The following is a 71,851-nucleotide window of genomic DNA, read 5'->3' as shown; positions in this document are numbered from 1 at the left end:
GGATCCACCGCAGTCTACAGCATCTGTGTTTGCTGCCAGAGAAACCCCATTATGTTCTGGTGCATCTCCCTCTCCTTTTCCAGCTAGGACACCTAGGCCTCTCCTCTGTTTCACCAGAATGTCTGCAACATTCATCCTGAAGGTGCTGTGCTCACAGTCTAATGCAATCCTGGTTTGCCAGAGCTCCTGCAACATATCATGCCAAGTCCTCCTCTTTCTCCACCTTATCCAGCTCAGTCATTCTATAGATGTGAAGGGGGAGACCCTGAAAGCCAGTCAAAAAAGCTGAAGATAAAGCACAGAAATGCAATCGTCATTCACTACAGAAAAGTAAAGCAAAGATGCTGAACTCACTCCTATTGCTCCCAAGAAGTTTTAAGTACTACATTCTGACTTCCATTTGGGGCTGCTTGTGCATAGCACTAGCCCTGGTGGGCATGTCCCACCAAAGGTTGAGGAAATGAGAGAATTGCTCAGTTGTAATATACTGCAATGTCACTGAATACTGGCACCCTTTTCCACAGGCAGTGGTTATTTTAGCTGATCTCTCACTCCTGAGGGAAACAAAAGCAGAGAGAGCACAGCTGCAGCTGGTCTTCTGAAGCCACCCAGACCCATATGCTGCCATCCTGTGAGCTTCATTGGTGCCTGCTGAGGTTACCACTAAATGGCATGGGAAAGCATCCTACCACAGAAATGGTAAGGCAGCCCTTCATAGAAACCTTTGGCAGAGGAATGCAGATTAGCTCAATGGATGTTTCAGTGAGATTTCCCAGGGTAGTTCAAGGAACATTTCCGTGTATATAAACAAACTGGACTGCATCCCCTAGCCCCCAAATTCTAGAGGGGAAATGACAACCTGATAGCAGCTCTACCTCTCTTGGCTGTACCACTCCCTAGTCTAGCATGAGCAAATTAATGAAAAAAAATCAGAAGACTGTGTCCAACCACTTTGGGGCACCATCCCTATAATTGAAAATGTATCTACACACACTTATCTGAGGTTCTGTCTCCTGAATTAGGCTCTTCTGTGCTTGACTGGCAGGACTGACTGGAGTAAAAACATGTCCTGGCTCACTGCAGCTGGATTCCCCATTTACCTCTTCCCCTTTCTCCTCTTCCTTGTTCACAGCAGTGGCTTGTGACTTGGGCTCCTCAGAGGTATTCATGGTGGGGTGAAGGGTCTCCGTTGAGGATGGCATGCAGCTCGTTGTAAAAGCAGCAGCTTTGTGGCTCAGCACCAGATCATGTTGGCTTCTAGTATACCTGCTGCAGCTTGTTGGCTTTGACTCAGCACTACTGCTGCTCTCTGACTTATTTACTTGTAACCAGAGTGCTTTGAGATGGGCTCTGCAATCTAGGCAGTGGCACCTTCTCCTAGCACTGCCTCAGAGTTTTCGTGCACCTCTCCTGCTCCTTCATTTGGCATTCCTGAACAGCCTGATTGCAAATCTATAAAAGAGGGTATGCTGCTCCTTGACACCTCATTTCCTTGCACTACACCCCGAGTCAGGATTTTACAGAACTATGAGGGTATAACTACACTGCAGAGTTTTTCCCAAAAAAACCTCCAATTACACCCACACTGCAATCGCATTCTTTCGAGGGGGAGAAAAAATGGAAAGAACAGAGGGGTTTTTCAGACATTGGTAAACCCCTTTCTACAAGAAAGGAGCCTTTTTCCAAAAGGGCTCTTTCGGAAAAAGGCGTGTGTGGCCGGGGAAGAGGAAGTTCTCTCTCAAGAAGTAGAAAGAGGAAAAAGCACAGGTGCCCCTGGTGGCCACTCTGTCCATAGTAATCGCAGCTTAAATGCAAGATAGCACCCATTCAGCGTGGATGCTAGCTTTCAAAAAAGCAGATCACTTTTTCTATATACTTTTGCTGTGTAGACGCTCTCTTTTGGAAGAATTTTTTCTGGAAGTTCTCTTCCGGAAAAGCTTCTTCCAAAAGAAGCCTGCAGTTTAGGCACAGTCTGAATAAAAGAAATGAGAGAGGTGACCAAGTGAGGAGGAATGTGCAGAGTTCATTTCAAAGAGCACCAGTTAAAAGAAAGTAATCGTCAGCTTTTCTTCAAGTATCTTGGCATACTCTTACTCATGGGATAGTTTGACAAGCAGTACACCATGTTTAGATGGTGGAACTCAAGAATCCTAACTGAATAGTATTTTGAGCATCTGAGCAAGATGCCATCTCTGTGGAACAGTATGTTGTAAATATGAGTGTCGAACTCCAGGAGGCACCTTGCATGTCTCAATTATTGGAGCATGTCTAAGGCATGCTAAATTAGTTCAACAGTTCCGCATACTCTGATTCCAACAAGAGGAACAGATGCAGTCCTGTATTCCTGTTCTATACATTGTCTAGCCCTGTACACCATGACTGAAGAAATAACCACCTCTGTGGCTTCAGCATAGAACATCAAACTTTTAGGGGGCTTTCAAAAAATTCTTTATTGAAACCAACAACTTGGGCAGTAAAAAGGGTTAAAAAATTCTAACCATGTACCAGCTTACAATTCAATTGGTTATATGGTTAAATGCTGCCAGCCCTGGAGGCAGCTGGCTCTTGACAGCCCCGGCAGCTGCCAGTCCCATCAGCCCTGTGGGCTGTGGACCTTGAGGGCTGCCAATGCCATGGATTCCTGGCCCCACCAGCCCGGTAGGAGTTTAACTGATGAGCTGTTATCTGTTCTAGTTATCTATTAACTGATTAAACTCTTACATCTCTACAAGCAGCAATCTGACATTGGCTCAAAAGAACAATTCATGAGCTGTGTTGATACCAAACTGAGATCCTATGATGGACCTGGACCATTTATTAACAGATATGCATTAAGAAACTTACTTTAGATCTGTTTACCAGTACCATGCACAGAGCATTTTATATGTATTAGAGTATATCAACATTTACAGCATTATTTCAAAATAACACATCTAATAGTGTTTTGCTATTTCAAAATAGCGCATCCACACTGATTGGATGCGGAATCACATTTAAGGCTGGCCGGAACTGGTTCTGAAAGGGCATCGGGTCAGGAGTTACCTTGTGTGGCTGCTGCCTGAGGCTATCTGAGGCCTGTGCTTAAAGGGACCCACCCCCCCTCCCCGGACAGCCAATTCTCAGGTTTCCCTGCTTGCTTGCCTACCTTGCTGAGGGACAGAAAGCATTTTTTTCTCTGCATGCTCTACTTGCCCTCACTCAGGACACAACAACACTCTGCAGCATGGAGCCAGAGCCACCCCTGGGCACTCTGGTGCTTCTCCTGGATGTGTTGCTGCGAGCCTGGCAGCACGTTCTGCAGAAAGTAACAGTTTCTCTGGTGTGCCCCACTGGGGGCTTGTGTCTCATTTCTCCCTCACGTCCTTCCACTTACCCCTCTCTAACCCTCTTTCCTGCTGTACAATAAAAGACACGTGTTCATTACAACAAAGTCTCTTTATTGAACAAAACTGGCATGGAGGGGGAATGAAACTGAGGTGAGACTGGGGAAAGAAGGTGGGAGAGGGGAGGAAGAAGGGTGGGAGAGGGGAGAGGGAAACCTGGGAGGAGGGAGCTGGCAAAGAGAAGCAAGGGGAGGAGAAGCTCAGGGCTGGGGGGGGACTCGCAGGCCCAACTGTCTCCCAGCACCATGGGGGAAGGGGGATGATGGGAGGGTGTGGAGGAATAAGCGGGAGGAGGAGGAGTGGTAACTGGGGAGGCAGCAGGGGCTGGAGCCAGCAAGCTCTGCAGCAGGGTCTGCAGATGCTCGCAGATGGCACGGCCCTGGACAAGCTGCTCCCACCAGAGCCATAGGTCTTCCTGCACCCAGTGGTGGAGGAACCGGTGCAGGGTTCACAGTGTCCCCAGGTGCGCCTGCTGGTACCCCTCCACTGCATGGGTGGGCCTGCGGAGTCCTCGGGTGCAGGAGAATGTCCTGGGTGGGGTGGTGCACCCTGCACTCGCAGCTAGTGCGGCTGTGGAGAAACAAGAGAAGTGGTCAGTTCTCCTTGCGGACACAGGCAGTAATGCCCAGCCCCACTCTGCAAGGCGAGGATGACAGGTCTCCGTACCATCAGAGCCGATATACTTGCAGAGAGACCATGTTCGGGATGTCCTGCTATCCCCGGGAGTGGGAGCTGCCCCGGGACTGCACCCCATGCCCCTGTGCTGTATATAATGTGTGTGTGGGGAGGGGGGGCAGGAGGTGTTCCCTGCCTCTGTGTAGGGGGAGGGTGTCCTGCTGTGTCCAATCCCAGGGTCAGGAGCATGTCATGTCTCTTCACACATGTGCATGGCTAACAGGCCAAGGCACCTGTGTGGCAGCCAGATGAGGCCACATGCCCAGGGGTGGCACAGCACATGCTCGCATGTGCACAGGTTGCTGTGTGATCCGTGGCCAGCAAGGCCAACATGTGCTGTCCCTGGTTTCTCCCCTCTCTCCCCCACATATAAGGGGACAGTGATGGCACTCACATGTTGTTGCCTCCCTGGATGACTCCTGCGACAGGTCCGCTGGGATGACTCGGGGGTCCTGGCTGCACGGCAGGCTCCCTCCGGGCTTCTGGCCCTCCTTGCCCTGGTCAGGGCCCCTCTGCCCCAGGGTCAATGATGCGGTCCAGGGCATCAGAAGAGGGACAGCTCTCTGGGTCTGCCCCAGGTTGGGAGCTGCCCCCTGTGGCCCTGGCCATAAGCCTGCCGCAGCTCCTTAATTTTCATACGAACCAGCTCTTGGGTTCAGATGTGACCTTTGGTGGCCAGGCTGGCAGCCAGCCATCCTGCTACAGACAGCCGCGTTCCTCCATCTAGTGCAGAGATCATGGACTTTGGAGGCATCCCCCCAAACTTCAATCAGGTTCATGATCTCCACACTATACACTAACATCCCTACTTGGGAGCTCATTATATTACAACCACACATGTTTCCAAGGTTATTGAGAGGTAGTCATGTCTTACAGACAAGTTATGTACACAAATGTGAAACTTGGGAAGTTTGATGAGCTTCAGAGAACTATTTGAAACAATGGGTTAAGATGAAAAATGAAGTTTTTAAAGTGAAGATGGTTTCCCAGGAAATCTCTAGGAGAAGGGGTATTCAAAAGTAGTACTCCAACTATGCAAGAACCTTTCTAAGCTTCTCCGAGGGATGACTTTGGCTGCTGATCACCTGAGACATAAGGACAGATTAAAAACAAAACCAACCTAGTCAAGCTCTGAGGTGGTAGGGCACAAGTCTATCAGTAGATTGGGAGACAAGATGCACACAGTTTGAAAGCCAGTTCTCTTCCACCTCAGCTCTGCCATCATGGAACCAGTACATAAAACTGAAAATCTATCTATAAGCAATACTGAAAGAGTCTCTAAACTACAAACCCTATTATAAAAGTGTAAAATAACATTAAAATAGTAACCATACTATGCTAGGCACTACTAAGCAAAGTATCAGATCTAAAGATATGCATGCCCATCTGCTGCTGCAGTTGTCATTCCCTTTTATAGCCTCACACCCAGAACTTTCAGAAATACTGAATGGAAGCTGGTAAGAGGTAGGGGTGAGGTGGGGGGGGGGGAGGGTGTGTGTGTGTGTTCTAAAAGCACTACTCTGAAAAGGCTCCCTCATGTAGGCTGCACATCCCATGAGTAGAAATAAGCAGAGGACATGCACAGAACAATAATAATTAAAAGGGCCAATCTAGTTTCACTGACCAAATGGGGTGACATGCAAAATGTAAACAGTGTAATGGATGAAAAGTAAATTTTACAATTGTTTTAACTACAACCTAAAAATTGGACTAGTAACCCACCAATTTTTTAAAAGGTTTTTTAATCACTGCTTTACTGTATCCCTGCAATTAAGATGCAAAAATTCAATAGTGCTGATAAGCAGACTCTGGTCTTACAAAAAGACAATTATTGTAGAACTTGGTAAATGAAACTCAATATGTAGGAAATGGAAAAAAAATAAGAAACCTATAATTAGAGATATAAAATTGTTGTCTTAGAAGAAACTGGAAAAACTGTTTCTTGTTATTGAAACAAAAGACAGGACTATGTAGCACTTTAAAGATTAACCTTTGATCTGAGGAAGTGGGTCTGGCCCACGAAAGCTCATTACCTAATAAACCATCTTGTTAGTCTTTAAAGTGCTACATAGTCCTGTTTTTTGTTTCAGCTACACCAGACTAACATGGCTACATTTCTATCACTATTCTTGTTATTGAATAATTCCAAACCTTTTTACCCCACAGACAGAAGTAAGTATAAGCTGAATCTCTCTAGTCTGGCACCCTCAGGTGCTGATCATTGCTAAACAAGAAAATTTGCCGAACCACAGGAGGTCAATATCATCTAGCAGCCTAAGCAACACTTCCACTGCTTACTGTAGACATTTAGGGGTAAAGTAGAGCTATTTAATAGCACAGAACACGGAGAACCAGGACTGGTCGCTGTAAACAAACTTTATGGGACCATAGGAAACTTGGCCACACCCATAGTAAATGGACATCCAGCTAACTAAAATCATGCTGGACCACGGATGTTGCTGGACTAGAGAGTGCCGGACTAGAGAGGTTTAACTTGTACTAATATTTGTGATATCCAGAATATGTCTCTCTCAAAAGAATAGAAAGCTGCCTCTAGTAGATTCATCTAAACAGGGACTCAATGAGACACTGATCCTGCAAAGTCTTGTCTAAAGTTACACACATTCTTAAATCATTGTAGGATTGAAGCCTGAGAAGACAGCGCAAAGCAGTCTTTATTGGTTCTGGGCTTGAAATAATTTTACTGATCGCCTTCATATGTTTCAAGCTATCCTTATAATTGTCAGACAAATTACCTTTATCTGTTAACTTAAATTTAAAATTTTTACTGAATACACTACCAGAGTTACAAGAATCTATCATTTACGCTGTAAACAAGAGTGTATAAAATTACATCTTTTTATAAAGAGGCTGTACATGTGTGACATGGATCCTATACACTAACTCTCGTAAAATGCCACCTCCTTATCCATCAATAGAATTTATATACTAGGCAACAATTTAGGTAACAGAAAAACTACACTCCGTGCCTGTTCACCTAACCTTTTCTAAAACTTGTTTGATAACTAACCTGACTTATTCCACAATACCAAGCACAGCCACACCTAACAAAGTATCACAAAAAACAGCTGAATAGTCCTCTTGCTGAATTGCTTCATGATCTCTTCACCTTATCAGACTCCTTAATCTACTGACAGTCTCAAACACTAATGCTTTTAGAACCCTTCTGAGTTTGTGCATATGACAGAGGGACAGATTTACAGCTTTATCATGATCTGAGTTTTTGATGTGTATACAGTAATTCCTCATTTAACACTATAGATATGTTTCAGAAAATGATCGTGTTAAGTGAAAACGTGTTATGCAGGGTTAATTTTCCCATTGAAAATAATGGAGAAGGTGGGGGTTGCGTTTCAAGTAGTGGTGTCTGTTGGGACCGAGACATAAGGTTAGGGGAAAAAGGGGACTGGGTTACAGCAGGGAGGGGATGCGTTTGGCTCTGGAGAAGGAGAGGGGAGGAGAGGGATGGGGGACTGGGTTGGGAGTATGCCCCTGTGATGGGTCTGCTGGGACCTGCACTGCATCTGGTGAGGGGGAGTCACCAGGGAACGGCGCGGCAAGTGGCGAACCCGCCGCCGCTTTGCAGGGAGGTGGGAGAAGCCCTGCACAGCCACCAGCGACAGGCCGGCTGGGGAAACCCAGCCGCCGGCCTGCAAGCGGGGGCGGAGGAGAGGGGGCAAGGCGTCTGGCAACGGGGAGTCAGCAGGGAATGGCGCGGTGAGCGGCAAACTCGCCACTGCTTTACAGGGAGGCGGGGAAAGCCAGTGGCTGTGTGGGGCAACAGGCCGGCTGGGGAAATTGTGTTGTTCCGGGGACTGTCGTGTAATTCAAAAAACGTTCCCTAAAAAAAAACCCGTGCTATCGCGAAAACGTGTTAAGCGGGCACGTGTTAAATGAGGAATTACTGTATTACACAGTTGAACTACAAGTTGAACCTCTCTAGTCCAACAACATCCAAGGTGTTTAGTTAGCCAGATGTCCACTTGCCACAGGTGTGGCCAAGTTTCTCACAGTCCCACAAAGTTTGTTTACAGCCACCAGTATTGGCTCTCAGTGTTCTGGGCTGTAATTTAGCTCTAAATTTACCCTTAAATGTCTTCTAAGAGCCCAGTAAGCAGTGGAAATGCTGGCAATGCTACTAGACCAGTGTTTCTCAACCTTTTTCTTATAAAGTACCCCTTAAAAGAAAAAAAAAAAAAAAAGATTACAAGTACCCCCAGTACCTACTGTTTTCAGACACTCAAAATTTGTTTCTACCATTGCAACACTTTTGTTTAAACAACTTAATTGTAGCTGGGCGGGCAATGAAATTTTTTTAGTGTAAATAGTACAAAATTAATAAAGTACTGTAAAACTTAGAACAAAAATTCAGTTTCTCCAAACTTCAGTTGTGTTGACGTACCTCCCAGACTTCTCGTGAGTACCCGAGGGCACTCTTACCACTGGTTGAGAAACACTGTGCTAGACAATATTGACCACCTATGGTTTGGCGCCAATCAGGTCTCGTGTAAGGATATTAGATATTGGTTATTTTAATAATCATGTAGCAGCAACAATTTTTAGCAGTTACCAAAATGCTCCCATTACCCGTCCCGGGGACAGGGACAGCAGCCAGTGTACTTGCAGCCCCACTCCTGGGGAGCCTCCAGCTGCCCCTGTTGTAGCGTGGGATGGCAGGCAGTACTTTATCATTAACTAATGCATCTTTCTGTTTTACCTTGCTAACTAGAACTTAATATCTTACCTATTCCAAATGTAATGTTTTGTAGGTTACTTAAAATATCTTTGTAAGGAAGAGTTCCAACTCACCTCACAGTACTCAATACAAAGTCACTTGAACTATATTCAACCTATTAAATTAAATAAAGTCTTAGTATTTTACCTATTGGCCCACACCAGAGCAGACGAAAGCCAGTGGTATATTTGTTGAATAAAAATCAACTTAATGAACAAAATTTACAATAAATATCTTAATATTTTCAAGTAATATAAAAAGCAGATAATTGCTATGGCTAGATTCTCAGGCAGACAACTTTTTTTTTTGTGCAGATAACTCAGGGAAATTTTGCCAATTTTAAGGAATAATTTGGAGGGTTTGAAAGTCAAAAATGTTATTGATTTTCCAAGAAACTCAAATATTAGCATTGCTTCTATCAGTCTATACTTATCATGCAAGACCACAGACCACAAAAAACTGTTCACATTCTGAAGTTTTACCACCAGTTTATGAAAGCCAATGGATGTTTTGTGCATCCAAGGCCCTCAATCAAGCCTTACATGTCCTAAATATTTGAGAGTTGGTCTGTTCAATAATTTCTCCTAAACCAAATTCAGTATACAATTTCCTCTTATAAAAAAGCAAGGTAAGGTTTGTTTGTGCCAGGGAAATGGATGTACCTGAAATGGGATTGCTTCTCGTGAAACCATACAGAGAAGAAGAGAACCACCAAGCAGGTGAAAAGGGCTGGAGGCAGTCTCTTCTCTCTCCATCCCCCCTCCCAATCCAGGACTGCCCCAGTCACAAGCCTCCTTTCCCCTACATGGCTGAAGGTTCTCCCTGCCTCAATTTACATGGCAACTTTGTGGACTGGTCCCCTTCATCAAGTGAAGGGAAAATGCAGAGTTTGCTGTACTTCTCACCCTGGCTGGAGAGCACAGGGGACAGATGAACCTAGACCTGCCATAGCTGGAGGACATGCACTCCTCCCCCCAGGCTGTGTCTGCTGGAGCTGCAGCAGCCATGGAGATGTGCTTTTCACCTGGTGCCACACTGCTGTGGTGAGAGAGGGCTGGGGTAGTCCTCTCTTCACAGGTAGGCTGCATACTGAGCTGCTCATCCCCGGCCCAACCCTAGAGAAATGATTTAAATGAAGAAAAACAAAAACTGGAGTTAACGATCCGAGCAACACCAATTAAATCTTCGAGTCACATTTAGGCCTTGTATGTGGCAGAGAAGTATGGGGAAATGAAGGACAGTTTCAGTGACAGTCAAGATCATGCACAAGTCAGTCAGTGGTAAAAAAGAAAATAGAATCCAGAATCAACTTCTTTAAACATTATTTCACTTTCATGCACAGCATACAATTTATAGCTGAAGAACCCAAACACATTACATTACTACTCCACAGGAGATATTTAGACTAATTTACTTAACTAAGTTAGCATTATGATTAAGAGAATTCCAAAGATGAAAGGGAAGTGGGGCTGCCCTATAATAATGTATTAATTCTATATTTTAACCTGGTTAGTGGGATGTTAACTTCTTGAGCCATCTATTTTTACAGTAAACCATTAAGTGTTCACCAAGTAGTAAGAGAAACTCATTACAGGAAGTGGCCTGGGAATAGAAGATCAAAAGGATTATAGAGCAATTTTTAAAAGGACATCCCTATCAAAAAGGAGATGGATTTTAATGATTGTTGAGGTAGTTATTCAGGGGAATTGGGCTGACAAACAGATACCATTTATGTAGGTTTAACTTCTTCAGACATCCCCAGCAGGTAAGACAGGTATGTGTATAGATTCAAAGAGCAGGAGAATTGTAGAATTCCACCTCACTAGAGCTAAAGGCAAGAAGCAAAAGGCATAGTTATAGGACACACCTCTGTGATAGGACAAGAATCAGTGGGCTTAAATTGAAAAACTATCATCATGTCCCCCCCCTCAGTCTTCTCTTTTTAACCTAAACAAGCCCAATTCAGTCCGTTTTCCCTCAGAGGTCATCTTTTCTAGACCTTTTAATCATTTTTGTTGCTCTTCTCTGGACCTTTTCCAATTTTTTTATATTTGTATTGAAATGTGGTGCCCAGAACTGGACACAGTACTCCAACTGAATCCTAATCAGTGAAGAGTAGAACAGAAGTATTACTTCTTGTGTTTTGCTCACAACACTCCTGTTAATGCATCCCAGAATCATGTTTGCTTTTTTCGCAACAGTATCACACTCTTAACTCATATTTAGCTTGTGATTCACTATGACCGCTAGATTCCTTTCTGCAGTACTCCTTCCTAGACACTTGCTTCCCATTCTGTGTGTGAAACTGATTGTTCCTTCCTAAGTGAAGTACTTTGCATTTGTCCTTATTAAACTTCATCACATTTACCTCAGACCATTTCTTTAGTTTGTCCAGATCATTTTGAATTATGACCCCACTCTCCAAAGCACTTGCAACCCCGCCCAGCTTGGCATCATGTGCAAGCTTAAAACGTGTACTCTCTATGGCAGGAGTCAGTAACTTTTTCAAGCCAAAAAGCCAAACGATTATCAAAATTCAAAATAAGCGGTCAACAAAGAGCTATATAAGAATGCCCATTTGCAGGACTGAATATGTACAACATAGTATTATTGGTAATTGACATAATGATTAATAATAGCATAAATGAAACATACTCACAGACTTTCATGGGACTCCTGCTGCTGCAACTTTTCACACATTTCTTTGAAGTTTACATCATAACTGGTCAAATCCAACTTCATTCATGCAATCAGGCTGTTTTCTGTCAACCTTATGGCAGGGGGCTGAGGATGTGGGAGTTCAGGAGAGTGGGCTGGTGTGTACGAGGGGCTCAGGGCAGGAGACTGGGTGTATAATGGACTCAGGGCATAAAGTTGGTGTGTGCAGGGGTGCAGAAGTGCTTGACAATGTAGCCAGACAGGTGCTGGGTCCCAACTGGGGGCTTGTTGGCTAGGCTTCATTTTTAAATAAAGTAAAATATGTCCAAGACAAAAGGTTTCAATATTGCCTTTGTTTATGACAGGAGTAGGGAACCTTTTCTGGGTTGGGGGCCATTGACGCACAGGAAAAAAAAAAAAAAAATCAGTTGGGACCACACAAGTGAGAAGCAAAAACAGCCCTCAAAACCCTCCCAACCCTCACTGATGTGGCCCCCAACTGAAACATCTCAGTGCCCTGGTGCTCCAACCCCATAGCAGAGAGAGGGGCAGGGAAGACTGAGGTTCAAGGCTTAGACCAGATTTACTCTTCTGGGGTTTCAGGGTTAGTGGATTTTTTGCCCCCTTCCCTCCCGCCCAAGCTCTGGGGTGGGTCCAAAAATGAGGGGTTAAGTGTACGGGACAGGGCTACTAGTGAATGGAATAGGGATGGGAGTGCAGGGTATGGGTGGGAGGAGGTAGGATGCAGGAAGGGGTGAGGGGTGTGAGATCTGGCCAGGGGGCAGGAGGTAGCTGGGGGCAGGCTCCCTGGCAAGGGGGCATGAAGCTGGCTGCCTGGCCAGGGGCAGATTTTGACCAAGGGGGCTTGTGGCAGGGAAGGGAGGAGATTCTGGCCAAAGTGGGGCATGGGGAGGATTGAGGACAGGGAGTAAGGAGGATTTTGGCCAGATCCCCCACAGAGCCTTGGACCTTTGTCCCCCATCATTCTCTCCAGGATGCCAGGCCTGGACGAACCAGTCTTATGGGGGGAGGGAAGAGGACATAATGTTGTAGCACCAGCACGGGCTCCCTGCTGCAGAGGGGGCTGAGTTGGGGTTCAAAAAGAGCCATATCTGGCTCCCTAGAGAGCCATAGGTTGCCAACCCCTGCTCTATGCTATCATCTAAATCGTGGATGAAGATATTGAACAGAACTGGCCCCAAAACAGACCCCTGTGGAGCCCCACTTGTTATGTCCTTCCAGCATGACAGTGAAGCATTTAACTACTCTGAGAACCATTATACAGCCAGCTATGTACCCACCTTATAGTAGTCCCATCTAGGTTGTATCTCCCTAGTTTATCAATAAGGTCATGTGAGACCATATCAAACGCTTTACTAAAGTCTAGTATATACAATTATTAGATACAATTGTATCACAATTTGTATGAACGTTGAAAGTGAGAGAACAAGGAAGTGAGACTCCAGAGATTTTTTCCATGGAAAGAGTGAAACATAATAAGAACCAATGTACTAACTGTTCTGTACAAGATAAAATTATTGGTGGTAATTAGTGTTGGCAGATGTGGAAAGGAGAGAGAAAGGTCTATCAGTATATGGGTTAGGTGGCTTGTATCACTATAAATTAAAATTGGTGGTGGGGCAGAAGGTGGGGGGGCGGGGGGAGGGGAAGAGAATTTGGAGATGTTAGACCAAAACATGGGAAGAGAAGAATCAGGAGAATAACCATAAACTAGGAACATCAGAAAACTTGACTGAGATCTTTTTACATCCATTGTGCCTTATGAGTAGTCGTCCCTGGAAAGGTACCCTGGTATCCCTACTATCTCAGGTAAAGAGGTGCTGCAAGGAGAGGGAAGACCTAAAGTCATGAAACTTCTGAGACCCCAGACCTCCTTTACATTTTGAGTACAGGGCATGTTGCCCCAGGCTCTCTAATTCCTGGCTGCATCCCTGATACCTGATCCTTGAAGCCTGCATCATTCTTTACACTGTGTTAGAGAACACTGGCAGAAGACAACTCTGTCACAGCTGGCAAATTATGTCTCAAAATAGGTTTTTGTTGAATTAAAAAAATCCAATCATTGAGTCCAACACAGCAAATAAGGACTCATGGGTTACTGGAGCAGTCAACTTAACCCTGCACTTTTCTCAGTTGGAATTTCAGCCATCTGTTCTACTTCAGTGATCCATAAGTATTACTGATTGGGATATCAGCTCAAGTTAAAAAAAAGCCCCAGGTGCTTGCGAAAGCCACCCAAAGCCTACCACCTTGTAAAGCCATGAACAGCCCCCCAATTAGTCAGAAATGACACTCACATTCATGACTCCAGTAACTAAGTCAAAAAATTAAGGCTATTTGGCAGTAACATTTCACAAGACAGTACTGCTTACAAAAACATAGGTTTATTACACACACAGTGATTAACAGCAGTTGTACAGAACAGAACAAAGACAGGATGAAGATGGAAAAAAACTCATGAAGGTGCTTCAAGTATTAAAACATACATTAGCAAATCATACATGAGGCTGGCTGGCATGGAAAAAAAATGGATAAAACATCTGTACATATTTAGTTAATGCACAAGATTTAAGAGATGTCTAGACATTAACTCAAACACATTTTGCAAGTTTATATAAAGTATTTAGGAAACAGTTACAACCAATTTCCACCAATATATTGCATATTCAGTATTAAACAGCAAATCCCACAGGATGGATAAAAATTGGCAAGCATTTGCCCTTCTACATAGGATCAGAGGAAATTCTCCATGTTGAAAATTTCTCTCAGTTTTGCTAAGGTACCACAAAACCATTCTTGCACAGAGCTGGCAAACATGCCATTCATTTCCTCTCTTAGTTCCCTCAGCACAGGCACTGTGGACTTGCCATCTGCATTCAGAATCCTCATAAAGAATTTATTCCACAAATCACTGTCAACAGTCCTAAAAACACACAGAACAGTTTTCAATGAGAACAGCATCCATCCACATAACAGCTCCCATCATGATTCCTGCTTCAATTCAGCTCTGCAAGCCCTGTGGAGACTCAGCAATGTAACAAATATTGAACTCCACTCTCAGATGAGCACATGTGCTGAAAAAGTGAGGGTGCTATCAAGCTTTTCTATGCAAGCTTTTTATTCCTTCACAAATAGACTTACATGTAACTAACCTTAGCATTATTGTGCATGCCAATGAAACACTTTGATCACCACAACTTAACCCAACATATCTAACACCTATTTACCATTTTAAATAGGAATTGTCTGAGGCTTTTGGGAAAGGTTAGTAGGATAACAACATATCACCAAACTGGCAGATCCCTTTCATGGAGAAAGGCTGGCTGCGACTATTTAAAATATTCACCAGCTTTCAGTTATAGAAGCAGCAGAGCCCAGCTAGGTCTCTGTGGGATCACCAGCATTCAAAAAGGAGAGCTTTGTAAGGGGCAACTGTCAAAATAAATTAGTGGCTTACTGCTGCTAGAAGCCTCCATTATGCCCATCTACCAAAACAACGTGTGTACATTCTACGCAGCCAATTGTTTGTGAAACACTAGCTTGCACAAGTCCCCTTGTGGGGTAATTTACCCATATGCAAAATAGAGATATTAAAACCAAAAGGGTTGAGTGACTTGACTACGGCTAAGTAGAATCACTATCAGAGCTGTAATTCAAATAAAGGAATCCTTTGTTCCTCAATTCTGTGAGGAAGCACATTTTTTCCTTAAGGCTCTCACAACATAAGGGAGTGGCGTGTGGTCTGGGTTCCCAGCTTATCCCTGTGGGACCAGGAAGGAGTCATGCACCCATGAAAAAGTTATGGACTAGGGATGTAAAAGAGTCAGTTAAAAAGCTAACTGTAATCCCTGAAAATCTTAGTGGCTACACGCACTGCGGACTCTGCAGTATAATTTATACTTCAGAGCCTGGAGCAAAGCCTCCCCAGGTACAGTATCTTCTCTGCCATAGGGAAGCCTCCTCCCCAGGAGCAGAGCCAGCAAGAGCTGCCATCCCACTCCTCAGAAGGCTCCACTGCAGACTCTACAGCTGGCTCCTCAGGAGTGGGGTTAGCAGTCTCCGCTGGCCCTGTACCCAGGGAGCCAGCATGCAACCTGCAACAAGGGAGCTGGGCCTGCTATGGAAAGTGGTTGCTCCAGCTGGCTGGAGCAGCCTCTGCTTGCAGTGGGTCCCATGGAGCTGGAGCAGCTCCCTTGCCTAGAGCAGGCGGGAAGCTGCTTCCTCCCGTAAGGTTAACTGGAATCAGTAAGCATTACTCATTTAGGGTGATGCTTACAGATTACCCAGTTAACCTTTCACATCTCTATTATGGACCCCAGGCTGAGAACTGCTCCACTAAATAATGCTGCCTCCTAGGAGGCATTTCTCCTTCAAGCTAGAAAGGACATTGGCTGTTTAAAGGAAACTGTTCAGCTGCAAGAGAGTTTGCAGCAGCCATATCAGAAGCAGCAGTCTGGATTAATATAGGGACTTTTAAAATAACCCCACTCACCAAAAGAAAAAAAACCCTAAAGGCAGACTGAGCCCCAGGAGGTAAGAGCAAGGAGATTACAGATAACTTGGGAACTTTAGAGTATCAGCTTGGACATTTCCAGTTCCCTAGAATGCAACGGCAGGAGGAGAAGAATACACAATTCAGTAAGATTCATGGGCTCCAAAGGTCAGTTCCAGAACTAAAAAAATGCAACTGAAGTCTCCTTTTAATAAGAACCAATACCAACTGTGCTTAACATAGGGACAGGAGATTTTAGTGTGATAATCAATTCAAGGGATTCTTAAATTAAAGCAAAAGAAATGGTTTCTAGCCTGTAACTCCTTATCTAGATAGACACTCTAGTAAAATAATAGATTCCAGCTTTTCCTGCCTTTTTGTTAACAAGTTAGTAAGTTAAGAATTCAGGTGGTCTTAACTTTTCAGAGATTTCTAGTTTGTTTAAATCTCTTTCCTCTAAGTTTAAATTCTGTAGGTTATTCCAGGATAACATCTCTATACTTTGAGAAAATAGCTCCATCAACTCAACGTTTTTACCACCACTCATCCATTTAGTCATGCTAAAGTTTTCTTAATCAAGATAGCTCTGTTGATTAATTTTTAAAAGGGAACTAAACTCTGGGATCTTGCAGGCGTGAGGTTATAGCATTTACCACAAGCTGTCTCATAAGAAAGTCATTTTCCTTTCTTACTTCCTACTCCCCTATATGCCCAGGATACTTTTACAGTAAAGCAATCCTCTCAAGTAGGCTCTAAAACCACTTGGGCTCCTTTTTGCACAAAACCCTCCGAAGAACAGCTCTTGTGCAAAAGGAGGTTTTTGCACAAAAAGGAGCAGTCTACACAGCTCTTTTTTGCACAAAAACCTCTTGTGCAAAAGGTATCCAAAGAGGAAATGCAAATGCAAGCGTGACATATGCAGATGAGCACTCCATTTGCATTTCCTCTTGCAGAAAAGCTTTGCAGTATAGACATAGCCTTACTGGTGGGTCTATAGAAACAGAGAAAACCAAAGATCAGGCCAACTTTAAGCTCAAACCCCACGTGTGAGCTGGGGACTGTGCATGAGGATCTCATTGCCCTTCACGGTGACTAATCTAATTCTTGAAGGGTCAGATGGATTTGGATTCCACCAAAGGTTAGAGACAGACTAAATGTCTGCAGTCTTGGAAACAAGTTGTGTGTTTAAGAGTAACCAGGCCTAAAATAGGAGGAGCAGAACAAGTCACTGAAGAACCTATTGAGGAGGGATGAAATAGATTACAGAAAGGCATCATGTAATTTGGTTCAAAACGTTGAGAAGTCTCTACTCAGAGGCAGTACCCAGGCAGAAAAGCATAGATGCAGAAGACTTGAAGTGACAGCTTAGGACTAGCTCTAATTCCCATAAAACTGAATGGCTGGCTCAGCACACTGGAAATTCCCCCAAAGGACTGACGGTCTCAGCATAAGCTGCCCCTTTCCTGAGGCATTTGACTACAGTAGGGGAGGAGGGAAGAAGACTCTTGCTTCCTGAAAGTTAACAGGTAAATGTGCAAAGAGCAGCTGCCCATGCAACCTTAAATTTTGCCCCTTGCACATATGCTCATGCTACAATCTTTAAATTATATTTTTGCCCCCACCCAAGTTAGTTTCCTTCATCCTGTTCACCCTATAGCACAGCACACAGCAAAGTAAAAAACGCTGAAGACCTAAATGGTTACAATTCAGAATCATGTCCTCTTATTAATGTGTAATTCCCCACTACACAGCTCCAAATTTACCTGCTGAGTCAGAGAGAATCCAAGTGTAACTCATAAAGAGCTCAGAAAAGGGGTATAAAATTCTATAATAAATTAGGCCACACTCTAATGTACACTCTTTCAGCTCCTTGGTAAATAAGCAACTAATGTGTCAGGGGGTCTAAACTGTAAGCGAGTGTAAATAGATTGAGAGAGTCCAACAAAACATCAGTAAATCCATCTAATTCTATTTCAAACAAACAAGTCCAGTTTCAAAACGGAATCTTTAATTGTAAAGCAGCACTATTGTTACCAATGGATAGCATAAATTCAATACTCCAGCTTTGGCAAAAACCGCAATACAGAGGTAAGGGAGAAAGCTAAAACTGCCTTTACCTACCGAGAGATTCCTGATGAAACACTTACTTGGAGAAATTCTGGTTGATTTTCCAGAGTGAATCTTCTTGATAAACCTGGAGGTGCTCCCCAAACAGCATCAAATGCACTATTTCTGCAATACCAATCAAGTCTACCTGAAACCACAACAATCAACATTAGGAAAATGTTCTGCTGATCTCTGCAGCCATTTCGCCATTCCTCCATATCCACAAAATACAGCACAAAAGCATTAATAGCAACGGTGCCACTAGAGATGTCCTACCACACCTTCTGTACCTATTAACCCTGAATTCTGATGTTTGAGATTTTCCAGCAAAATAAATTAAGCTAAGGAAAAGAAAGCAATGTGAACTACTGTAGGAAGCAAAATCCTTGTTTAGCATTTCAGATCAAGACACAGTCTAGCCATTTATAATGAAGTGTAGCTGTCAAATGAAACTGCTCCAGATTAAAAATGCCAGTTTCTTCAGATAATATAGAATATACTGGGTCCAACTGAAGGGGACCCAGTTTAAGTGTTGTTACTTTAAGCGTTATGGCAATTGTGAAAGATGCTGCTTATTTTGATAAGATCTATATATTAAAAAAAAAAAAGAGAGACAGGCCACATGTCCAGTGAAATTCAGCTTAGAACAAAAACATTCAGTCTGCACTCCGGCTTCTTCAGATAAGGAAGATACATGTCAAAGGACACTCATAGCAATTACCTGACTTAATAGGTACTTACGTGATAGGGAAGAGAGCACTTGGCTAAGATCTGTTGTCCAGGCTGGGTCTGAGCTATTGGGAAGCTGTTGAGTAAACTCACTCTAGGCTGCAACCTCACATCTAGGCTGTAAGAGAAGTCCACTATCTTCAAAGCACTGGTAATCTCATTATTAGCAAATGGATCACAGATCCTAAGGAAAGAATCCAAGGAAACAAAGACAAAGAAGCAGAAAAATTTCCTTTTATTATCTTGTATGGCAGGTGAGTCTTAACTATGGCAATAGCCTCCTCTAATGGTTAGATTAGGAACTGCTATTAAAAAGGCTTAACCCACATGACGTGGTTTAATGAGGACTTAAGTTTAAGTGATACATAGGGGGCTGTCCCCCCTGCATGCTATGCTTGCCAACCCCCGCTCCCCCCGGGTGTAGGCAGCCCTGGCCCTCTCTCCCCCGTATTCCCGGCCACACCAGCCCCAGCCCCTTCTTCCCTGCCCCGGGCTCCTCAGCCAGTCTCTCAAATATTCCAGATGTTCTTAGAGAAAACACCTGCATGAATTCTGTCCTGTCCAAAGTGTAATACCATGGTGTTGATTTCTGAATTTGTATGCACAGTATACCAATGTTTGCCAAGGTCACACTTAAACAGCTCAGAACAGCTTTTTCATGCAAGTTTTATTGATTAACATTCTGGGTTCTCTCTTTAGACTTCTTGGAAATTGGAAATTTTTAGATTTAAATCCTTAATCCAATTGAGATTAGAGAACATCAATAAATAGCTACACATGACTGTTTTCACTACAGGTGTGTCACTTTGGTTTCCTCTTGTTAAAAAAAGACTCATGGATATACCAGATATTTAGATAATTAGTCCAATGACAAGTTAAGGAAGACTTTTCTGGCTCTCTAATTTCAATCCATGTAGACAGCTTACTTCAACAGACGAGATTAGCATTGAGAAATGTAACCGCCTCTTTCCCTGTTGCTCAGAAGAGGTGGATGACCTGTCCCAGAGGCAGGCATGTGGGCAGCCCTGTATGGACCCTCAGGCACAGAGCAGCCCCAGCTGCTTTAAGCAGCTGGCCTGCTCTCTGCTCAGGGCATGGGGCCAGAAACTGGCTAATGGGAGATGAGATTTTACAGAGGTGCAAAGCCTCCACACTCCAGAGCAGAGATGCACATGGAGAGAGCAGCCAGCTGCTTTGAGTAGTCTGGGGCTGTTGGCTGGCAGGGAAGCCTGCCTCGGGGTTCTGCATGGCTGCTGGCCGGCAGCCATGTAGGTACATACCTCTCAGTCAGCGGTCGCCTTTGGCACCTCACACCCTTCCTGCCCAAGGTCATCATCCAAAATTTATGCACCGCCTCCCCCAGACCCTGCACTCTGCTACACACCTCCCCAAGGCCAGAATCCTCTCAAGCACCCGTACCCCCTTCCCAGACTATTCATCCCAATCCCTTGCCCAGATCACAACCCCCTTTCTTCACCCAACTCTCAGACCCCATGCCCTCTCCTGCACTCCAGTCCCCTATCTCAAGCTCCCTTCTGCACCCAACCTCCAACCCAGACCCCGCACCTCCCCAAAGAAAAGTGTGGCCCTTAGCCATTTATCAAAATTTTGGTGTGCCCACCCACCAAAGTTATGGACCATTTCTTACATACTCCATTCTATCACAATTGTCCCTTGAAGGTAAAAATGGCTTTCCATGTTTTTGCTCGATCTCTTTCCCACAACCTCTCAGAAAATAGAATATTTACAGATTTATTGGGAACTGGCAACATATTTGATATCTAAGCACTTGCCTATTTGCATGGCCAGCCACTAAAGGAAGGAAAAGGCAAGTGGTAGTGATTTTTTTAAATTTGTATTTGTGTACAAGCAGTCCCTGACTTACGCGGATCCGACTTATGTCGGATCCGAACTTACGAACGGGGCTCTCTCGCCCCGGAGGTCGAGGTGGCGGATTGCTACCTGCGAGCTTCGGGGCGAGAAAGACCCGTTCGTAAGCTGCTCCGGTGCCCCTGGTCTGCTGGAGACTGTCTCCAGCAGACCAGGGGCACCGGGCACGTTCCCGCACTTCTGAGGCTTTGCTAGAGCAAAGCCTCAGAAGCGCAGGAACTGCCGCTGCTGCGGCTTCAGTCCCGGTGCCTGTGGTCTGCTGGGGACCGCCAGAGCAAAGCCTCAGAGGCGAGGCACCCCGCTGCCACTGCGGCTCTGCTCCCCGTGTCCCTGGTCTGCTGGGGGGGGGGGGGGGGGGGCGCAGCTAGTGGGCCCCCCCCAGCAGACCAGGCTTTTGTTTTGGACCCTGGGGCAGAGCAGCTGGGGCGCTGCCGATTGGTCCTGCAGCGCCGCTCTGGGCACTACTGGACCAACCCGGCAGCACCCCAGCTGCTCTGCCCCAGGTCCTGATTCAGCCGCTGCTGGTCAGTTTCAGCAGTGGCTGAATCAGGATGCCTGGGGCAGAGCAGCTGGGGTGCTGCTGGGTTGGTCCAGTAGCGCCGAGTGGTGCTACTGGAGCAACCCAGCAGCACCCCAGCTGCTCTGCCCCAGGCGTCCCCAAGTCAGCCGCTGCTGAAACTGACCAGCGCTGACTACAGGAAGCCCGAGGCAGAGTTGCTCTGCCCCAGGCTTCCTGGAATCAGCCACTGATCAGTTTCAGCAGCAGCTGACTTGGGGACGCTTGGGGTTCTTAAGTTGAATCTGTATGTAAGTCAGAACTGGCGGTCAGTTTCAGCAGCGGCTGAATCTGGACGCCAGTTCCGACTTACATACAGATTCAACTTAAGAACAAACCTACAGTCCCTATCTTGTTCGTAACCCGGGGACTGCCTGTATTTTAATATTTACAATTCTGAATTTATTTTAAGTTTTATTATAATGTTCTGTGGTTTTGCCGGATTGGCATATGGTGAGATTTCTATTAATAATCATCGCTAATAATGAGCTCACCACTTATTCTTGTGACTTATCAGTTGGAAGTGACAGAGGTGAAAGACCTAGGTGCATTGATCGATCATAAAAGGAGTGAGCCATGAATGGGATGTGACTGTAAAATGGGCTAATGTATCCTAAGACTACATTAGGCATGGTATTTCTAATAGAGACTTGGGATGTAAAATCCTGGTTAATCAGTTAACTGATTAAGTGGGATCCCATGCATGGTGTGGCTGACAGCAGGAGCTAGCCACCCCGCATGCACTGGGTAGCCAGCTCCTAACACCTGCTGGGCCCATGGCAGGCTGCTGCCAGATACTGGTTAACCATTAAAGCTGATGCTTACCAGGTAACTGGTTAACCATTCATACACCTTGTAAATGCAGGGAAGTGTTAGCTCCATTATACAAGGAACTGGTGGGACCTCATCTGGAATACTGTGTGCAATCTGGTCACTTGTATTTAAGACTGGAACAGGGGCAGAGAAAGGCTACTAGGATAACCAGAGGAATGGGACACCCCTTCCTTCATATGTGCCTTTTAAATATTTCCAAATCAATTTTCCTAGCTGCTTCCTTCCTACTCCTGAAATAGTGAACCATGTCATTATTAACCTGCATAGGAGAGAGGGAGTTACAACCACAGCACAAGTCTTCAGGACAGGGCTCAATTATAATTCTTTGTTCCATGTCTCTGGAACAAGGCTACTAACCTGTCTCCCAAGAAGAGAGCCTCTGGACACAAGTTTCCATGGACAATCTCTGCTTTGTGTAGCTTCTCCACCACATCCAGGATATTGTAAGCCACCAAAACAATCACTTCCTCAGGGATGGCTTTACAGCACTGGATAATATCCTGAGGACAGAACAAATGTAAGCCACAGTGGAACCATTCTGCTGTCAAGAGATAAAGCATCAGACAGGAACAATACTATTTCTCAAATATCGAGTTTACAGGGTCTTGTGAAAGAGGGTTTTTTCTGGCTCCGTCTACATGGGGCTTTTTATCAGAAAAACCTCCTCCACAAAAAGAATTGGAAGATATGCAAGTGCGAGCACGATTTGCATATCCCTCTTCTGCAAACAAAAAAACTGCAGTGTAGCTGTAGCCCCAGATAACAAGCCCAGCAGAATTCAAGGACTAAGTTCTCAGCAGACACTGCAAATAAAGAATAGCTGAAGAATCTGGTTGGAAACAAGTTAAAGGTCAGCTTCAGCCCTGAATTCATTTTTTAAACCCTGTATACGCTAGAGCTCAAACTGTGCAAGTCAAAACCATATTTAAACATAAGCCCTTTTATGATGATGATGCTAACCCTACTCCCGCTGGCCAGAGTAGACTGCAGATCTAGATTAGAGTTTTCTTAGGGCTGTTAAAAGACCTGAACCACACATGCCCACTAAGGCTACGTGTACACTGCGGGTTTTTTGCAGAAGAGGATATGCAAATAGCATGCTCATTTGCATATATTTTTCTGACCCTTTTTGTAGAAGAGGTTTTTGCAATAAAAAGCCCCATGTAGATGGGGCCATTTGTCAGAAAAAAAAAAAAAAAAAAAAAAAAAACCCACCTTTCACAAGATCCTGTAAATCTCATTTTTTGAGGAATAAGGGATCTTACAAAAAAAGGGGTTTTTTTTTCCCTGACAAATGACTCCATCTACACGAGGCTTTTAAATCGCAAAAACCTCTTCTGCAAAAAGGATCAGAAGATATGTGAATGAGCATGCTATTTGCATATTGTCTTCCACAAAAAACCTGCAGTGTAGACGTAGCCTAATTTTGGATTGCAGGGGTGGTGAGATTCATGCTGCACCTCTATGGACCAAAAAGCTTTACACCAGGAACACACAGGGACTCTCAGGAAAAAGTTATGTCAAAGTCAACTAAAGATGAAGATAATCTGCATGAATTAAAGCGTGATAATCCCTTTTTTAAACTCTCTCATTCAGGAGAAGAGTGGCTTTTTCAGGATTAAGCTATGGCAAAAACCTACGGACAGGATACTTCTGAATGACAACATCCACACGAGGGTTTAACATACTTTAAATTATGCACATTATCTTCATACCTTTATTTGACCTTGCCTTAACTTCCCTGAGTGCCCCTTCAAAAGTTGGGGAATTTTTTGTCTCCTACTGGGAAGCACAAAACCCAAGAATGAGAATCTTGCTTAGATACCATCTTATAAAATTAGGAATCTTTACAGAAAATATGTTTCTAGCTAAGACTTCAAAATTGTATTTAAATAGTTAAATTAATATTCTGGGTCCCTTGAATCTGTTTCACACCGAAGAACAGCCGACATCTCTAACTGCTGACATCTGGGTTTGTCTCCACTACCAGGTGTATTGATGCTGCAGCAATCAATCCCCCAGGTCTAGTGAAGATCTGCTAATTCAACTGCAAAATCACTCTCCCCTTGACTATAGTACTTCACCAGAGCAAGGAGAGTAAGGAAAGTTGATGGGAGTAGTGTGTGGACACTATGGTAAGCAGATTTAAGGTAACTCAAATTGCATAGCTTAGATTTACTTTTTCCCATAATGAAGAGCTGCTCTATGCTACAGTTCAGGGCTCCCTAAATCATATATAGATTGCCTACACTGACCCAGAGAGTAAAGCGATTTATCTCCCTATGCAGAATAATGCAGCCATCCAGGTATAAGAAACAGCTACAGCTCTCACTGAAGCTTTGGTCAAAGTCAGTACTCAGGCGTTCCTCCAGCTGGAGTGTGATATAGAAATCCCAAGGCAAAGGCTGAGAATACACCTAGAAAAAGGTAAATAAAAATACAAATTATTGTTAGATTTACTTTGAGTGCTCATCCTCACATACAGCTCAGGGTGCTCTTCTCATTTTAATGAAGAGTCAGAATACACAGAGCTGGAACTGCTATTCTATATGAAGAGCAACGTACACCTTAAATCAGTGGTCTTCAACCTTTTTACACCCAAGATCACTTTTTAAGTGACAGAACAAGCCAAGATCTACTGCCCCGCCCCTTCCTCTCTATTCTCCTCCTCTCCAACACTTGCTATCCTCAACCCTTATACGGCTGCTTTTTTCCCCAATTCTTCTGTAGGAAGAGGTTTTTCCAACATTGGGTCTGTCTAGACTGGACCAAATGTTAGAAAAAACCCTTCTTTTGGAAGCCCCCTTATTCCTCATGGAAAGGGAAATATAGGTGTGACAGAGCATGTTTGCTCTTTTACTAAAAAAAGTGGAAGAACAAACACATCCCTGGATGCAGAAGAGTTTTTCTGGGATATCTTCGGAATCCTGAAAAATTCCTGCAGTCTAGCCTTACCCTCGCTGGGTTGAGGCAAGATGTGTAGGCTCTGGAGTGGGAATGAGGGATTTGGGTGTGGGAAGGGGTGAGAGGTGCAAGCTCTGGGAGGAAATCTGGATGCAGGAGGAGGTGGAGAAGGGGATGCTGGGTCGGGGAGGGGGCTTCAGCCCGAGCAGTATTGGGGTCAGATGTAGGGTTGGGGGTACTAAGCAAGCCACAGGGCTTGTGGGTATGAGGGTGCAGAAATGTGGGTTGGGGTATAGGAGGGGCTCAGGGCAGGGGGGTTTCAGTGTATGATAGGTTCAGATCTAGGGTCTGGGGGAAGAGGGAGTGCAGGAGTGTTATGATGCTGTGGGCAGATAGGGGCTTGTTGGCCAGGCTTCGTTTTTAAATAAAATACTATGTCAAACACAAAAAGTTTCTGCATTGTCTTTATTTATGAGAAGGACAGGGAACATGTTTTGAGTCAGGGTCACTGACCTACAGAAAAAAGTCAGCTGGGGCCACACAAGTGAAATGCAAAATAAAAAAACTCCTCCAAAATCCCCTCAAGCCTCACTAATGTGGCCCCAACTGTACTGGTGGGAGCGGGGGACATGGTATTGGGGAAGGATGCCAGGGGGTACCGGGACAGGGTGCTGGGTAGGATGCCAATGGGTGCTGGGGCAGGGGACAGGGTGCCGGGGCAGGGTACTTTGGGGGGTTCTGGGCAGGGGAAGGGGACAGGGACCAGTACCTGGGGATCCTGCAGCTGCAGATCAAGGCCCAGGAAGTGAGTGGGCTGCTCCCCCGAGCCCTAAACAGTAGCATGGTACCTGAAACACTTGTTTGTTGTGTAGCCTGATGCCCTCCTTTGCGGGCTGGGAAGTCCCGGACCGCGTCAGCTCCAGCTGACATGCTGGAGACTTTATTCCCCTCTGCCTTGGAGGGTGGGGAGGACGGGGAGAGTCCCAGACCGCGCCAGCCCCAACCTAAAGTGCCGGTCCATCGCACACTGGGGATTTTGTTCCCCTGCTGCCTTCCTGCATTCGGGGAAGGGGTTGGGTGTCTGGAACTCCGCTGGCTCTGGCTGCTCAGGAAGCATGTGCTGCCGCGGGGAGGGGAGGAGTAAGGCGCAAGCTTCTCAAGTAGTTGCGGTTGGCGTGAGCTGGGACTCTCCCATCCCCCGCAGGCAGGCAGCAGGGGAATAAAGTCCCCAGCATGCCAGCTCCAGCTGTTCGGGCAGTGGGAACGGGGAGTCCCAGACCACGCCATCCCCAACCACTTGGGCAGCATGCGCTGCCCGAGCAGCTGGAGCCGGTGTGCTGGGGACTTTATTCCCCTGCTGCCTGCCTGCAGGAGAAGGGGGAGTGCCAGCTCACACCAACCGCAACCACTCAGGAAGCTTGCGCCTTACTTCTCCCCTCCCCACGGCAGCACGCGCTGCCTCAGCAGGTGCAGTCCCGGACACCCCACCCCTTTCCCATGCTCAGGAAGGCAGCAGGGGAACAAAGTCCCCAGCACGCAACGGACCAGCATTTTAGGTACTGCACCAGCAGTTCGGGGGGAGGAAGAGCAGCCCGCACACTTCCGGTACCAGAGACGGGGCTGCAGAACTCTCCCCACCTCGCTGGAAGCCCGCGCTACCTCCATTGTTCCTGGAGGTAGCATCGGCACGGCATTCATCTTGGGAGGTGGGGGCACTGAGGGGGCCCCCCAAAAGCCTCACGATCGACTGGTCGGGCCCCCAAGATCGACCAGTAGATCACCATCGACACGTTCGTGACCCTGGCTGTAAATAATTCTATACTCCCAATTCATTCAGCTGCCATGACCAGATTTTACCCTGCTGAGAGTTAAGAGTTTTAATTCTTTAAGACTCAGGTGTGCATATGGTGACAGTCCTACCTTTATTGCAAATCCTTTTGCATCCAACTCTGCAAAGCTAGACAGAACACCAAAGAACATCTTGTAGTCTTCATTGGTCCAGTATTCCCGTTTGATACAATAAGTCTCATTCCCTATTGTGAAAGTTTAAGTTTAGAAGAGCTCACAGGAAGTTCACGTATGGAGAATGTGGCAAATTTCTATATTATCTTTATGAAAAATATACATGACTGTTTCCCACTTGCTTCTGAGTTCTGACCTAGGACTAAAGAGATTGACAAGAGATGGGTGTTGGCCATGTAGGCCTGTCTGTGTTGGGATGAAAGAACTGGAAACATATGAATGAGAATTACAATGGAAGACCAGTGACAGGACATTTACCAAGGGAAGCAGAATGTTTTAAAAACACTTTTCAAGTTCTAACGTTGATGATCTAGGGTATCCAAAATGTATTGAAAATGGTCTTCCACTTTACTGGGCACACTGAAAAGCTGGATGCTTGGTCAAAAAAGGCACATTGGACTACCAGCATAGGCATGCACATAAGTTTTGATTTTTCATGCTAAACTAAGGACCCTGAAATACTGCATAGCAGTTCACTAATACACACTGGCTTATTTTGTAAAGATGCCCTGCACTGCTGAAAATATCTGCCAGTTGCACAGCTTCAATAGGAGTAAGTCTCCAACAGGAGTCAGAATTCATTTAGACTTGCTGGAGAAGCCTTGGTGAAGCCAAAGGGCCCAGTCTAGAGCTGCAAAAAAGTTGGTGTAGGAACTAGTGCTGAGTACAGATGTAATCGTATACAGGCAGTCCCCGGGTTACGTACAAGATAGGGACTGTAGGTTTGTTCTTAAGTTGAATCTGTATGTAAGTCGGAACTGGCGTCCAGATTCAGCCGCTGCTGAAACTGGTCAGTTTCAACAGCGGCTGAATCTGGACGCCAGTTCTGACTTACATACAGATTCAACTTAAGAACCCCAGGCGTCCCCAAGTCAGCTGCTGCTGAAACTGATCAGCGGCTGATTCCAGGAAGCCCGGGGCAGGGGCTTCCTGTAGTCAGCCACTGGTCAGTTTCAGCAGCGGCTGACTTGGGGACGCCTGGGGCAGAGCAGTTGGGGTGCTGCTGGGTTGGTCCAGTAGCGCCGCCACTCCTCGGCGCTACTGAACCAACCCAGCAGCACCTAAGCTGCTCTGCCCCAGGCGTCCTGATTCAGCCGCTGCTGAATCTGACCAGCAGTGGCTGAATCAGGACGCCTGGGGCAGAACAGCTGAGGTGCTGCCCGGTTGGTCCAGTAGCACCCAAAGCGGCGCTACGGGACCAACTGGCAGCACCCCAGCTGCTGTACCACAGGTGTCCGGAGCAAAGGCACGAAGCACGGGGGCAGCGGGACAGCCCAGACGCGCCATGGCTGTCCTGCTGCCCTCAGGCTACGTGGCTTTGCTCTCCGTCCCCCTGGTCTGCAGACCAGGGGGACGGGGGGCAAAGCGGCGGAACACGCGGGCAGCGGACAGCCCAGACGCGTCTGGGCTGTCCACTGCCCGCGTGCTCCGCGGCTTTGCTCTGCTTTGCCCCCCCCCCCCATCCCCCTGGTCTGCAGACGGGGGGGGGGGGGAGGGGGGGGGGCCAAAGCAGAGCCAAGCCGCGGAGCGCGCTGCCAGCTGCCAGCCCAGACGCGTCTGGGCTGTTAGCTGACCGCGCGCTCCGCGGCTTGGCTCTGCTTGGCTCTGCTTTGCCCCCCCCCCCCCGTCCCCCTGGTCTGCAGACCAGGGGGACGGGGGGGGGGGGCGGGGGGGGGGGGAAAGCAGAGCCAAGCAGAGCGCACGATCAGCTGACAGCCCAGACGCGTCTGGGCTGTCAGCTGGCCGGGCGCTCCGCGGCTTGGCTCTGCTTTGCCCCCCCTCCCCCGTCCCCCTGGTCTGCAGACCAGGGGGACGGGGGGGACGGGGGGGCAAAGAGCCAAGCCTCGGAGCGCGTGGGCAGCGGACAGCCCTGTCCGCTGCCCACGTGTTCCGCCACTTTGCTTCCTCTCCCTGGTCTGCTGGAGACCAGGGAGAGGAACGGCCCCGTTCGTAACTGCTCGGGGACTGCCTGTAGTCGATTAACTGATGAGCAAAAGTTTATCGGTTAATGCTACACAATACATGCATTTCCCTCTCCCCGCCAGTAAAGTTTTAGCAGGCTAGCCAGCAGCCTGGCTCGGTCCTGGCTCACAACAGGTCTGGGACCTATTCCTGTTGTGGCTCCGCATTTCAAGTGTAGTAAGAACTGAGCAGGCAGGCAGTCCGGCTCAGTCCTGCCTCACGCTGGGTCCAGAACCCACCCCAGTTTCAGCTCTGCATTTCAAGGGTATTAAGAACCAAGTGGGCAGGCAGCCCAACTCAGTTCTGGCTTGCGCTGGGTCCGAGCTCAGACTTCCCCTTGAAAGGGACTGCTGCCACCCCGCACTGCTACCTTTTTCTCAGAAGAGGCAGCAGAAGGTTACAGGCAGCCAGTCCATGAGGGGAGCTGGTTTTTAACTGACTCCCCTTGAGGACTAGCTCCCTCCTGGTCCTCACACTGCTGCCTCTGATACACCAGCTGCTGGCCTACTACTATAGAGTAGTCAACTAACCGATAAAATTTCATGAGGTTACTCAACTATTCAATTAACCACTATTTAACAAAGGAGAGAGGCAAGTGCACTCTTTGGATTCATTGCATGTCCAAATTAAGATCTCTAAGATCTAAGGCAATATGCTACCATGTTAACTTGAGTTAAATATTGCAGTTATTTCACAAAATTTATGGTTTGGGATCCATTTTGAAGGAAAACACCTAAGCCAGTTTGAACAGAATGCTAGCACAACAGGGTCTTTTACTGCTTACCCAGCTCTATTTCTTTTTCTAGCTCCATCACAGGCATGGGCCCATTCTCTGAACAAAAACCTGGAAAATTACTCAGTGAACCTAACAGAGGGTCCAACAGCCCCCTGCACGTCTCTGCATTCCACATGACTTGAGATGCAGCATCTAAAAAACAAAAAAGTAATAGAGTTCCAAACGGGCAGATGTGAATTATGTTTGTAAAGCCAGCATGTATGTTTAGATTAGGAAACCTAGATATCATGTCACCTCATTTATATTCCCATTCTGTTAGTGATCTTCTGTAGGAATCCATTAACCTCCTACTTATGGCTTATTCTGCTAAGCGTACAGAGCAACACCTACTCAACCTCTGAAGATACTTAGAAATTCTGGTATAAAGATTGTGAATAAGTGCAAATTGTTTAAATAAAAAGACTGAGTCAACTTTTGTACATCTTAAAACCAATATTTAACAACTAGTGGTCATTTGGTTTTAGGTGCATTTCTCTGACCACCACAAAAATCCAGTCAGGACAAGTTCCAGTTCTGACCCATTTCTATAGTGGACCAAAATTATTTTTTTTTTTTTTAAAGTACTGGAAATTAAACCCCTCTTCTAGACCTTGCAAAAAAAGTAAGGTTACAGATTAACTCATCCAGCCACATTTAATCATAACACTGTTAATCTGTTTGTAGTAAAACCGGCACCACTAAACCTCTGAGTGGTCACAAATCTTAACATTTTTCATTCTACAAAGCAAGTATATAGGAAAAATTCAAAGAGACAGGCCAAGATTCCTCCACCCACCCCAGTTTACTGGAATACAAAGAGTAAATTCTGAAGAAAAAAAAATTAGTCTGATTCAATTGTTCTATTCAACTGAAAGAGAAAGTTTTGAAACTGTTTACTACACCAAGGGAAAAAAGGTGTTTAAAAAACCCCAGGAGGTTGTGATTGTAAAAGCACAAAAGTTGAAGCAGAACTTTATGGGAAACTTTAAGGCTTGACATTTCCAAAATATGTTGGATTTCAGGTTGGAAGCAAATCAGGAAGACACTGGCTTTTCAATATCAAACTAGGGTACTTTGACTATTTTCCTGACAAGAATGTCCCAGAGCCTAAAAAATATCTTCCTGTAAGGAAGCTTTTCCTGCCATTCAAGCTAAGGGTTGTCAACAGAGTTATTGCTGATTATTCCAGAGTGTCCACAAAAGGGAGTTTATCAGAAATAATTAATGTACTTCAAATTCACACCCTACCTTCTTCTGGATTAGTTTTTCTGTGTAGAGTAGGGATGTAAAATCCCATTTAACCAGTTAAATGGTATCCTGAGCTGTGGCGGACACACCACAGCGTGGGGGGCTGCTCTGGCTGGCTGGAGCAATCCTTCCCCCAACACAGGCAGGGCCACCAGTTAACCAGTGACATCTCTATAGCACACAGTAGGGATGTAAAGTAGTCATCTACCCCCCAGTAAGCCTATGTTTATTGGGTAGTTGAGTCGACTACTCTCATTTCCCCCTCACCTGCTGCTTCTATATCAGAGGCAGCAAGGGGGTGGGAAAGCAAGAACCAGTGCTGGGGGGAGCCAGCTTAAAAGCCAGTTCCCCCACAGCACCACTTCCAAATTGGGCAGGGGAGGTGGAGGGCAGCAGGGAAACAGCACGAGCAGGGACTGAAACAGTCCTGCTCACACCGGTCCCAAGGGCTGCTCCTCTTTCAAATGCACAAGAGTCATCCCCAGCTCCTGAACATTTCAAAAGGGAGAGGCACAGAGGGAACGCATGGCAGCAGGGACCTGCTGGCACAGGTTCCTGCTGCCTCTCTCCCTTCAATGTACAATAGCTGCCCACAGCTCCTGTACATTGCAATGGGAGAAAGACAGGAAAACCTGCCTCTTGTACATTTCAAAAGTAGGAGGTGCAGTGGGATAGCGAGTACCCCTTATCGACTAGTTCAGTGGTCCCCAACCTTTTCAGGTTGTCGGGTGCCAGGGGGCGTGGCCGTTCGCCTGCCGGGCGCTAGGGGGCGGGGACACTTGCCCGCCTGGGGGCGGGGCCCCCCCATAGCCATGCACCCCGGGCCGGCGCTCCCCCCGTAAGCACCACGGGGCCAAGACCGGCACCGGAGCCGGCAAGGGCACGCGCGGCGCCCCCGGGGGCGTGGGTCAGGGTCGGCACCAGCATGCGCGGCGCACCCGGGGCCGGGACCAGCCATGCGCCCGGGGCTGGCACCTGCTAGCCCAGATGCTCCGTGGGCGCATGTAAAGAGCCCGGCGGGCGCCATGGCGCCCGTGGGCACCGGGTTGGGGACCACGGGACTAGTTGATGGAATTTTCATCAACTACTCAGTTTAATACCCACATTTTAACATCCCTAGTCTAGAGAAGCACTAAGTTTTCTATTTCTTAATTTTATACTATTACTTTTAATTATAACCCATTATATTACCTTAAATGATCTCTGCAATAAGATGAAGGCCTGAAACAAAACCCCATGTAGCCCAGGCCTGGTTTGAGGCCCAAGGCCTAGCTAACAATGGACAAAACTTGGCTAACATAGTAAAGCTACTCTGTGAGCAAAAGGCAGTTCCCTGCTCACAAAACCAGGCACAAATAGGCCTGAGTGTGCAAAACACTAATTGGTAATAGGCCCAGGTGTACAACAGTAATTGATACTGGTCATAAGTTGAAAGGACATTCCAAAAGGATATTAACACCAGCTCATTAAAAAGAGACCTTGATACCCACACTCTCCACAGATACCCACACTCTCCACAGATACCAACCTAGGTTCTGGAAAGGGTCTATAACTAACAGCATGATGGATAGAGATGTTCTAATCAAATCAGAAGATGCAGGGTGATGGGTGGTATCTAAATAGTATCAGAGGGTGGCAACCTGACATGTCAGGAGTGACGTGCAGCTTATTTGTACTGGTATATAAAGTAGTATCTGGGGGGAAAAGAGGGAGAGGAGACAGGGACGGTCTTTGTCCAGCCAAGGGGGCAGTGGGACCTCCAACTGATTGAGATGAGTCCATTGTTATAGGGTACATATGCGTAGTGGTTTGGTAGAGTCTACTGACAACCATTATCAGGGCTTGACAAATTCTGGAAAACCCTACTCGCCAGACAAAAAAGGGACTCGCCACCCTCCCCCTCAAAAAGTGTTTTTTTTTTTTAAATAGCATACATTCCTAAGAAGAATAAGAACAGTAATTACTAATAAGTTATTAATAAATATCTTCTAAACCTCTTCCTTTTCCCTCTGCTGCCATGTCTCCTCCCCTTCTTCCATCAGCTCTCCTGGTGCCTGCTGCCCCACAACCCCTCATCCTCCCCTGCTGTCCTGAGTCCTGCCCTTCTCATTGCCCTCAGCCTTCCTGAGACCTGCCCTCCTCCACCAGCCCTTCTCTCTCCCCCTGTGCCCACTCCTCCAGTAGCCCTACTCTGATCTGATCCTCATCCCTTCTCCTAAACACCTCCCTCTACACACCTGCCCTGCCTCTCTCCTCTGGTGATGGTCCCTTCCCTGCAGGTGTCTGCCCTTCTGCTTCACCCCCAGAATCCCCTGGCATCTGCCTCCCCCTTCCCTCACTGCCCCTGCCCCCTTTGCTCTCGTTTTCCCTGATGCCCACCTCCTCACCACCCTCTGCCCCTGTTCCCCTCATGCCCCTGTGCCCTCACACATGAAGGCAGGGATGGAGCAAGTCCTCATGCCCACCTCTTCTTTCTAGCCTTCTCCCAGCACCCTCCCTCCCCCTCTAGCCCCCAGTGCCCTTACTCTCTCCTCTCCCAGCATTACCCTGTCTCCCCTCCCACTGACACCTCCCCTCCTGCCCTTTACCTCATTGTCTGCACTTGGCCCCCTGGCATTTCTCTCCTGCACCCCTGTCCCTTGGTGCCTCCCCTTTCTTCTTCTTCTGACCTCCTCCCCCGCCCTCAAGCCCCTTCCCCCTATTTTTCCCCTCCCTTCCCCACAGTCCAGCCCAGCCCAGCCCCTTCCAAGGTTTTTTGCTGCCCCAAGCAAAATATTTTTGGCTGCCCCCCTTTTTTTTGGTTGTCTTTTACACGTTTGCATTTTGCAGTGGGTTTTTTTTTCCATTTGTTTTCATTTTTGTCCCCGCATTTTAGCCCTATAAATAGCAAAGAGCATTTTCATTTGTTTTATTCCATAAAGGCAAAGGCGCTTCAAATGAAATCCCCCTTTCACTCCCTGCTGGGTCATAGCAGCCTTCTCCCTGGCCTGTCCAGCCCCTCTGTATGGACAAGCACCCCTCACTCCCGACCGACAGGGGAAACAGGGTGCAGGACAGCACAGAGCCAGAGGGGTGCAGGGAACAGTGGGGGGGAGGGGGTACAGGGTTGGCACGGGGAATGGGAGGCACAGATCCAGAGGGACGCAGGGTGCGGTGGAGACACGGGGAATGGGACGCGGGGAACGGGAGAGGCAGAGGGATTGGAGTCTAGGGGCAGTGCAGGGAATGGGCAACACAGAGCTGGGGGGCAGGTATTGGAAGGGAGCAGGGTGCACGGGCAGCGCAGAGCCAGAGAGTCGCAGAGAAGAGGGAGAGCAAGGGATCCGTGGTACAGGGGACCAGGGTGCAGGGGAACAGGGGGCACGGAGACAAAGCGGTGCGGTGCAGGGCGGGTGCAGCAAGCCGGATGGTCGGCCGGGAGCAGTCTCTCACCGGCGAGAGGATTGTAGCCATGGCAAGACTGGAGCTGGCGAGGCAGGGCCTGGCTGTGCCGCAGCCAGCTCCATGGCCACGCAGCCAGAGCTGAGCTGCTGCGGCCCTTTAAAATCAGTGGGGCCATGTCACGCCAGCATCCTGGCATCTGCCGGTGTCCCGCCCTTTGGCCCCGCCTCCTCGCACCGGAGATGCACACAGGCAGCCCAGTGCTGAGAATCACTGCACTTCCCCCTTCCCGGTGGCGCTCCGCTCCTCCGCCCGGCTGGCGGATCAGATGGGGCCACGCCGGCCATAATGCGGTCTTTGGCCAGCCCGTCACAACCGCCTACCAGGCCAGTCCGCCCCTGCACTCGCCAGCTGATAAAATCTACTCACCACAGACGAGCGCATTTGTCGAGCCCTGACTATTATTGTACTTTGCTTAACAATAAACCTGGCTGGGCACCATTGATTCTTATCTGATTTCTGGTCTTTGCGAGCTATCAGTCTGCTGGTGTTAACTAATCGCACAAAAGTCAACACAGCACACGACTGAGAACAAACACAGACGCAGTCTTCTGGCCAACGACAGAGCAGACCACCTGTCAGGACACCATGACAATAAATCCTAACCTACAACATTGTTGATCCTACTACAATCCCTTTCTTCCTTAATACCAACATCCTTCAAGAAGTTTTATTTATGTGCCCCACACTGTTACTTAGTTCAGTTAAGACAGGATCACACAGCCCACTGCATAGACTTAACCTTATAAAACCATAAAGCCAATGAGATATTTACACAAAAGTACAGCAGAATACAGGACATGCTTATTGAAGATTGTAGCTGAGCTCAAATCAAAGACATGTTGTCAAGTGAAATTCAGACTTGGTACTTACTAGTATTGTCTTCACTGCCTCCAGTGTCACTAGCTACTTCACCAGGCAGGCTCTGAGCCAATTCCAGTTTCTCAGGAATATGCAAGTATTTAACAGTGGAGATGTGCGCAACAGAGGAAAGAGAGGAGGCTGAGGAAACAGAGGAACCAGAGGAGCCAGTGTCTTCCTGACTTGCTTCCATAATTGGGCTGTAAATAAGAAGATTATCAGCCACCCAACCTTCCAGCTGTTGTAGTGCCTGCATACCAATCCCTTAGCTACAGAAATATACCAGACATCCCCAAACCCCTCTAGTAAATACTGAATTCACAAGACTCTTCTCATCCTGAAATAGAGACTTACTAGAGAGACTGAAAAACCAAACCATTGCTATATTAACAAGACAGTAAGAAATCCTGAAATATAACTGGAATTGGTTATTCTCTCTAATCATTTTGGTTTAAACTTTTGCTCAACTTTAATTATTTTAGACACACAGCATGAAGTTAAGCATTGCAGCAAAGCTGTGACTCTTGGCTGAACATTCAATTCTATTTTCAAGATATTACACCAATAAAAAAAAAAATGAAACCCCAAACCTTAGACTGAGCTGGAAAAATGATAAGTATACCCAGCTCTATTAAGAATATTCATTATACAGTATCTAATCTTGGGAAAGAGACTCCCAATAACCAAAGACTCAAATCAGGAAAAAAGGATTAAGGCATTTTGCTCTTGATGGAAATGTGATCTACAGAGAATTACCTTAATTTCTTAATGCAAAGAGTTTCATTGTAGATACCCTCACAAATAGGAATTTGCTGGCTCAGAGATGTGCTCTTAGATTCTGGACACTCTTCCTTCAAGGTACACTCAGGATTGGTAGGAGGCTGGATTCTCTGAGCCACTACACCATGGAAGGGAGTTGATGCCAAGTGAGCTGCCCTAACAAAGTCACAGGTATCTTCTGGACTGGGGCAAAGGGTTTTGTTCTTGTAGGAGCCAGTCAAAATTGCATCTTCAACTAAGGGTTCAATTCCATGGAGCTCATCCTGAAACAAAAAGAAAACAGAACAAATTAGCCAACAGCTATCACCTAGCCCCTAGATTGGGGGGGGTGTCCTTGAACAGTTTCTATTAAAAAGAATGTCAGTTACATATAAAATGTCTTTGATGTTATTTACTTTGCCTTACTCTCCAGCGCAAAACCCACAAAAAAGTAACATGACTTGTTATTCATACTTCGCTTCCTTCCAAGAAACTTCTACATGACTGACAAAGATGTACCTGCTATTTGTGATTATTAATAGTTTAGATTTGATCATCATTCGTTTTTCTGCCAGTTTACAGAATACTAGAGTTATGAACTAACTGTCCAATCAACCACAGACCTCATTTGGAATAAGCTGTATGATAATCAGGCAGCAGAAGAGACTAAAAACCCAAATACATTGCAGTACTGTGTTAAACTACTGGAAAAAATAGAGGGAAAGCAGTATTTTTATTAGGAACAGTAAAAGTTTCAAAATGGTATTAAGTCAATATTCAGTTGTAAACTTTTGAAAGAACCATGTTTTGTTCAGTTACAAATTTTTTAGCAAACAGCTCTTTATGTAGATGATTCTTGTGTTAGTAACCCTCCCCCCCCACCACCACTGACTTTGATCCTTATCTGCTTTGTTTTAACTGGCCAATCCTCAGGTGCTTACCGTTTTGCCTTTGTTTTACCCTTAGATTTTTTTCATAACCTCTGCTCCTTGCTTCCTGCCCCCCTCCCCCTTTCTCCCCTATTTATTTTGGGTCTGCACATCTTAAACTCAAAACTCTGGTCATCTGAAGAAGTGGACTGTGCCCACAAAAGCTCATGATACCATCTACACGTTTTGTTAGTCTATAAAGTGCTACCAGACCAGTTTTTGTTTGAGGTTCTACTGTACATGCAAGTTTCATCTTTCTCCAATGCACTCTGTCCCTTTTCTCACTCTTGTTACTACCCCCATAATCAGTCCAGTCATCTGATCATCTCCCCTTTTTCCTGCACAATCAAGATTTGTACTTCTCTTTCCTTTTGATTCTTCTCATTTTGGATTAAAGGCATCTTTGAATTAAAGGCATCTCTAGCTTCATGTGCTCTTCCTATAGCTTGCTGTTAGTTTCAGTTGGGTAAATGACTTCTGCCTATCTAGAATTATATAATTTTCTTACTGTTCTGAGTTATTCTATAACAATATTGCTGAGAACTGTTTAAAGCTTACTATCTTTCACCTCAGAAGTGGATGAAACGACTAGTAAAATGATCACTCAAATTTATTTCCATCTGAAGCTGTGTATGCTGCTCTGTAACTCAATTATAAAAAGTTAAAAATCAAAAAGTATGTCTAACATTAAAACCCTTCCCAATTCAAGACAGCCTTTAAAGCCACTAATGAATTCCAAAGTCCTAAAGATTTCCTCACAATATTCATTCTCCTTCAATTCCCTAAATTTCCCCTTGAGATCCTCAAGTTTCTTTAGACTTCCAGAACTGTCCATTCCCAGTTCTTCTATCTTGATAGCCAAGCTTTCATAATTAGACTTGTATCAAGAAGACTTAGTCTTCCATTTTGGACATGCTCTGGTGCAGTGGCTCCTAAGTTTTTAGTAAAAATGCATCACATGCATTTTTAATCTTTTGAGGGTCCCTATTAATCCTACCCTTCCCCCCGCCCCCATCATGCTTTGCCTTTCTTCCCAATCTTTCAGCCCCCTTCTCCCTCCACAACTTCCTTACATCTGATCTCCCAACCCTACCCCTTTTCTGCAGGCCCTAGCTGCCCCCAAACCACCATCCCTACCTTGGTATGGTCTGCTTGCTAACTCCAGCTGCTTCATCTGTATTGTTGCTGCTTCCCAGATCTTGCTTCCCACTCTGCTACCTAGGGGAAGTGAGATAAGGACCCAGACAGCAGCAGCATGAAGCAAATGGCAATGGGCAAGGCGGAGAGACTGCTGATTCCTCACTGGCTCTGGCTGCTTCCCTATGCACCACTTGGATCCTCCCGCTCACGTCAGGTAAGCCTACTGCTCAGGGTAAGCAGAACAGAAGGGGACATGCACAGCCCATTATGTGGAAAACACTGCACTGAAGGCCAGTCTTTGATCCTTTCCAGTAGCTTTCTGGTGGGCTATATGTACAATCATGTTTACCCATCTACTCTGACTCCCATACTTCTTCAGAGATAGGTCTCTACTTACACACAGCAAAAAACTCAACTTCTCATCTCACTGAAACTCTGCCCTCCCTCCTTTCTGCATCATTAGAGACAAATCCAGTTTCTTTCCTTGAGATGTTGGTTCTCATCAAATCTTACCTTATTCTCCAACACTGTCAATCCCCCCCATCCTCTCCAGAATGCCCCCCATCTCATTCACTCTTTAGCCAAGCCATGGTTCACATCATGATTGTATCATCTCACATGAACTACTGTAGTCTTATCTACACAATTTTCACTAATTTTCACTTTTCCATCTATCCAGCTTTCAATCTTAATCATATCTCTGGCCATCTTAATCGTCTCTACCTAGCTAATTCCTTCATGTGCTTATTATCTCCTACTTTTGCTTAAGATTCTGCCCCCTACCTTGTTGTCTCTCATTACCCACTTCCTACCTTGTCTCTTGCTTTTTCACGGTTTCCCTTCTTGCCCTTTCACCTTAATGCCTTTTCCTGTGTTTCTACTCGGTTATCCTTCTCATGCATCAATTGTCTTCACTTTATGTATTATTTTCTTGACATCAACTTCCATTTCTGTGCTGTGTCCTTCTCCCCACTCTTGCCCATCTCAATCCCTACTTTAATATCAGAACTTATTACTTGGTTGCTATACAAGTTATTTTTGTTCACTTGAATCCTCTTTTCCTTTTGTCTACATCCCGTGCTCGTCCAAGTAGACTGTAAACTCTGAACAGAACAAGGTCTGTTCAAGTCATATAACGGTCATTTCATTATGATACACTTATGTTACTTTGGAGTTTTTTTTAAAAGCACTCCTTCCCTCCAAAAAAGCTGCACTTATCTGTTTGTTTAGCTTTTTGTCATGCAAGGTGGCCAAACAAACAAGTCTTCCACTGTGATCTGAAGGTTACTCCAATGGCTTGCAAACCAGAGAGAGGCATCAGGGATCCCTTTCTGAAAGTATGGAACTGTGTTTTCATCAAGGACTCGTTAGTTCAAACCCCTTCTATCACACCATCACCAAATTTGGCAAAAGCTCATTCAACACTGTCTCCTTTCCTCCAAAAGCTGATAGAAGTTTTGCTCCTTACGCAGACTTCTGGTGGTATATTCTCCTTGGTGGTGAGACTAGCTGAAGATTTACGAACAGCAAGGGGACGACGGACACTTTTCGGTGGGTGGCCTGCAGGATGACTAAACGAAAGTGACACATAGCATTAAATATTTACACAAATAATCATTGCTCAATAGAGACTTAATTCACACAACACTTCAAAACCATTTTGCCTCTTTTTAGATCAAAACTATAAACCAATACAATAAACTACTTAAACAAGATTATTTCCATTCTTGGTAAGTACTATATGGGGGTTAGGGTGCACCATAAGAAGGAAAGAGAATTATGTGAAATCAATAAAGGAAAGATTTAGGATGAATTGTGGGGATTTTTTCCTGACCATGAGGTCTCAGACTGTAGAGTCTCCAGAGAGCAGTGAAGTCTATGAGAGAAAAAATTAGCCAATGCATAAAGAGGAATACTGTCATGAATAATCATACTGGAAGAGGGAGTCGTATGGGAGTAGTCAAGGCAACTTATTTAGCATCTTTCACCCTCCAGCATGTATGTGTTTTAGTAATTGACTTCTATCACCTGATAGTCTGGTTTTCTGCATCAGATGATTCATCAAAAATGGAGAAAGTCTTAATAGGATCCAGTGAAAGAGGAAGAGCAGCATCTGAAAGAAAACAGAATCTGGCTAAAACAGACAGATACTTCTGCAAGCACACAATAGTGCTTCAGATCCATCTAAGACAACTCTAGGTGTCCGTTCTAGCGGAAAGTATTTGGACTCATGCTTAGAAGTCCCCATTTAAAAACATAAGAGTGATAATACATTAAGACTGTTTATTTAACATACCAACAGCTAATTGAGCAAAAGCATGAGGCAGTGTGCAGCCTGGATTTTATTTTTTTAAAGCTTGTACCTTTTTTCTTAAGTGTGGTCTCAAATTTCTGCTCGTCTTGGTCATCTAAAAACACACTGTCTCTCCGGAATTCAGAGCACACAGCTAGAGACTGGGTCATTTCTGTCAATACAAGAATCAATAAAGAATTGTAATCTCATGTCTGACCATCTCAAACTCATGTCCTGTTGGCCATCTACGACTGGAGCATTTTCACATTCTAGCCTGTGAATCCTGGCGACCTTAGGGGTAGGGAACATATCTGTACATGTCCCTCAAGCCCCAGCCCTTTCCACCACCACCCTTTTCCCCCAGCGATGTTGCCTTGCAGGTGCCTGGCGGGCAGCAGCAGCAGCCGCCAAGTCCTCCCACACTTCCTGCAGCAGCAGGAGCTGTAGGGAAACTGATGCATATTCAGTGTACAAACTCAGGCCATTCCCCATGGCCCCAACCACCATGGGGAGTGCCAGACAGCCCAATCACTGCTGCTACTCTACACCAGGCTCCCCCAGATAATGCCCAAAACAAGGTGCAACATGGGAGTGGCAGGAAGGAACAGAGCTTAGGGGACAGGAACCAACCCCCACCCCTACAATCAGATTGTGAAAATGCTCCATCTGTAGATGGCCTGCAGGCAGTGAGTTGGAGACCCCTGATCAGTAAGATTATTCATTGCTGGAAAGTGCATAGGCTAATGAAGAGGAGTTCATGAGGCACTCTCATCAACAGCAGTCCAACTGTAGAATATATTAGCTCCTGCAGAAGGCACTCTCAACTGGTATCAGTCTCAACAAATATGAAACTCTAGAACTGTACCTCAAGAGAAGAAGAAAGGACCCTCAGCTATTATATTTGATAGTCTCTTTAAATAAGAACATAAGACTGGACATACTGGATCAGACCAAAGGCCCATCTAGCCCAGTAGCCAGTCTTTCAAAAGTGGCCAAAGCCAGGTGCCCGAGAGAACAAACAGAAGGGGTAATTATCAAGAGATTCGTCCCCCGTCATCCATACTTCTTGCAAACAGAGGCTAGGAACACTATTTCTGCCAATCCTGGTTAATAACCATTGATGGACCTATCCTCTATCAATCTATCTAATGGTTTTTTGAACTCTGATATGATCTTGGACTTTACAACGTTCTCTGCCAAGGAATCCCACAGGTTGATTGTTGTATTTTTTTCAAACTTCCTTTTGTTTTATACCATAATCACATATCCTATTCAATACAACACTGAGCATACGAAACCCCTGAAGAAGACCAAAGCCAATTAGCATGTTCTTTTCACTATTCTAATCCAAAATTTTGCTATTTATTTGAATGATTACTTCCATTCCCTCAAAACGGAATCAACGCAAACAGAACTTGCCTTTGGAGCATGGCTGGTCATGCTGCTGAGCATTTTCTGCTAACTGGGACTCACTGTGAACAAAACATAGGCAAGTTTAATACATGCATGCAGCCCCCAACTAGACTTAGTAGGCCAGGAAGCTGAACTCAGGTATGCCAGATAAACACACACTAACTTCATTACTCTCCTCAGACAAATTATTAAAATCCTCTGAAAACAGATACCTAGATCTCTGAACAGAATCAGGTATTAACTTGACATCCAACAGTTTTTGTTTAAAAAGGGGTGGGGGGGGACTAAAAACAGGTGTCCCAGAAAGTGACCTATTTTTTTTTTTTTAAATAAGAAGCAAACAACTACAGTGAGGCAGAGTCCCCCCACATCTTGTTCCCAAAGCTAATCACTACCTTTGCAATCCTGTCAGTTTCTTCGCAAGAGATTCTGTAGTAAGTACTTCTGCCCCAGACAAAGTAATTCCTCCTTGTGCTTTAAGAGACTCTGAAGCTCCCACCAAAACAGATTCCGTTCTTGCAGGCTCTCTCTCCTCTGATGGCTGTCACCATGAAAGGGGGAGCAGGTGGCAGAAGGGAGAGAAACAGCACCCAGTAAGCTAATCACAAGCCATGATACCAACTTCCAAAACCACATGAGATGGCACTCTGTACTTAAAGTCACTGATTTTTAATTTTAAAATCAGAAAACATAATATTTAAAACAATTTAAATCATGTTCCCTGTTCACACTGTTTCCTAAAGAAAGGTTCATTCTCATTGGTGGTATAAAAATGGCATGCCAATTCTATTATTTACAATTGAATACATTTTTTACACTACCTTTGATATTTAAATCTACGAAGAAAGACTCAGATTTGTATTCATTGTAATTAAAATAAATCTAAAAAATACACTCTATCCTCTTTCAGTTGTTAGGGAAGTGGCTTTATAGAGTTATTCCAAAAATTTAAGAATCCCTTCACAGTAAGAGGGAGGAAACTGTACTTGCCAGATAACAGAGAAGTCACCGTTCCATTAGAACTTTCATCTGCCTTCATGCAGGTAGGATACTAGCACAAATGAACAGGGAAGAAGTTACCTGCTCATATAGTCTCTGCTGCTGATCATCATCTTCTTTCTCCTTTAGCTTCTTCTCCAGCTCTTCAATCCTCCTCTGCATTGCTGCTGTCCGCTGTGCTATGGCCTGAAACTCTTCTAAAGAAGAAATACCTAATTAAAATTTGATGTATTCCTTATGAATAACTTATAGCCAAGCCCAAACTCTGCACACCCCCAGTAACAGATCCTCCTGCAAAGAAAAAAAAAAAAAAAGTTACCCTCCACAGGAAGTAGTGGGATATCATAATCATGAGGGTTAGCCAGCAGCCTGGGGGACTAAGGGGTTAACTATACCTAACCCTGGTAGAGTTGGCCAATAGGAAGGTACATAGGAATTCCAAACCAGGACAAAGGAATTTTGGGGTTTCCCTCCTTTGTCTCTGGGGGTATGTCTACACTACCCCGCTAGTTCGAACTAGCGGGGTAATGTAGGCATACCGCACTTGCAAATGAAGCCCGGGATTTGAATTTCCCGGGCTTCATTTGCAGAAGCCGGCCGGCGCCATTTTTAAATGCCGGCTTGTTCGAACCCCGAACAAGCCACTCTGAACTATCTAGCCCGTGCTGCGTGTAGCCGCGCGGCACGGGGTTCGAACTAGCCGGCATTTAAAAATGGCGCCGGCCGGCTTCTGCAAATGAAGCCCGGGAAAGTCAAATCCCGGGCTTCATTTGCAAGTGCGGTATGCCTACATTACCCCGCTAGTTCGAACTAGCGGGGTAGTGTAGACATACCCTGGGGCAGTTTTCTTTCCAGCTACTGAGGGAGTCAGACAGAATGTCTCCCTCCAAGAACAGATTCTTCACTCTTCTGTAAGTAGGGTAAAGTTTAGATAAATCCATTCAGTTTTATGGTTTGGGAAAAGGGATCTGATTGATGTCTGTGCATTTAAAATGGGTTTTGCTCTCTTTTGCAACTAAGTTTGGGCCCATGGTGGAATTCCCCACGAGGATATTACTTTGTGACTTTACCATCTAGTCATTATGCTTGCAACAGGAATATTGCGGTGGTGATAAAAGCTCTCTTCTTTTTATTCACCTGGTATTGGTTAATTTGTGTGTCCTGGTATGTGCTTTAGGGGTGAGATTTCCCAAGTGATCTCTCCCCTGATTTTCTTATTACTTGGGTAGTGGCAGCAGAGTTTTTATCCCCAAAAAACTTTGGGAAGCTTTTACCAAAGCCTGGAAAGATAAGGTTTTGGTGGTACTTTTGCAGGCCCCCACTTCTGCATTTATCATGCCAGAGTGGGGATGAAGCCTTGACAGAGGGGTATTTATTTAGGCTATTAACAGAACAAAAGACAATCAGGTAAGATAAAAAGGCCCATTTGCCAAACAGATACAGTCTAATACCTGCTGTTCCTGGATAAACCCTAGTAGTGGATGCAGACAGCATGTCTTCCTTTCTAGAAATAGCTTGAGCAAGCTATTATCTACAATGGTTCATTTGTTAACACTGAAGAGCCAGTGAACCTTTTTTCCCTTCCCACTGTAGACCTCCATATGAGTCTTCTCCGCAGGTTTGTCTCTTCTCAGTACTTGGTTGCTGGTTTCTATGCTTAGCATTAACAGGTGCTAAGCAATAGTCCTACCTTCCCCAAGGCTGCCATACCTAATGCAAACTGCATCTGAAGAAGCGTCTGGTCATTGATACATACCTTCCCTTCTTTTTTTTGCTTTCTTTCTATAGATTTCCGCTCGGATCTCCTCCAAGGAGAACTCCTCTACTCCGGCATAAACTCTCTCTTTACAATACATTGGCACCTCTTTCTTCTCTTGAGTATCCTGTTGATGGTTTTGCACTCGTTGTAGTGGATCTTCTTCCTTCCCAGGCTTCCAAGCACTTAAAACACGATTTATGCTTGGCTCAATTTTGCAGGGAGTACTAAGAACAAAAAATAATTAACATTCAGCACATAGTCCCCAATACAGGCTCTGTACAATACAGGCTCCTAGTGAAAACAGGAAAGGCGAGAGGAAGAAATGGAATGGCAGAAAAAATAAAACGCAGACACTTAGGGGTAAGCGGTAATTGATGAAATAAGCACCAATACACCCCGTCAAATAGCATCTATATGCTATATAACACTTGTTCTTGAGTGGGAGTTTTTGCCTTTCAACCCAGAGACCCTGATAGGCATTTGCCACCTGCAGCTTTTTTGTCACCAGTCTCCCTACCACATGCCCCATTGTTATCTAAGCAAGAAAAAGTAAACAAGAATAATCCTGAGGACAACTGTTCCAACTGTCACCATTTACAGTCAATGCAGATCTGTGAACAACTGAATTTGTCAAATCATTTAACTCTTTGCAAGATGTTTACTGAAATTCTAGGAAAGAGAGTTCTGTGAAAAAGATCCTAATGCAGAATTAAACCTTCAATTTTCACATTAAGAAAATACCAACAGATAACCCTGAGGCCAACATGAAGATTTAAGAATTAAAGATAAAGGCCTCACAATTTGATTAGGCAATTTGTTAAAATTCAGGAATTTTCTATTCAAAGTAGTCATATTGTTTTTCACTCCATAAACACTGTTCTAGTTGGACTCTTTCAAACATAGTTTGGGGACAGACCAATGCTCATAGCATGGGCAGAACAAGACTGGCCAAACCACTTACGAAGCGAATTTAGCTCCCACTACAAGCTTTCAAGAGACAGAAACTCACATAACTTGCTGCTGTGCAGACTCTTCCACATATGGAGTAAAACTGGGCAGCGTACAGGGCACCTCTATGCCAGAGTTCATATTACTGCGAGGACGCTGAGGGAGCAAAAACTTAATGTCAGAAGCTTAAAGAATGGCCCTTAGACACCCCACAGCCTAATTTGTTGTAATTCTCTGCCCAGACTTTTTCCTGCTGAGTTCTTTGGGTTCTAACCACTTTCACTCTGATAATACATCTATTCTCTCATCTGCCCTGACCAAGTCATTCTGGTACTGTAGTGATGGAGGCCATAAGGACCTAACTAGACAAATTTTTGACTTTAGTTTCAGATGTTTGCCGATAGCAGCTGAAATTATCTGCTTCTTTTCAGAGAGGAGCAGACTGAAGCATAACTCCCTCTCCCTGCACCTTTCCCTGACTGTCTGCAAGCCTCCTTACATTGCTAGAGTACTGTCTCAATTTAACTTTTCAATACCTTTTTGATGCTTTTAGTTTAGCACCTCTAAGTCTCAGTTCTCCAAACCTCAGACCTATGAAACCTTACTAATCGTCTGTCTTCCTTTCATGCCTATAAGGCGGCACAACCACATTCTTAAGCAGAGTCATGGGTTGTGCTATACTAAGCCTATTTCGCTACAGCTAATTAATCTTCTGCTTTACTGTCCTCTCATACACTGGACTAACCAAAAGTGTGCGCGCGCGCACACACACGCACGCATGGCCAGCTTCTCTCTCTCCATTCTACCCTAGCCTAACTCCATAAAAGGGTATAACAACAAGAAGAAATCTGGTAGCACTTTAAAGACTAAAAATGTATTAGGTTGTTTGAACATAAGCTTTCATGAGCTACAATTCTCATCCTCAGATGCTGAAGAGGGGGAAAAAAAAAAAAAGACAAAGAAAAAAAAATACAGAGACAGAAGCATGAAATCAGTGCTCATTAAAACAGAATGGATGTGGCTCATCAACAATGGTGAAAAGGCAAGAGTACCTGAATGGAAAGTTACCCTTTGTAATTCAAGAACCATTCCATGTGTTTATTTAGACTAGGAGTGGGGAAACTTTTTTGGGTCAGGTGCTGCTGACCCACAGAAAAAAAAAATTGGGAGCCACACCCAAATGAAAAGCAAAAATACAAAAACAAAAACAAAACAAAAAAAACCCAACTCGCACTGCCGTGGCCCCTGAATGAGGGGAAAGACACTCGTCACGTTCCCCTCTCACGCCAGAGCCTAATGGGGTCCAGGTTAGGAGATTTAGTGTGCTCTAGCCCTAAGGTGGAGTAGCTCGGGGCTGGAGTATCAGTCTGAGTTTCCCTGAGCCTTGGGGGCTGAATCAAGGCAAGCTGGGGGTTGGACGTAGCCCCTGGGCCTTATGTTTCCCCACTCAATTTAGACCTCAGTTCATGGTGTCAAATTTGCATATGAATGCCAGCTCAGCAGTTTCTCTCTGCAGTCTGTTTTTGAAGTTTTTCTGCCTGAAAATGGCAACTTGAAAGTCCCAAACTGTGTGCCCAGGGAGTATAAGCACTCCCCCACTGGCTTTGGGATGTTGCCATTCATAATGCAGGCGTGTCCGATTCAGCCGCTGCTGGCTGAATCTGGACGCCAGTTCCAACTTACATACAAATTCAACTTAAGAACAAAACCTACGGTCCCTATCTTGTACGCAACCCGGGGACTGCCTGTATTTTACTAATCAAGTAGTTGACAGAATTTCCTCCTTTGAAATGTACATCAAGTAGTCGATGGAATGTGGAAGTGCTTAAGAGTCCCAGTTGGGGCTCTTGTACATTTCAAAGGAGGAATGCGGAACTCTGCAAATAGCCCGGGGCCAGCGGGAAGTCCCACTGATTCCGGACTGCACATGGCGTGCCAGCTTTGAAAGATACAAGAGTCCCCAGCAGGGGCTCTTGTGCATTTCAAAGTGGCAGAGCAGCATGGAGCCTGGAGTCAGCGGGGGACTCAGAGTTCCCTGCTGACCCTGGGCTCTATGACACGCTGCCGATTTGAAATGCCACGTGGAGCTGGGATCAGCTAGAGACTCCCCAGCTAATCCCTGGCTCCATGCGCGGCAATGGCACACAGCTGATCTCGGGCTCAGCTGTGCAGCGTTGCCCCTCTGAAGTACCCCTTCTTCCCCCGCTTTGCTGCCTCTATCTGATAAAGGAAGCAAGGTGGGAGGGAAATGTCAACTGACTATCCAATAAGCATTTGCTTATCAGTTTATTGACCAGTCCTTAATATCCCTACTTCATACAGCATATATAGACCTTATTTCAAAAGAATACTGGGAAAAGCACTTACTCTTACATCCTCCCTCCTTTTTTAGGGAACCAGCCTTGCCACACCTTACCCTGCCTGAGTTCCAAGGTCCTGCCTTCAATTCATTCTCCTTGGCTCTTCCTGTTGGGGGTGCTGCCCATGGCTGTGGTGTAAGAATAGGAAGCTCAGCTCCAGAAACTGAAGCTTTGTTTTCATCAAAAACAGCAAAATTTGGACCATTTGACACCTGTTGAGATGTTGAATTCTGGGAACTTCGGCCTCTGTTTGGGGCTAGGAGAAAAGGAGATAAGTTGTACATGCATAATGTTAGGAACACAACTACAATGTCAGCTATTTTTTACTTTACAAGATTACTATTTTTCTATAAGCATGAGAATTTACCAGATGAATTTACCTTTAAGAGCATCTCCTACTCGACTGATTGGGGCTCTCACGTTTTTCTTTCCCTTGCCTTTCAGTTCTGCCAGTGAGCTCCTTTGGGGTTCAGCGGTAATAGGAAGATCTAACTCCTCCTCTTCCTCCTCATCTTGCTCAAGTCCCAGCAGAGTCTGTCGAGAGACACGTGCCTGAAACTGCCTGAAGAAATAAATCTGTGTGAATTTCGTTATGCGGGTTGCCTAGTCAGAGCTATACAAAACAAATCCAATTCACATCTCTCCAGGAGCAAAAGTTTTACCTGTGATGGGACTGTAGTTTGTCCTGGGGCTCAGCCCTGCGCTGAAGTCCTTCCTGGAATATTAAGTCTGCTTTCTTATAACTACCTCTTGCCTCAAGTGCCTCTGCCCATGTGATGTAGAATAACGCCAAAGATGTGCCAATTTCCTGGCTGTGTAGATAACTATAGAGATCCAACGGTTCACTACAGTAGTTTCCCTGAAACAGCCCAGAAGTTTCAGTGATTTACTGCAGCAAGTTAAAACACAAAATAAAGACTGGGGGGTAAATTGCTAACTTTTAATACACCTGCAAGGCTTCAACTGTTTTCAATTCAAGTCCCAAAGGAGTAAATCCCTGGGTAGACATAACTTTGCATTTAAGAGAAATACCAACGTTCACAAAGTGAGGAAAGCAATTCCTAGAAGATTCAAATAGTGCGCTATTGAACAACACTGCTTTTTTTATCTAGGACTTCATGCATGCATTTGATGGTTGATCGAACTGTTAACTTAATTCTAGCCCGTAAACTTACATATGGGTATTTTCGCTCTTTATAGTAAAGACAAAACTAAGAATTCTATAAGCTGCCAGACTAATGGACCTGGAAGCAAAAATCCCGTAAATTCTCAGAACAAGCACACGTTACCCTGTCAACAACCTGACATTCTGGGAATGGAGAGAGAGAAGCAAAAAGAGAGACTCTCTCTGAACATCAAGAAGGGAATTCAGGATATAGAGAATTCAGATGGTATCAAACTCCGTTTGGTACCAACTAAGATGCACATTAGTTTTGATGTAGAATTGAACATTAATCCTATAGCATTACTTTAAAATCACTCCTGTAGAGACCTGGATTCAGACTGGTGACCTATAAGCCACCATTACTAACTTCAACCCAACCAGACAAATGCACCTTGTAAAACCAGAGGCACATATACACAGCAGGGCTAAACTCGAATTAAGCTACATTAGTTGTCTAACTTAAGTCAAAATAACTTATTCTGGTGCTGTCTACATAGCAGTTATTTCAAGATAGAACACTTCTCCCCTCCTCCCCCCGACTTCCCTTACTCCTTGTACAATGAGGGGTACAGGAGTCAAAATAAGCATTCCTCCAGTTCGACATTATGTCGAAATAACTGCTTGTGTATAGATGCAGACTGTTATTCTGGAATATCAGTTATTCCAAAATAACGCTGCTGTGAAGACATAGCCCAGCAGAACAAAGTTAATTAACACTTATTTTGCTAAAATTATTTCAGGTCTTATTTGATATTTGGGTTAGATAAGTTATACTAAAATTAGAACTCTTCCACCTGCCTCAAAAGGAAGCAAAAAACTTTTCATTGGTCTGATCTTCACTAGAAGGAAAGCAGAGTTAGTATTATCGTAACATCTAGGAGATCTAATTATGGACCAAAGTCCCACTATGTTCGGTACTGTAATTACAGATCAAAAAATAATCCATGCCATGAAGAATTTACAATTTTACTAAGTTTATTTTTTTAACTGTTACAATAGTTTTGGAATTAGCTCCTTTTCATGATAAAGCAAGTGAGTGACAGCCACTCACAGTGCAGGATTCCCATTTCATCTTAACTATAGCTGTTGGGCAGCTTCATGATTACTAATTTTCCTATTTGAAGGAACTATTGAAATCATCACTGAGGGACAAGAAAAAGGATATGAACTTTATGAAGTGTATATGCATGCTAGTAGCTAGAAGATATGTTACGGGTTTTCCCAAGTTAAGGATCTTGCCTAAAAAAATACTTAAATTCTCTCCTGTGTCATTCCTGTAGAGGGAAGAAGGTACTAGACTGAAGGAATCTAGTTCTGGGAAGCAACAAACGTTACAAAGGATGTGCTGCCTTTTAGCTAAATACTGGACACATACAGTGGAAAATGAGTCAAATAGAGAGGCCTGTGGACTGCTGTTGCATATAATGCACCTATGCAGTTTTAAAAAAATACCTTTTTGAAAGGTTTTTGCCTGCTATCATTACAAGTAACATTTAAGAGGACTAGGAAAAGATGGAAAATGGAAAAACTTCTTTCCATTATTCTGCATATTCAGTTCACTGTTAGTGTCTTCTGTTTGAGAGAGCCTTCCTGGAAGTAACAGGAGAGAGAAGGAAAAACATACATGTATAAAAATCACATTGAGACTTAGAGGCAGATATAGTGACCTGACATTTCATTTACCACTGATTTTTCTGACTACATTTCAAGTCATCTGCATTCCTTTAAGCTTCTTCTGCTCCCTTCGGGCCGACCAGTCAATCACAGTCAAGTAGGTGGATCAAGAAAGTTGAGGTTTGATCTCAGCTCAGTCCCACATCTCCAGCTTTTGTTCTCAAGTAGCAGATTGTGTTTTAATACAGCACCAGCTGAACTCAAAGTCTCACTCTGCCTTAACCACAGGCTGCATGCTGCCATAGCCAAAGGTTGATTTGCTGGATGCTCTCTCAGCAGGGGCTGTCTTTATTTTCAAAAAAACAGTCTGCACAGGATAAACTTAAAAAACAACAAATAGTCTGGTAGCATTGATGACGAAGTGGGCTATGCCCACAAAAGCTCATACCCTATCTACGTGTTTTGTTAGTCTTCAAAGTGCTACCAGACTATGTATTGTTTTTAAGTTTACCCTGTACAGACTAACTCGGCTACCCCCTGAAGCTTTTATTTTGAAAGGTGTTTACAGGACAGTGAGAGGGGGAGCCTATAGAGGAAGGATGGGCTCCACCTAAACCAGGGTGGAACCAGACTGCTGGCACTAAACATTAAAAAGGCCATAGAGCAGTTTTTAAGCTAAGAGATGGAGGAAAGCCGATTGGTGCGGAGATGCACGTAAAATCGGATGGAGACTTCTTAGAGGAGAATCCATCGATAGAGATTCTCTAAGCTGTAGTCAGAAAGAGAGGAGGGGAGAGGACAAACCATGGGCCAGAACAGACAAACAATCGCATATAAAGGAATCCAATGCATCAGGGAAGGACAGACAAATAAGCAGTGGCAAATTTTTAAAGTGCTTCTACACAAATGCTAGGAGTCTGACTAATAAGATAGGTGAACTAGAGTACCTCATATTAAAGGAAGAGATTGATATAATAGGCATCACTGAAACCTGGTGGAACTAGGAAAATCTATGGGACACAATCATACCGGAATATAAAATATTTCGAAAGGATAGAGTAGGCTGGGTGGGTGGCAGAGTGGCACTGTATGTGAAAGATAATGTAGAATCAAATGAAATAAAAATATTAAATGAATCAACATGTTCAATAGAATCGCTATGGATAGTAATCCCATGCTCCAATAATAAGAAATTAGCAGTAGGGATATATTACCGACCACCTGACTAGGACAGCGATACTGACATTGAAATGCTGAAGGAGATTAGAGAGACTACCAAAATAAAGAACTCTATAATAATGGGGGATTTTAATTATCCCCATATTGACTGGATACATGTCACCTCAGGAAGAGAAGCAGAGATAAAATTTCTCAATGGCTTAAAGGACTGCTTCTTGGAGCAGCTAGTACAGGAACCCACAAGGGGAGAGGCAATTCTCGATTTAGTCCTGAGTGGAGCGTAGGATCAGGTCCAGGAGATAACCGTTACAGGATCACTTGGGAATAGTGACCATAATATAATAACATTTAACATTCCTGTGGTAGGTAGAACACCTCAGCAGTCCAGCACTCTGGCATTTAATTTCAAAAAGGGGAATTACACAAAAATGAGAAGGTTAGTTAAACAGAAATTAAAAGGCACAGTAACTAGAGCCAATGCCTGAAAGCTGCATGGAAACTTTTTAAAGACACCATAATAGAGGCCCAACTTAAATGTATACCCCAAATTAAAAAACATAGCAAGAGACCTAAAAAAGAGTCACCGTGGCTTAACCACCATGTAAAAGAAGCAGCGAGGGACAAAAAGGCATCTTTTAAGAAGTGGAAGTCCAATCCTAGTGAGATAAATAGAAAGGAACATAAACACTGTCAAATCAAGTGTAAAAATCTAATAAGAAAAGCAAAAAAAGATTGAGGAACAGCTAGCCAAAAACCTCAAAAAGAAATAACAAAATGTTTTTTTAAGTACATTAGAAGCAGGAAGCCTGCTAAAAAACCTGTGGGTCCCCTAGACGATCAAGATATAAAAGGAGCAATCAAGGACGATAAAGCCATTGTGGAGAAACTAAATGATTTCTTTGCTTCAGTCTTCATGGCTGAGGACATTAGGGAGATTCCCAAATCTGCACTGTCCTTTGTGGGTGATGAATCTGAGGAACTGTCCCGGATTGAAGTGTCTTTAGAGGAGGTTTTGGAACAAATAGAAAAACTTAATGTTAATAAATCTCTGGGACTGGATGACATTCATCCAAGGGTTCTAAAAGAACTCAAATGGGAAATTGCTGAACTATTATCTGTGGTTTGTAACCTATCCTTTAAATCTGCTTCTGTACCTAATGACTAGAAGGTAGCCAACATGACACCAATATTTAAAAAGGGCACTAGAGGCGATCCTGGCAATTACAGGCCAGTAAGTCTAACTTCAGTACCGGGCAAATTAGTTGAAACAATAGTAAAGAATAAAATTATGAGGCATGCAGAAGAAGATACTTTGTTGGACAAAAGTCAACATGGATTCTGTAAAGGGAAATCATGTCTTACTAATCTATTAGAGTTCTTTGAAGGGGTTAAACATGCAGACAAGGGAGATCCAGTAGATATAGTATACTTAGATTTTCAGAAAGCTTTTGACAAGGTCCCTCACCAAAGGCTCTTGTGTAAATTACATTGCCATGGGATAAGAGGGAAGGTCCTTTCTTGGATTGAGAACTGGTTAAAAGACAGGAAACAAAGGATAGGAATAAATGGTAAATTTTCAGAATGGAGAGGGGTAACTAGTGGTGTCCCCCAGGGGTCAGTCCTGGGACCAATCCTTTTCGACTTATTCATAAATGATCTGAAGAAAGGGGTAAACAGTGAGGTGGTAAAGTTTGCGGATGATACCAAACTGTTTAGGATAGTAAAGACAGAAGCAGACTATGAGGAACTCCAAAAAGATCTCACGATACTGACTGACTGGGCAACAAAATGGCAAATGAAATTTAACGTGGATAAGTGTAAAGTAATGCACATCCGGAAAAATAACCCAAACTATACGTAGTTAATTTGGCTATGACAAATCAGGAAAGAGATCTTGGAGTTATCGTGGATAGTTCTCTGAAAACTCCCACACAGTGTGCAGTGGCAGTCAAAAAGGCAAATAGGATGCTAGGAATTATTACGAAAGGGATAGAAAATAAGACACAGAATATCTTACTGTCCCTGTATAAAACTATCGTATGCCCACATCTTGAATACTGTGTACAGATGTGGTCTCCTCACCTCAAAAAAGATATTTTGGCCTTGGAAAGGGTTCAGAAAAGAGCAACTAAAGTGATTACGGGTTTGGAACAGGTCCCATATGAAGAGAGGTTAAAGCGACTGGGACCTTTCAGTTTAGAAAAGGAGACTGAGGGGGGATATGATAGAGGTATATAAAATCGTGAGTGGTGTGGAGAGGGCAGATAAAGAAAAGTTATTTATTAGTTCCCATAATAGAAGGACTAGAGGACACCAAATGAAATTAATGGTTAGCAGGTTTAGAACCAATAAAAGAAAGTTCTTCTTCACACAGCATGTAGTCAACCCGTGGAACTCCTTGCCAGAGGAGGCTGTGAAGGCTAGGACTATAACAGAGTTTAAAGAGAAGCTAGATAATTTCATGGAGGTTACATCCATAAAAGGCCATTAGCCAGGGGATAGAAGTGGTGTCCCTGGCCTCTGTTTGTCAGAGGCTGGAGAAGAATGACAGGAGACAAATCGCTGATTATTGTCTTCAGTTCACCCTCTCTGGGGCACCTGGTGCTGGCCACTGTCGCCAGAAAGGCTACTGGGCTAGATTGACCTTTGGTCTGACCCAGTACGGCCGTTCTTATGTTCTAGTGCTAATCTCAGACTTTGCCTTCCGGAAGAAAATCCAGTAAGTTCCTGAGGCATTTAGCAAGAAGAGCATGGACTGGATAGTGGTTAAGTGGACAGCTATGTGCATGTTTGTACTGTGGTGAGCTATCTGTGGGACCAGTATTTTTATCAGCATCTCTCAGCAAAATAAGCTATATTGACAAACCCCACATTTGCCTCCCTTCTGCTTCCACCCCTGCCCTCCCTGGTTCCAAGTGATCCCTGGTTTCTTTCCATTCTCAGCTGTCACCTCACCTAATCATCTTCTTCCTCTTCCCTAGAAACCTGGCTCCATTTCTCACTCCCTACAATCCATCTTCCCTTCACTGACCCTACTCTCCATCCAACCATCCTCTACCCCTCCCATTCAAAGCTTCAGCAGAGCTGATTTTCCCATGGAATTGATCTGGGCTTCTTTATGATCTGGTACATGCTGAGATCTCTTTCCTGCAATGAGGTGAGTAAGCATGATGTACTCTGAACCTCCTCCAGTGTGACAAACCAGGAATCCTTCCCTTCTCCTTTCATGGAGCCCCAAAAGAGAACAGCACTGGGTCTCTAGTCATCATGCAACTGTGTCAGTTGTTTATATTTCTTTGGCTTTACACATCACCAGCAGGAAGAAGGGCCATTGCAATGACCATGCAGAAGGAATAAGAGGCTAGATAGCCAGGCCTCAGCTTAGCTCCTTTAGGCACTAGAAGATACATTAATTTTATTGACAACTTGATCATGTTAGAAGTGCTTTCTCTTCCTGCTCCATTACCTTCCCATTACTGCTCTCCTTCCCCCATGCTATTGGCTCCTCTCTCCCACTTATCCCTTAGTTTTTGCTACTCCTCTCCTCCCCCACCTTCTCTTTGGCTGCCTCTAATTTTTATCTTAACAGCTGTTGCCTCCAACCCTGCCCTTTCATCCTTTTGCTGCTGTTTCCTCCCCGTCTGTTGTCCCCATCATTAGTTCTCCTCCTCCTGCTGCTACCACCCCTGCCCACCTCATCCCTCTTGACGACCCTGTGATCTTGTTCAAGAAGACTGCTGGTGCTTGGGGGGGTAAATTGGATCTGATGAGAAAGAGCTGGTCCAGTTGCTGTGGCAAGTGGTGAATCTGGCTAACAAGAATGTACTCCTTTGAATATAGCTCTCAGCCTCAAGAGGAAAGGCAAGGTTATTTTCACAGATTGCCACTGTGCGATCAGCAGGGAGTTCGGAGGCAGGGGGATGAGGATTATAACAAATCTGCTAAGCAGCCATCAAGGGGAGTTGGGGCTGGTGCCTGTAAGCACTGAGGAGAAAGCCACAGCCCAGACCAAACTACACTAACCCCTGTGGTGCAACCATCCACATAGGCTTTTTCCCTTATGCCTCCAACCCGGGAGGCAGCCATCCCACATGCTAGGAGGTGCTGAGTGGGGAAATGCAAAGCCCCGCTTCCAACAAGCATTCAGGGGTTTTTCCTCTTTGGCCCGGGATCTTGCTCTGCACCCCCACACCTCCACCTGACCAAAATACTCTGCCCCAATCTAAAGACGCCTCCCAGAGCCAGCATTCCCTTCTCCGCTCCAGCACTCTGACTCAGCTTGGAGTCCTTTCCTGCACCTAAATTCCCTCCCAGAGCTTCCACCTCTTACCCCCTTTCTACTCCCAAATCCCTTGATCCCAACCCAATGAAAGTGAGTGAGGATGGGGGAGAGCAAGTGATGGAGAGGGGAGGAGTGGAGTGGGGCCTCAGGGAAGAGTGGGGCTAGGCCTGGATTGCCCTGACATTTAGAAAGTGTTCTTGGGCATAAGAAGGGTGGAGACCACTATTCTAAGGAAAGATATGTCTATTTCAAAGACTATTTCTAATGAAATCCAGCTACAATTTCCAACCAGGCTGAGTGATACCAGAAGACTTTGGAAGATTCCAACAGCACAGTGGTCTTTGAATGATAGATTGGTACATAACACCTATATTGTGAAAAGCTCCCATGTGCCAGATGGGAAGCGAAGAGGGCTAATCCTAAATTTGCACTCGTAGCAGAGTCATAGAATGAACTGTGCAAACAAAAGCAGTTCACGCATTTTCTGAAGCTTTTGGATGTCACTGAATGTACCAAAGAAAATATCTAAAAAGATACTTACAAACTTGAGCCAGAGACTGAGGTAGCGAGGATCTTTGTAGTATCTCTTCTGCTCATTCAGTGTTTTTACAGCTCTCTCCAGCACTGCTGAGAGGTTGCTCTCTTTTCCACCTTGAGGGAATGTCTGCTCTGTCCATTTTATGTACCTGTAGATAATATAAAAATAGAGGCATCTAAAAATAGAGGCATCTTAATTTCTGTATATTATGGAGGCAAAAGAAAAATTAAGTTTATAGTAATGAGAAGAGACAGACCATAGATTATTATAACAAAAACATTTCTCTTTGTACACTTTCCCCCTTATCAATTGGCTCTCTGCTAACAAAACAAAAGCATTTTATTTCACTTCTTGGAAATTCTACAGTTTCACCTGGGAGCATTACAAGTTATACCACTATCAAAATGAATATAGCGTACCTGTCCCAAACATCTAATGGATCATCTCCAGAGTAAAAGCGGATTTCAGATTCAAATTCCCTAGAAAAGATATAACATGATACAGCAACTCAATAACTACAGATTAGTTAACTACAGTTAACATGGCAGAAAGCAAGATCTTGACCCCAATTCATGTTATTGTGAATAGTTTTTCATAGACCAACTAATTTATTTCTCCTACAATAGGACTCAATCCTGCTCCCAAAGGTATCAAGGAAATCAAATTATACTCTTAACCAAACTTGGACACAGTTTTCTAGTCCTTTGACATTTAACACCAAGAAGGCATTGGAACAGCATCTAAGTGCTTTTTTTCCCCCTAAAATTACTATCTGAAGAGTCACACAGTTCCACCGAAGAGAATTCTTATACCTTGCTGTGGAACATTACTGTACTAGGGAGGGGAAGATAACGAACTGACAGGTAGCCCATTTTGGTTGATTATTATAACAGACTTTTTTTTCCCTGACAAAATGCCCTCCCTCACTAGATATTAGGAGTTGCATCTTCCCCGTTCAGTGGTTTCACTTGGAAGATTACCAGAGGAAAACGGGTGAGGACAGACATGCTTCCTGTAATGTTCCTCTTTAGAAGAGGGTTCAGACAATTCTCCTTACAGCCTGCAGTTTAAAAGTTTTTCTACTGAACTGTGAAAGGAACTCCCACTTTCACCACCTCTTCATTTATACAGTGCATAAAAGGCAAATTGCCTGATAGCTTTAGTGTGATGCAACCATGCACAGCAGCATTAGTAAAGATTCAGATGTAGATGTTCTTTTGCTACTAGGGATGTTAAATTGTGTTTAATTGACTAGTCAATAAGGGGAGGAAAACTGCACAGCCGCAGCCGGCTTAGCTCCGAGCACTAGGAGCTAACCCCACTGCGGCTGCCTTTTAAACCCCACTGCGGCTGCCTTTTAAACCCCACTGCGGCTGCCTTTTAAGAGCCTCTAGGTTTTTAATACATTTAAAGAGCAGAGGTGTGGTGTCTGGGATGGGATGCGAGCCAGGAATCACACCCAGTCCCCTGCTACGCCTCTGCCTCCCTTGACTCTCCACGGAGATGGTGCTGGGTAGAGCCGGCTCCCCACCAGCACTGGCTCCTGCTCCCCCCACTAGCTGCTTCTGATAGGAGGCAGCAAGAGGGGGGAGCGTCTAGTCAAGTCACTACTCGACTATCTGATAAGCTTATATTTATTTGATAGTCAACTAGTCGTTTACATCCCTATCTGCTACTTCTACTCTTCTTATAGCTAGGGACTAGTGGTGGAAAGCCAATGGAAAGTACAGAAATACTGATGATGAAAATAGGTCAGTATTTTGCTTACTGTTTTTGCTGCTGAATAACTGTGTGGCTGGAAGTTTCCTGCTGAGCCAAGACTTCCTGGAGGGTAGACATGATTCTCCCCTGTCTCAGGGGCTGCACATTCTCTTTACTCAGCTCCCATTCGTTCCACTCCTGTGACATGGTGACCTCTCCTGAAACAGCACACACGAAAGTAAACAATAGAGAAAGGGTGGTCCAGGGCTTAGGGTGCTAGCCTGGGACTTACATGACAGACCCAATTCTCTGGTCTATCTCAGACTTCCCACAACCTCAAGCAAGTCATTTACTTCTCTGTGCCTTATTTCCCCATGGATAAAATGGATAACAGCACTCTTCAGTGTTGCATGTATCATGAGGATAACTGCATTAAAGATGGTTAGGCACTAACATGCTACAATGACAAGGGGCGGACCAGACAGATATAAGAGTCCATGGTATTCTATTAAAACTGCATCTTGAGAAGAGTGAGCATAAGAAAGAAGCCCTGGCTGGGATATAAACTAAATGAACAACCAACCTTAAGCGCCAGCTGAAATAGCACAGCCACAGTGGTTCTTCCACAGACTTGGCAGAATACTGTTTTATCGTTTTGACAGAGAATAGAGATGCATATTTTAAGCATTTTTCCTATTGACTAGCTCACATGTGTATTAAATGAGGGCTTAAGCATTTCGTTTGATTTTTAGTCATTTAGCTTTACACGGGTGCAAGACACGATGAGGGGAGGTCCGAGTGACCCCGAGCACTGAATGGCAGCAGGCATGGTGGGGCAAAAGGGCAAAGCTGTATAGCCGCTAAAACTCGCTCTGCACACCCCCGACTCCGAAGCGGCCAGGCGGTGCTTTTCTTGCTTCGCCTGCCCCAGGAGCCAGTGAGTGTCGATAGAAATAGGCTGCTGGGGAAGGCGAACTCCACCTTTGCGGGCTTTTACCAACAAAGAGCTCTAACGCCACCAAGCCTACAGCAGTGAGCAGCGGCCCCGGGGCGCGCCACAGACACTCACTGAAGGGGGAATCCGAGGCTCCGAGGCGGCTGGGAGACGCCCGAAGGCCCAGCGCTTCCCGACGGCCTCGGGACACCGCGCTGGCCGACCCCGCAGCCCTTCCGCACTTCCCGGGAGCAGCCTTCGGCAACTGCCGCGCCCGGCCAGGGCATCCGCCGCGGCAGCCGCGCTCGCTCACCTAGCGCGGCAGCCGCGGGACACGGGCACTGCTCGGCTTCTCCGCGGCTGAGTCCCAACAGCAACCAGCCGGCTCGTGCGCTCAGTTCCACAGTTTAAACTTCAACCGCCACCAACCTCGGTTCCATTGGCCAGTCCCTACTACTACGGACTTATCTGATTGGTCCTGCTGCGAGCCGGAAGTTTTGTTGCAGGATGATGCATGATGGGAGCTGTAGTTTCCTCTGGGTCTTGGCAGCCGGCCAAGTGTGGATTCCCATTCCCAATCCTAGCCCTGTGCAGTGAGAATGTTCCAGTGCCATAGTGTCCAACCAGTTCTGAAGCAGAGCACACTATGGCTTAGCACACTAGATTGGCATGATTTTCCAGAAATGCTTTAAACGGAAAAGTTTCCTACTTTAAAGTAGGAATAAGAGATCCTCCGGAATAGGGCTTTATTCCGGAGGATCGGGCCAGTCTAGACGCTTTTTTCTGGCTTTTCCCCAAACCGGAAAAAAGCAGCAGACATCTTTATTTAAATCCCGCTGGGGATATTTAAATCCCCCGCGGATTTCCCTATTCCGAAGTTTAAAATTAGCATGCCCCTTTCGAAAAAGGGGCCAGTGTAGACGTAGCCAGGATGTTATCTAGCAGTTAATTTACTAGTCAAGTAGTTGATGGAATTTCCATCGACTACTCGACTAGTCAATAGGCACTTCCACATTCTTCCTTTGAAATATATATCTTGTACATTTCAAAGGAGGAATGCAGAACTCCACGTGCAGCCCGGGGCCAGCAGTATGTCCTGCTGACTCTGGGCTGCACGTGGTGTGCCATCTATGAAATGTACAAGAGTCCCCAGCGAGTTCCACAGAAATGCCACAGGGAGCAACTCTGGGCTCTGCACGGCGCTGCCGCTTTGAAACACTGAGGTGGCGTTTCAAAGAAGCAGCACCGCACAGCTGAACAGAGGATCAGCTGTGCAGCACTGCTCCTTTCAACACCGCCTCGGCATTTCAAAGCAGTAGTGCCGCACAGCTGATCCCGGGCTCAGCTGTGTGTCACTGCAGCTTTGAAGTTCCCCATCTTCCCTGCCCCTTTGCTGCCTCTATCTGATAGAGGCTTCAAGGGGGGTGGAATCGACTAGTCAACTGACTATCCAATAAGTATTTTTTCTATCGGATAGTCGACTAGTCCTTAACTTTTTTAATTTATACGTACTGCTAGGCTCAGCTAGGCACATAGGGCTCAGGTCCCGAGAGTCACTGGTCATGATCAGGCCCTCAATCACAGGGACAGCATTGGCCCATGGGGTTCTCTGCCAGGGACATGCAAGCTGTACAGGCACATGGTGTAGCTTCCCTACACCCCTTAGCTAAAACTGTGGAGGGGGATAAGTGGGGAAGGAGGACCATGGGGTGTATGGAGCTGACAGGATGAAGCCAGGAGGTAGGCAAGAGAAATAGGATGACTGAAAAAAAAGGGGGGAGGGTTCTGGCACTTGATCTACCATGCAAACACACCATGACTGTTAAATATTGTGTCCTAATTTGGGTACCCGCGACAAGTATTTCACTACCTTGGCTGGGTATTTGTTTGTTTGAGGTGGATGAACATATCACAGTACAAGAAAAATAATTTGTTGGATTTTTTTTTAATTTGAGTCTAAAGATTTTATATTATTGTCACAATGCAGTGGGATAGCTAATGTTAAAAGCTTCTGTGTCCAGTTACATATGCTGCAGTGTTCCCATTTCTACAGATAATAGATCAAAACTGTTGAAAATACACCAGCTGTCTATGCACCAACAATCAAGTTCACCATGCATATGTGAGAAGTTTGAAATATGCAAGAATAAATAAATGAGTGATGTTATCAGTCTTATGTATAATTGTGTTCTCTCTTTGGATAAGAGGTCTCTCTCTGGATCAGAAAGTATGGGGCATGTCCCCATAGGAGGGTATGACTGGGGCCAGATCCAGCCCCTATAAAAACAGGGAAGGAATTCTACCCAGCTCTAGCTGCAGGGCCCCTACCCTTGGCTGGTAGGGTCCCAGGCAGAGCCTCTGCCAGCTCCTAACCACAGCTCAGTCCTCTTAACTCAGTTTACATCTTCCCTCCCAGAGCTGCAGTCCCACTCCTGGTTATAGGTATTCTTATCTCAAACCAGACTTGATCTTTTTCTGATGTGGGCCTATCATATTTGTCTTCACCCTTTCCCCACAGTTCTTTGTTTCTAGGTTTCTTCATCCTCTTAGGATGGGGAGTCAATTTTAAAAGACTTAGATCAGTGATGGGTAAATACCGGCCTTCAGGCCTGATCCATTTTGCCAGGGTTAACCCCTGGCAGGCCACCACTGGAGCTACGGGCGCTTGCAGGCATGGTGATCCACAGCCAATGGGAGTTGCAAGCACCTGTACAGGTAAATATAGTGAAGCTGGCCTATCAGGAACTAACCCTGGTGAAGCACCACCATCTTATTGTCCACCCCAGCCTTAGATCAACTGTTTAGAGTAAGAATTTGCATGTAACAAGTTTCTTAGTGTATTAGGATTAATCCTCTACCTTCGGTACATCGATGACATCTTTATGATCTGGGCGCATGGCCAAGAAACACTGGAGATATTCCACAGAGATTTCAACAACCTACACCCCACCATCAACCTCAGCCTGGACCATTCTACACGAGAGATCCACTTCCTGGACACCACAGTACAAATCAACAATGGAAAATTAGACACCACTCTCTACAGAAAACCCACCGACTCATACAGTTACCTACATGCTTCCAGCTCCCATCCAGAACACACCACAAGATCCATCGTCTATAGCCAAGCCCTTCGATACAACCGCATCTGCTCTAATCCCACTGACAGAGACCAGAAGCTTCAGGATCTCTACCAAGCATTTATAAACCTCAACTACCCACCCAGAGAAATAAAAAAGCAAATTGAAAGAGCCAGACGAATACCTAGAAACCATCTACTTCAAGATAGACCCAAGAAAACCAACAATAGAACACCACTTGTCATCACCTACAACCCCCAACTTAAACCTGTCCAACACATTATCAATAAACTGCAGCCTATACTGGAACAGGATACCATACTCAAAGAGGCTCTGGGAGACAGACCCATAGTCTCCTATAGACAACCACCTAACCTCAAGATGATTCTTACCAACCACCACAGGACATACCACACTAATACCAACCCTGGTACCTTCCCTTGCAACAAACCCCGTTGCCAGCTTTGTCCACATATTCATTCTGCTGATACCATTATTGGACCTAACCAAGTGAGTTATAAGATCAAGAACACATATTCCTGCGCATCCAGAAATATAATCTATGCTATCATGTGCCGAAAGTGTCCGTCTGCTATGTACATTGGACAAACATCTCAGACACTTCGCCAAAGGATTAATGCCCACAAAACAGATATCAGACAAGATCACAAAGAAAAAACAGTTTCTTGCCATTTTAACCAGAAAGGACACTCTCTCAATGACTTAACCACCTGCATTCTGCTACAAAGACCTTTTACATCTGCACTTGAAAGGGAATCCTCTGAACTGTCATTCATGTTAAAATTCGACACTTTCCAAAAAGGACTCAACAAACACTTGAACTATCTCACCCATTACCGAGATAGTTTCCCCAATTATCACAAACATCCAACTCTCCCTACCTCTAATATCATCAATTCACAGACACTTACCTTCCTTCCTTCCCCCCCCCCCCCCTGCATCCCCCTCCTGTTCTGCAATGTGATTTGTCCTTTTCATATTTGTTCATTTTTTAAATTGTATCCTTTGGTATATATGGTTGTGACTACTTTCTTCCACTATTTGATCTGAGGAAGTGGGTCTGGCCCACGAAAGCTCATCATCTAATAAACCATCTTGTTAGTCTTTAAAGAGCTACATTGTCCTGCATTTTGCTTCAGCTACCCCAGACTAACACGGCTACATTTCTATCAGGATTAACTAGTGTGTTTTGTTTATTTTGTGTTAGTAATTTACGTTGCTATGTCTGTTTTCAATTGCAACCATTTAAGCCTACTTTTTATACTTAATAAAGACACTTTTGTTTATTTTCAAGCTTAATGTAAATTATTGTTACCTGGAGAGGGAACAACCACTGTGCATCTTTCTCTTTCATTGATAAAATGGGCTGAACTTATGTGTTTCTTCTGTGTAAAACTGAATAAGATGGATTTATTTGGGGTTTTAGTACTTTTTTGGGAATTGGTTTCCTGTGTGCTATTAGCAGCCTTACAGCTGAGCCCTCCCACAGTTGAGCTGGTTCATTGTCTGTGTTGCTCTGGAAGAGGGGAGAGGGGGACACACCAGATGATCTGGCCCAGCAGGACAGGATGGTAGGGAGTCACAAAGGGCAAGAAGTTGGGCATTAGTGGCTTGATCAACATACCAGAGGACACCCCCAAAGGGATTTCTGTGATCCAGCCCATCGCAACTAGTTTCCACATTTCCCCCAGAACCTTGAGCCCCCTTATGGAATGAAGAATAGAACTCAGAGAAGGAAAATACCTGGGAATATCCAGGCTCACTACTAGTGCAGGACTGTTCCCTCTCCTGTGCTTTTCTAGTGTAATATTCTCAATGACATTCACATATATGATCGACTTAAAAAACAGCAAATGGTCTGGTAGCACTTTATAGACTAACAAAACAAGTAGATGGTATCATGAGCTTTCGTGGCACAGCCCACTTCTTCAGATGACTGGAGTTAGTCACGCTCCACTCCACTGCAGAATTGAAGTGTAAGTGCTATTATTTGCATTATTGTCAGTGACTCTTTGGATTTGTCCGTGACAGTTAAACTAATAATAAATCCTAATACAAACGAGCAGCTTAAAGGCTGCATAGATAAAGGTTTCCATTAGTATGGAAGACACATTGCTTTCCAAGCCATGTTAACAAAGGTAAGTGCTGTAATCACTGACAGCCAAAAAGCAGCAACATTACGTAACAACCCTCACTTTATATTACACTCCATACATTTCCTCCTCCTCATGAAGCAGGCATATCTTCCATTGGAAAGACACTGTCCTCTTCAGCACACTCAACGCCTTGTATTTCAGGGGAAATGAGATGATTTGGAGCCTTGGTACAGCTTAGATTACTCATAAATCCATGTTGTAAACACTCTGAATTACCAAAAATTAAAGCAGTTCTACAGCCTGGCAAGAAAGGGACATGGGCCTTACCTAAACTGCTGTACACAGAAAACCAAGACAATTAACCATTTCAAATATGAAAAATTATGAACATACATAATAGTATGGTGTGGACTGTTCATCACAGCATTATGATTGTATTGAGGGCTTGTGATTTCAATAGAGGCAGTTTTCTCTGGTTTGAAAGACAGAAAACAACATTGGCAAGGAGTCCTGTGGCACCTGATAGACTAACTGAAGTGTAGGAGCATAAGCTTTCGTGGGCAAAGACCCACTTCGTCAGATGCATGTAGTGGAAATTTCCAGAGGCAGGTATAAATATGCAGGCCAGAATCAGGCTGGAGATGACGAGGTGGATCCAATCAAGGAGGATGAGGCCCACTTCTAGTAAATGGGTTACTAGAAGTGGGCCTCATCCTCCTTGATTGGATCCACCTCGTCATCTCCAGCCTGATTCTGGCCTGCATATTTATACCTGCCTCTGGAAATTTCCACTACATGCATCTGACGAAGTGGGTCTTTGCCCACGAAAGCTTATGCTCCTACACTTCAGTTAGTCTATCAGGTGCCATAGGACTCCTCGCCGCTTTTGCAGATTCAGACTAACACGGCTACCCCTCTGATAGAAAACAACATGTTTTTACACTGGTGCAGTACATCTGCAGTAGGGGATCTGATTTTCCACTACTTTGCCACTTGCATAGCCATTTACATTTGTGCAACGTCAATGTAAGGTGGTACAAAATGCAACAGTTCATTCTGGCACTATTTTAGACCCTCCCTGAACTGTTTTGATCATGGCTAAATTGAGGCAATCCAGGACTCTAGATCCAGCATGACAGAAGGCCCCATGTGGCTTCTCACCATGCACTCTTTCTCTCCTCTCAGTCTTTGTGTGCACTAGAGAGCTTACAACACTGCAGCTGTACCAATCCAGCTGCACTTCTGTAAGATTTCTGGTGTACCTGCTCTATGCCAAAGGGAGAGAGCTTTCCTGTCAACATAATTAATCCATCCCTGAAGACAGCAGTAGCTAAGTCAGTGGAAGAAGTTCCCACTAGCATAGCTCTGCCCACACCAACGTTTATGTCAGTGTGACTTATGTTGCCGAGAGGGGTGTTTTTTCTTACTCTTAAGCAACATAAATTATACCAATGTAAGTGATGGTGTAGACATAGCCTCAGAGAGGCAGAGCAGCTGCATGGGGCCTCTTTCCAGCTTGTTTCCAGGAATGACCTTCATTTGAGAGCAGTGTGTCTACACTACAGGGTTTAGATCAAAATAAACTATGCAAATTGAGCTACGTCAATTGCGTATCTTATTTCAAAATACAGGCAGTCCCCGGGTTACGTACAAGATAGGGACTGTAGGTTTGTTCTTAAGTTGAATCTGTGTGTAAGTCGGAACTGGCGTCCAGATTCAGCCGCTGCTGAAACTGACCGCCAGTTCTGACTTACATACAGAATCAACTTAAGAACCCCAAGCGTCCCCAAGTCATCTGCTGCTGAAACTGATCAGCAGCTGATTCCAGGAAGCCCGGGGCAGAGCAACTCTGCCTCGGGCTTCCTGTAGTCAGCGCTGGTCAGTTTCAGCAGAAGCTGACTTGGGGACGCCTGGGGCAGAGCAGCTGGGGTGCTGCTGGGTTGCTCCAGTAGCGCTGCTCCTCGGTGCTACTGGACCAACCCAGCAGCACCCCATCTGCTCTGCCCCAGGCGTCCTGATTCAGCCACTGCTCTGAATCGGCAGCGCCCAGCTGCTCTGCCCCAGGGTCCAAAACAAAAGCCTGGTCTGCTGGGGGGGGGGGCACACTAGCTGCGCCCCCCCCCCCAGCAGACCAGGGACACGGGGGGGGCAGCGGCAGCGGGGTGCCGCGCCTCTGAGGCTTTGCTCTGGCAAAGCCTCAGAGGCGCGGGACCCCCCCGCGGCTGCGGCTTCAGTCCCGGTGCCTGTGGTTTGCTGGGGATAGTCCCCAGCAGACCACAGGCACCGGGACTGAAGCCGCAGCCGCGGGGGGGTCCCGCACCTCTGAGGCTTTGCCAGAGCAAAGCCTCAGAGGCGCGGGGAACCGCCGCTGCTGCCGCTTCAGTCCCGGTGCCTGTGGTCTGCTGGGGACGGTCCCCAGCAGACCACGGGCACCCGGACTGAAGCGGCAGCCACGGCGGTTCCCCGCGCTTCTGAGGCTTTGCTCTGGCAAAGCCTCAGAAGTGCGGGAACCCGCCCGGTGCCCCTGGTCTGCTGGAGACCGTCTCCAGCAGACCAGGGGCACCGGAGCAGCTTACGAACGGGGCTTTCTCGCCCCGGAGCTCCGGGGCGAGAAAGCTCCGTTCGTAAGTGCAGATCCGACATAAGTCGGATCCGCGTAAGTCGGGGACTGCCTGTAGCTTATTTTGAAATAGGGAATGTCTACACAGCTCTTATTTCGAAATAGATCACTCTTCCTCTGACTTCCCTTACTCCTCATACAATGAAGGTTACAGGAGTCAGAGTAAGTAGTCCTCCAACTTGACAGTATTTTGACACTATTTCAAAAAAACTGCCTGCTGTGTAGACACAGACTAAATTATTTCAGAATAGTGCTAGTTATTTTGAAATAGTGTTGCAGTGTAGACTAAGAGGGCAGCAAGATCACATTCAGCACTTACCCCAGAATCCTAGGTGAATGGGACAGGCCTACTATGTAAATGCCACCAGTTGGGATGGTGCTGGCAGAATCCCCAGAACAATGAGTCTTGCTGTTAACACCACAGTGAGGTACAAAGGGGGCATTCACACTTCTCAGAACCTTTGTTTTAAGCTGTCTAGAAACTTGGGCAGGTGTCCTTACATCATTACACTCAAGTATTTTCCAAGCTTTTCTTCCTAAAGGATGAGGACTGGAAACTTGTTTTTTGAAAAATTACAGATGAGATTGTGATGTAAAATAAGTCAGTTATGCTTATGTCTTAATCTATCCTGCATTGTCCACAGGTGAAAATAGAATACAAGGTGCAGGACAGTGGAGTGCAGTTACATTGGCATAGCTTGACTGCATGAAAACAGTACAGGTCCCTCATTTAAAGTTTCTTCTGAATGTATGAAATCTTTATTCTTCACCTTCATCTCCAAACTGGTTTGCTAATTTGTCTTCTCTAATTTAGTTGTTTGTCAGTTGAAAAAACTGTCCTCAACTAGATTAAAAAATAGAAATGGCCACTAGATGATGATGTAGCACAGTTTTTCCTTCACATGATGAATGTGATTGCCAGACTAAAGAGATAAATAGAACTTTATTTTAGGATGGCACAATATCCTCAAAAACTGAAACAGACTATGTCCGTGAAAGGCTAGCAACACCTTTATACTCAAGTGCTGTTCACTGTGATAGTGCCCTTGTCCAAAACAATCATTAAGACTAAGACTGTCAAGTCTCATGGACCAGATGCCATTGCTGCAAATGGTGTTCAGTATGGGAGAGTTGGCAACACTAATTAAGACAGATAGCAAATGCCTAATGCACATATACTTGAAGAATTAAAGAGAATATGTAGAATATTTGTGACCAAAAGTAGGAAGTTTTATCCCATCATCTTAGTTATTTGCATATTTTAAGGGCACTACAGGCAGTCCCCGGGTTACGTCAGTCCGACTTAAGTCGGACCCCTAGATATGAAAGGGGGGCCCCCGCTAGTGTGGGGTGCCTCCCCCACTGTCGCTGCCTCCGGCGGTGCGGGGGGCGCTTCCCCCCAGCAGACCAGGGAGACGCGGAGTGGCTTTTCTCGCCACGGAGGACGCGGGTGGCGAGACCACGGCGCGTCTCGGCAGTCCCGCCGCCCGCGTCCTCCGCGGCGAGAAAAGCCGCTCCGCGTCTCCCTGGTCTGCTGGGGGAGGGGGGCGCAGCTAGACCAGGCTTTTCTCCCCCCAGCAGACCAGGCTTTTCTCGCCAACGCCTGGGGTAGAGCAGCTGGGGGGCTGCCGGGTTGGTCCCCGCAGTGCCGAGGTGCGGCGCTGCGAGGACCTACCTGGCAGCGCCCCAGCTGCTCTGTCCCAGGCGTCCAGATTCAGCCACTGTTGAAACTGATCAGTGGCTGATTCCAGGAAGCCCGGGGCAGAGCAGCTCTGCCTCGGGCTTCCTGTAGTCAGCCGCTGGTCAGTTTCAGCAGCTGCTGACTTGGGAACACCTGGGGCAGAGCAGCTGGGGTGCTGCCGGGTTGGTCCAGTAGTGCCGAGGAGCAGCGCTGTGGGACCAACCCAACAGCACCCCAGCTGCTCTGCCCCAGGCGTGTCCGATTCAGCCGCTGCTGGTCAGTTTCAACAGCGGCTGAATCTGGACGCCAGTTCCGACTTACATACAAATTCAACTTAAGAACAAACCTACGGTCCCTATCTTGTACGTAACCCGGGGCTGCCTGTATATGTACACACTCTATGCTTGCTGGAATAAATGACAGAGACAAACTTCCTCAGATACTAATTACAGTAACAGAATTTCAGGGGTTCTAGAAGAGCATTTTAGAAAAGACAACCAGAACGAGGCAGATGGTAGACAAAAGAAACTGCAAATAGACATTTTTCTTGATTTAGATAGAGATTAAATATTAGGGATATGATTCATTTTTATAAAGTTTGATTTGATATTCAAATCCTGTTTTTCAGAAGGTATTTGGAATCCCACAAATAGTTATGTCCTAAAAAGTATGGATTTCAGATAGTTTCAATGTAAGTTTAAAGCTCCTGTTTGTTAGTGTATATTTCTATTATAAATATTAAAAGAATGTTAAGATTGAAAATATTCAAAAGACATGAAATTCCAGAATTAAGATTGCTTGTACAACTTTACCTTAGCTCCCCTGTGGGTTTGCATTATGATACAATGTTTAATTATATAATTATATGTTATTTTTCCCACAGGACTGCTGCATCATTCAGTGCACAGAATTGATAAAGCTCACTATATAGGTAGCTATCCAATATTTCTTTGTATTCTTACCATCCAATGTCTTCTTCATTCAGTGTATTGTCCCTTGAATTATTAACTGTACTCTATGCAACTCCTCCATTTAATACAGAATTTTTTATTTACTTACGGGCTTTTCTATGTTCTCATCATAGTGTCACCGGTTTATAGGAGGAGAGCTGAGCCCCAGAGATTAAAGTCAAAATTGTCAGTAGCAACAACTAAATTGAGGTGCCCAATTTCAGAAACTTAGGGTCTCATTTTTCAGAGTCCTTAGTATTTTATGTTCAAAGCTTCCACTGACTTCAGCTGCAGCAGCTGTGAATGCTCAGCACTTTGCAGATCAATCCCCAACATATTAAACTGGGCACCCAGAGAATAAATGTCCACTGTGAAGTTTGTTTTGCGTGATTGGCTGTGCATTCCATGCTAGCCCTCATAGATTTAATGGGGCCTAATGTGATAGGCCAGTTAGGTGGCATGACCTGTGAGAGCGAGGGCCAGAGTTATTTATGAGTGAAGCCCCGCTGGGAAAAGGACTAGGATAGCACAATAAAGCCAGGAAGCTGAAGCAGGAGGGGACTATAGGACAAGGAGGCTGTAGTCATTCCCTGGAATGAGGGAGGTTGTCAGAGATAAGGAGGAAATGCAGGGAGAGAGTAAGACCTGAGCTCTTATTCTGGGGTAAGGAAGCTAAGTGGGGGTGCAGTAACTATGGGGAGTAGAGCAAGATCCCAGGGTAAACCCACATACAAGCAAAGGAAAAGAGAGGCTGCAAGGAAAGAAGGGAAACATGGAAAGAGAAGCTATGTCTACACAATAGCGTTATTTCAGAATAACTGACGTTATTCCAAAATAAAAAAGTCCGCATCTACACACAAGCAGGTATTTTGACATAATGTCAAAATAATGTCGAGCTGGAGGACTGCTTACTCTGACTCTTGTAACTCTCATTGTATGAGGAGTAAGGGAAGTTGGGGGAAGAGTGCTCTATCTTGAAATAACTGCTGTGAAGACAGTGTCAAAAAGTTGAAATACAGGCAGTCCCCGACTTACGCGGATCCGACTTACCAGCAGACCAGGGAGATGGGGAGCAAAGCCTGGGAGCACACCAGCAGTGGGACAGCCGCGGCGCGCCTGGACTGTCCCGCTGCCCGCGTGCTCTGCGGCTTTGCTCCACGTCTCCCAGGTCAGCAGACCAGGGAGACGGAGCAAAGCCGTGGAGGACTTGGGCGGTCCCGCCACCCCCGTCTCCCTGGTCTGCTGGGGGCGGGTGCAGCTAGTGCCCCCCCCCCAGCAGACCAGGCTTTTCTTACCTACCCCTGGGGTAGAGCATCTGGGGGCTGCCGGGTTGGTCCCGCAGCGCCGCTCCGGACCAACCCGGCAGCACCCCAGCTGCTCTGCCCCAGGCGTCCTGATTCAGCCGCTGCTGGTCAGTTTCAGCAGCGGCTGAATCAGGACGCCTGGGGCAGAGCTGCTGGGGTGTTGCTGGGTTGCTCCAGTAGCGCCAAGGAGCCGCGCTACTGGAACAACCAAGCAGCACCCCAGCTGCTCTGCCCCAGGCGTCCCCAAGTCAGCCGCTGCTGAAACTGACCAGTGGCTGACTACAGGAAGCCCGAGGCAGAGTTGCTCTGCCCTGGGCTTCCTGGAATCAGCCGCTGATCAGTTTCAGCAGCAGCTGACTTGGGGACGCCTGGGTTTCTTAAGTTGAATCTGTATGTAAGTCAGAACTGGCATCCAGATTCAGCCACGGTTGAAACTGATCAGTTTCAGCAGCGGCTGATGCCAGTTCCGACTTACATACAGATTCAACTTAAGAACAAACCTACAGTCCCTATCTTGTACGTAACCCGGGGACTGCCTGTAAACTATTTTGACTTAAGCTACACAATTAGCGTAACTGGGCAAACCTGAATTGCTGATTATATGGTCTCCAGGGCCACAGCCCCATGTTGTACAAAGACTTGCTTTCAGTACAGAGCCCTAAGCTGGGACTGAATGCTATCTGGGGAAGGCATTTGGACAGTGGTTCTGTTAAACTTTGTAATCCTGGAAGGGGCAGACTAAAGGGGAACCTGGCTGGAGAAAAGAGCAAAAG

At 45.4% G+C, this 71,851-nt stretch overlaps 1 protein-coding gene across 2 annotated transcripts; it reads right to left on the bottom strand.

The window, feature by feature from the left end:
- Positions 1 to 13,858: 13,858 nt before the first annotated feature.
- On the bottom strand, positions 13,859 to 59,796 carry BUB1B (BUB1 mitotic checkpoint serine/threonine kinase B). 2 transcript variants are annotated; one of them, XM_075927082.2, is made up of 24 exons: positions 59,640 to 59,796; positions 58,460 to 58,610; positions 57,111 to 57,170; positions 56,695 to 56,839; positions 48,576 to 48,772; positions 48,294 to 48,475; positions 47,970 to 48,169; positions 45,615 to 45,709; positions 44,603 to 44,829; positions 42,928 to 43,043; positions 42,243 to 42,388; positions 41,854 to 41,906; positions 40,505 to 40,606; positions 40,170 to 40,254; positions 39,610 to 39,712; positions 36,070 to 36,356; positions 35,326 to 35,513; positions 29,773 to 29,916; positions 26,925 to 27,037; positions 24,356 to 24,517; positions 22,458 to 22,600; positions 18,833 to 19,004; positions 18,133 to 18,239; positions 13,859 to 14,416 (listed from the first exon to the last, which is right to left on the bottom strand). In XM_075927082.2, exons 2-24 carry the CDS (start codon positions 58,597 to 58,599, stop codon positions 14,227 to 14,229), a joined length of 3,357 nt encoding a protein of 1,118 aa, XP_075783197.1. In that variant the 5' UTR covers positions 58,600 to 58,610; positions 59,640 to 59,796; the 3' UTR covers positions 13,859 to 14,226. The 2 variants fall into 2 exon arrangements, with proteins under 2 accessions (XP_075783197.1, XP_006128709.2); XM_006128647.5 differs by lacking the exon at positions 59,640 to 59,796 and adding an exon at positions 59,462 to 59,618.
- Positions 59,797 to 71,851: the final 12,055 nt, after the last annotated feature.

The sequence above is a fragment of the Pelodiscus sinensis genome, chromosome 5 (genome assembly GCF_052426305.1).
Source record: "Pelodiscus sinensis isolate ZL-2025 chromosome 5, ASM5242630v1, whole genome shotgun sequence".
NCBI lineage: Eukaryota > Metazoa > Chordata > Testudines > Trionychidae > Pelodiscus > Pelodiscus sinensis.
Note: the sequence above shows the minus strand (reverse complement) of the source record. Positions and strands in the feature narration are given on the sequence as shown.

Bases quoted from the DNA above. Each gene is read 5' to 3' on its own strand.
- BUB1B (XM_075927082.2), bottom strand. From the start codon at position 58,599: ATGTCACAGGAGTGGAACGAATGGGAGCTGAGTAAAGAGAATGTGCAG. The intron at 36,357-39,609 runs GTAAGGAGCAAA...TTTTTGTTTCAG, and splicing joins ATATACCACCAGAAGTCTGC to GATGAGCTCCATGGAATTGA. The intron at 27,038-29,772 runs GTAAGCAGTAAA...CTTTCACAATAG, and splicing joins AGAAAAAGAAATAGAGCTGG to GGAATGAGACTTATTGTATC.